This window comes from Lactuca serriola, chromosome 1 (genome assembly GCF_051521515.1).
Source record: "Lactuca serriola cultivar US96UC23 chromosome 1, Lser_US96UC23_V15, whole genome shotgun sequence".
Taxonomy (NCBI): domain Eukaryota; kingdom Viridiplantae; phylum Streptophyta; class Magnoliopsida; order Asterales; family Asteraceae; genus Lactuca; species Lactuca serriola.
In genome coordinates, this window is record NC_136408.1 from 237,124,921 (window position 1) to 237,197,009 (window position 72,089).

Below are 72,089 nucleotides of genomic sequence, written 5' to 3' on the forward strand. Positions count from 1 at the left end.
GAGAGCAAGGGAGCAGGGGCTGCTTAAGGCCATTTATGACATAAGGCTACTGATGGTCATGTAGCAATCACTTTTAGCCTTGGGTTTGGTGACATCAGGATTTGACGTATGGACTCGATCAGTTAGATCAGAAAGTTATTAGAGCCTCAGTGACATGGTTACTAGTGGCAACTAGTTCTAGAGAAGGAATTTGTTCAGAAGTCGTGTGAGGTGACTAAGTGGGAGTCCTTTGGCTCCGTAACCAGGCTGGAACCCGATATTTCAGATGATTGACAGAAAATGGAGACCAGGTAGGTCTCGGTAGATGTTGGGAAGCAGCTATATGGCAACATAAAGTTTTAGGCAGTTTAGTGTTTCGGTCGGTTCAGTGTTCAAGTAGTTTAGTGTTCAGACAGTTCAGTGTTTCGGGCAGTTCAGTGTTTAGGTAGTTTAGTGTTTCAAGTAGTCAGTGTTTCATGTAGTTCAATGTTTTCAGGCAGATCAATGTTTAAGACAGCTTTGGGTCCCCAACAGTAATGGTATTTGAGGATCTCATGTATAATAAGCGTAACAGTTTGTTGAGTAATGCTTAGTCACCCACCGTAGGGTTCATCGATAATAATTTAGTATGAGTGTTTTGTCAGAGGATCAGACCAACCCAAGGTAGCAGATATCAGACATAGTAGATGTAGACTGTTGTGAGGAATCCATTCACCAGTGGAATTTAAGGCTTTGGAAGATTGGTCATGGGTACCCTGAGAAGGCTAGCGTGTGCCCAGGATGGTGACCATCTCACTATAGTGGTTGGGTGTACAAGGAATGGTAAGAAATGATTTCGAGGACGAAATCTAATTTAAGTGGTGGAGAGTTGTAACGGCCCGTTTATTTAAATAAATTAATAAATGTAAGTGCTAGACTAATTTGCGAAGAATTTTAGATATTGAGGGTTAAAAGTGTAAATTCCAAATTAGTTTTGTAAGTATTTATGAAGACAGGGGCTGATTCGTAAAATTCGAATTTTAATTATTAAGAATCTTAGGAGCCGGGGTTAAATAGGTAAATTGTGGGCTAGTGTTGAAAGAAATATTATGGGGAAGAGGCGATAGTTGCCATTATGGCAAACTTCTAGAAAGGAACGGGTATTTAAGGGATTTGTAACCCTAACCCTAATATGGAGAGCTGCAACCGCCATCTTCATTCTTCTTCTTCTACTGGCGGCCGCCAAGATTTTTGGAGTCGGAGGAACCGCCAACACCCGTTACGCTATTCTTCCGATCAATTGAGCCACCAAGTGAATGGAGCACTATCATTATTGTTTCGCTGCCAGCGGATGCGCGAGTCAAGGCCGACGTCGGGGGCCGCTGTGCCTCTATGTTCTCCTGTATTGGTGAACCTTTCCCCTCTCTCTCTCTCTCTCTCTCTCTCTCTCTCTCCTTCTCCTTCCATTTTCCCTCATGAGCGTCGCTATCTCCGCCCGATGGCTATCGCATCCCGATGATACCCCTTTCCGGATCACCGTAAGCCACCTTATGTGTGGTGGTGTAATTTGTGTTTTGTGCGTGTGTTCGAATCTCAGTCAATGTCATGTTTGTCTGTGTTTCAGTGGTCGCCACGGAAAGGTGTGGGTGAAGGGTTGGCTTGAGAACGCAAGAGGACCACGATGGCAGCCAGCGATGGTGGCTGTCGCTGGGAGCTGCTACCAAACACCACTGCCACCCCAAGACCATCGTTGTTACCGCCGAGCGCTAGCAGGTGGTGGCTTTGTTACTTTTTCGAGCTTAGGGGTGGGTGTGTGTTATTTTAGTTATGCATGATAGGGTTTTGTTGGCCGGATAAATCAAGAAAGCCACCACCACCACCATGAGGTGGTGGTTGCCGCCAAACACCGCCGCCAGCCAACATGGTGTGGCTGCGTATGCATGTTAGTTAGTGTGTGTTAGCGTGTGTGTGTGTGTTTATGTTTGGATTAAACATTGTAATTGTAATTAGCTTTGGTTAATAATAAAAATAATGATAACCACCACCGTAAGGTGGCCGCCGCCGCCGCGAGCCGCCATTGACCACCACTACCTGAGGTGGTAGTGGGTGGTGCCCCACTAGCAAAACCTAATGGTATTAGAGATTGGTTGTGGGCATGTTGGGCCATGTTTGGGTGGAAAGCCCTAATTATAAGTATTGGGCCTTAGACTTATTGGGCCCACTTGTGGACCATTGTGACTGGATTGTGAGAAACATTTAACCATAATTATCATTTTATGGGAAACCCTAATTTCACTTGGGCTTGGTGTTGGGCCATCCAAAAATAATCAAATGGACTAGAGTAATTAGTTGGGCTCTTGGGTAAGGCCCATATGAAGGATTGGGCCCAATTTGGAAAATTTTGCCATAGATGGGCCATAGTTTGGGCTTTTCGTAGGGTTTTTTCTTCTTTAAAGCTTACATCCTCCAAACTTCCACTTTTTATCAATTATGGTCCTCAATCTTCAAGATTGTTCCTTTTGGCTGCAAAAGATAATTTGATTTCATAAGTATCATATATCTTTGCACATAACCAAAATATTAAATAAAATGTATTAAAATATTGCCTAAAATAGGTATAAAAATGGCAATATCAAATATCCCACACTTATCCTTTCCTTGTCCTCAAGCACAACTAATTTATTTTAAGTCAAACTTCCATTACCAACATCACATAAGATGTTCCATTTTGAACTCAACCATTATACCAATACCTTAATGCGTATATTTGTGTCTAAAATCCTAACAACTTACCCAATCCTAATTAGTCACAATCCTTATTAACCTTCACCCCTTAGCTTATAAGACACTCATTTCTACAACCCTCCGAATCAACCCTTGGAAATCATTCTTAACTTCAAGGTACTTTTGGTTAAGCTACCCAAACATACACAATCTAGAAATTATAATTTTTGATATCACAGTGGAGCTCTTTGGAATTCTTCACTTCTTTGAATAATTTATCTTTGGTTTCTTTGAATTCACAACCTTTATTATTTGATTTTTGGTGTCTTCACTTTTTGATTCTTTAGAGTTTTGATCTTTCGATATTCATACTTGATAGCTCAAAAATTCTTACAACTCTTTGGTAATTTCTCTCTTTTTTTTATATAACTCACTTTTTTTGCTCAATACCTACATGCTTAAGCAAGGGAGCTTAACTTCAAACTTTATTGGCTAGAGATATTAGTCTAAGTGGAATGACTACAGAAGCTCTCCTGGATAGATTTCAAGTACAGGCTGCAAAACTTATTATGCCATAAAATCTATCGGATTACCTTTCATATCTCATGGCTTTTCACTAGGACTTGGGAAGCCACAAATATACTATAACATATGTTATCTCAATTAAACATTTGAGCTCGCATTGGATCATCCCATATAACACTAGCAACTTAATTTTAAACTATTATTAGATTCAATTTTTTTATTATTATTTTAAATCTAATTCTAAATTTTTAAAATTTTAAAATTTTCTAGCAATTTACTTTTTTCGACCCCTACCCCACCCTTTATTACAGACAATGCCCTCATTGTATGCATTAAATAATATAAAACAAGATAAAGGAGAAAAAGGAATAGACTCCCATGGGGTAGTAGTAGCAAGATCAATTCTGAACGCGTGTGGAAAACATGAACATCTTGATCATGCGACTAGAACTTCGATCTCTTGAGATATGTAAATGTCCCAGCAAAATGTGAATCAGAAACTTGAATCTTCAACCAATGTGGTGTACAAGGTCTTCAAAGCATAGTATCCTAATGTGGGAAAATGTACACCACATTGCAAAATTGGAAGAGAAAATGAAAATGCGAATTTTGCTAACCACGAGGTGGTAATTGAAGTCACGTCATGTTGTCAGTGTATCGTGAAATATGAATTGTGATGGCTTCGAAGTCATTACGTGGAAAGAAGGACCACGTCATGAAAAATGGTATTCACAGAATGCAGTTTTGCATTAAGTCTTCAATGCAAGTGAAATTCCACTGAATGTGTAAATGTATTAAGACCCTTCTATGACTCTATTATTTTATTGACTCTCCCCTCATCTCTAGTTCTCACGAAATTAACCCCACACTTATTAAAAATTAAGGGCTTCGAATCTGATGACACGACTTTAAGCGAACGAACCTATCTCTATTCTCTCATTTTTTCGCTAACGATAGCTTAACAAATCTACAACATAGAAAATACATAGTGGAAAGAAGAAAAACATCAATCCCATAGTTTGGTTACGAGTTCAAAACAAACCAAATAAAAACATAAAAACCAAAACAAAACACACTAAAACAAAATAAAAACTTAATAAAGGTGAACACTAATTATCATCATCATCCTCTCGAGCTCCACTTGTCCCACCTCCATCTCCTTTCCTTGTCCACAACTCCACCTAAGTTGGAATGTATGGGTAATGAGGCGACATTGTCAGAGGTTGCTCCACATTAAGATTCGTAAATAATAGATAAATAGCTTAATTTTGGTAACTGACACCCCCACAGAGTTTGTCCAAATAATTACTGACCCGAATTTGAAATGGGTTGGTTGGTACCCCACCCTCAAATAATTGAGGTGGTTGTTGTGGTTTGGTACTTTCCCCGCAAGCTCTACCATTTCACCTTCCCCTTGGTCTTGGTTGTTACTGTTCTTAACCAACGGGTTCCACAACATCTTCCGGGGGTAGTACAAATCCCACACACGTGTTCACCACCACTCGCATAACACTTAATAATTTAATCATCAAATCATTATCCTTGAAACATGTAAAATTCCGAATAAATTTGGGACTCAAAATCTAATGTGAATTATGAACATTGGTTTGGCATGCAGAATTAAAGAACACACAATGAACACGGTGATTTCGGTGTTTAAGAGATGTATTGAATATGTATGGTGTTAGAAAAAGGGACATAGATCTACATCTACATAAATAACACACACATACACACTCAACTTTTATGCCTCTCAAGCACACCTCTACAAGTTGACTAAAACCACCTTATATAAAGGTGTTTACTTGTCTCTCTCTCACTCTCTATCTCATGAGTCAAAAGGCTAATACACCACATGCAAGTGGGTTTTACAAAAGTCAGCACATTACAAAGTCAAACATTGATAACTTTGCACCCCCAACATTCTCCCCCTCAAAGTTAGGAATGATGACCCACTTCAATTCTTCAAAAATCGAGCAACTACGCTATCCAAGCCTCATGGGTGACACATGTTGAAATGAACTTAAAATCTTCAATTCTTCCATGATTCTTCAATTTGGGCTCTAGGATGTGAGACTATACAAACCGATCATCAACAAATGATCACGAGCTTCTCAAACTCCAAATTGATGACCCAAAAGTTGAGCATAAAAAGTCACACTGAAAATCTTTAATAAAACCAACCCATTTTGAAACAAAATCACTTCCAAACTTCCAATTGCATCATTTCGTGTACTTCAAAAATTCAAGGTCACTTCGGTCTTTAAATCCGCGTAATATGAAAAATTCAAGTTCAAATTTCCATATAAATTTCTCCCCCTTTTTATAATCAAAATTTGATTATAAAACCTTCAAGGAAAGAGAACGTGCTCTATTCGGAATTTTTCATGTCAAAACCCCCCCTTAACATGTGGCATAAACTTTGTTCTTCAATCCGGAAAACCCAAAAAAATCTTCAATTTTTAGCTTTGTTCACGGACCGCCTTTGACAAAATTTCTCAAAAATGGGTAGAAATTGTGAATTTCAAAATTTTGCAATGACCCGGTGCGCTCAAAACAACCAATAATGCGAAACTCTCCGCCTTTTCTGAAACTGGGTAGAGAGCATCAATTCGCATAAACTGCAGGGTCTTGTAATGCATATTCTTCAAATTCTTAGCAAAAACAATCCATTTTTGAAATTGGGTATGAACAGCCAAGTTTTCGAAACCTCAGGGACTAAATTTTGACAATTCTTCCCTTTTGTCCTCCAAACATTCGAAAAATACCGTAATTGTCGAAGTTGGTTATGTTGTGCCTAATGTTGAAATTTCAGGGGCTGTTTTCGAACATTCTTCCTCCTTTCTTCAAAACTAACGAAAAATTGCCCAAATGTCAAAATTTTGTCCAATCTTATGAAAAACAGCCAAATTATCAAAACTTTAAGGGCCATTTACAAAACTTTTGAGCTTCATCATCAATTCAAGATCTTCGTGAAATAGATAACGAAATCATAAAGCACCATTTGAACGAAACTTTTGACCACCATTTTAACGAAAATTTGTTTTTCTTCAGTTCGTTATTTCTGATCACGAAAACCATAGCCCATTCTAACGAAAAAAATTTCAACACCATTTTAACGAAAACGAAGGCATGCGAAGCCTCTTAATCTCCTCTGAACCATTTACATTTACTCAATGAATCGTCATTTTGCTATAATAGATTTTAGATTCCAGTCTATCAATCCGAAAAATCCTTTAATTTGTAATTTCACCAACCCAAATTTTCGTTTGTTGTTACAAGCGATTAACACTTCATAAATTCTTCGCACATTGATCAACAGATTCATTTTCATTCAAAATATTTGTTATTAACACCTTAGTTTTTCAATTGATCTGTAACCCAAGCCACGCCAAACTCAATATCGACTTCCCAATCGATTTCAAAACCTTTCGAATCTAAGATTTATCAACCCACTATATCGATTTCAACATCAAGAAACGAACATCTATGAGTTCGTGAGTCTCGGTTCGTTTTTCAAACCATCTCCTTCCCAAAGTTTGTTCTTCAACTTTATACATCATCAACCAACAAGTGAACTTGCAAACTCACACAACCAACCCTCGATGCTTAACATTGAACTTAGTTTGACTTTCAGATCATCGAACTTTATATAAACAATATCGACTTCGAAATCAATTCCAAACAATCATCCCAAATCAATCGATCGAACTTTGACTCCAAAAAGTCAACTTTCAAACCAATACCAATTCACCGGCCTTTGAAATCATTAATCGAATCATCCAGTTCGCCAATCATCAAACCAAATCAATAAAATGGACTTTGATTCTTTCATCTACTTTGAATTCCAAATAAGATCAAAAAACAATCATCATCTTCATCAACTAAATTACATAACATGTTCAAATCAATGATTAATTTCCACAAAAAAAATAAGATTCAAGAACACAGAAGATCAAGAAATCGATCAGATGAACAAGCATAAGAAAATCGATTCACTTTAACAAGTAATACTTCCGATTCATAAATTGAATCGTGATAAAGAACTAAACAGTATGATGACAATGATCAAGACTCAAGATCAAGAAATCGATTATGAAGTTCAATCAACCAACCGATGAGTTATAGAGGTGTTTACATGTCTCTCTCTCACTCTCTATCTCATGAGTCAAAAGGATAATACACCACATGCAAGTGGGTTTTACAAAAGTCAACACATTACAAATTCTAACATGGATAACATTGCATCCCAACAAAATCCCATAAGACCGAGCTAGGCATGTGACCAAATGTCAACCCGTAATGGGACTACCAGGCCGAGAACTTGCCGCCTTCTTCCCCAAAAATATTGCAAGCATGTAAGGTAAGTCACATAAAACTCCGGGCATAATGATGCTCCAAAGATAAAACAAATTTTGTGTAGGCACCTTATCACCATGATGTTTACACTTATTCGAGAAAGTGTTCAAACGATGCAACAACCAGTAAATAGGACACTGAATTTGTCCTTCACAAGCATTACACGAATTATACTTGTGATTTGAAATGCTTCTCCAGAATTTTACGTCAAGCAATCCCGAGGTAAAGTCCCAAACACAACTGAAGTGAATTGTTATCGAGATTTACGAAAGCAAATATGATTTTAGTGATTGAAAAATAAGAACACGAAGAGTAAATATTAATCATAGACCAACTGTGCGTCCTGTAAAGCATCTGAGAAAAATGCCAAATAGGAAATTCCATATACACAGTAACCCTGACTTTCTGAAGTCACTAATCCTCTCCAGAGTCGGTTGATGGCCCATTTCAGTGAACATGTGGATGACTTGAGAATTAACGGGTTTGAAAAATGGAGGGTTGTTTGGCATCTGCAAGAATTCAACGAACATCTTCTTGGAAAGTTTAACCCGTTTGTTGTTCATCAAGTTGAAGGTTATCACACCAGTAGTATGATTGTATGATGCCGTTGAAGCTGCCAAAGATAACCATATCATCGGAACAGAGAATGAACTAAGCATGGCGGTGGACTGGGGTGATCGTTTCATAGCAACGATCAGCATCTTCAATCCTTCAGGATAAGAAGAGACATTCGGATCAACTTGATAATTGGTGCTTTGGATTTTCATCAGGGATTGAGAAAGAACTTCATCAGTGTTGGATTGAGTGGCCGCCATTGTTAGGGTTTGAAATAGATGAAGTTTGAACAAGTTTGAATCTTTTGAGGTTTGTGAGAGTTCTATTCGCGTAACCGGATATAGTGATCTTGATCCCCCTTTTATAGTTTGGCCAAATTGATTTGAAATTAAAGCGGGGTGCATTTAATGTTATCCGATGTGGCACCTTGAAAATCAGATCATGACTGCAAAAGATAACCATGCTTTAAAACGTAACTGTCACATCTCCTTGAAAACCGGATAGAATACCAACCATCTTGAGTACACAGCCTGTTAAGTTTCCTGTTATAGAATTTGAACCGTTAAAACCCTTTGCATGGAGGCAACGCTCTTTCACTTTTGGGATGTAAAGTGAAGTCATATGCCAGACTTGTGAAATCATCAGCCTGAGTTGGTTTTACTCAGAACCTCAAGGATTTCATGTGTGCATTGTGTCAACAGAATAAGATAAGAAAGAAATTTTTTTTTTGGAATTCTGTGATGTCAAAAATTCAATTTGACATGAAGGCAGTTAAACCCCAGGCAAAGGTTGCTTCGTTAATCATCAAGAGAGATAATCAACAGCTTGTGTAGTTTCCTATGAATTACAATCGAATACTTTTTGATAAGTATTGAAGGGCTTCTTTTAAAAGATAATTTGGGTTGGTTTCAAATTTCATTACATATCAACCTTAACATAAGGTGAGAAATTGTAAATGAAATTACTTGTATGACCAGTGTAGTCAGTGACAAGTTGGCTTTTGGAAATATTTATCATGACTAGGATTTGCGAATAAAACTCACACAGAAATCATATTCATAAAAAAACTTTGAACTGGATCTTGTTGGGTAACAAACATCGTGGGTTGCGAATGTTTGATCAAGACCACACATGCGAATTGAATATGATTTGGAGTTTCGAAATTTTGGTATTGAAACAAAAGTTTCGTTAAAATCTGGAACGATGTTCCCCGTCAATTCCTTAAGGTTTATGATTTTTGGGTTTCACTTCCATCATGGTCTCATGATGTTAGATCATAAACACAGACTTGTGATTTTTCTAGGTTTTGATTGGTTTTGATCAAAGACCTCAAGGACAAATCTCTTCAAAAATTTTGATTGAAAGAATTGTTTGGTATAAAAAGATTGGTTAAGAATCGAAGTGTACCTCTGTTATAATGGACAAAACAGAAAACTCTTAACTCATATGAGAAGAGTAAGGTAGCTCTTTTGACTTATGCAAATATAAGCCTTTTGGGAAGAAATTTTCATGTGATAATTTCATTAAGGCTTTCTTTTCTCACACATAGAGTCTCGTTGAGGCTTTTGGTCTACGTACAGCAACATGCTTCTAGGGATATCCTAACTAGTTTTTAAAAAAATTGATACCTTCCCGTAGAAACATATAAGCATGACCTCTTCGCATTAAGCCCTGTACTAAACTCACAGCATACCATGTTTAAAGATCAAAGAAAACAAAAATATTTTTGTGATTTTTGAATTTTTCAAAATTAAAAACATAACAAAATAAAATCTTTTCGGATTTTTAATTTTTCAAAAGTTAAAAACATAACAAAATAAAATATTTTTGAATTTTTGATTTTTCAAAAATTAAAAACTACAAAATAAATCGCAAACATAACCTTAGTTGTTATGATCGCAAATACGAAGAGATGTGGATGCGAAGGCATGCGAAGCCTCTGGATGAACAATAACATATGAACAAATTTGACTCATAACTGTTGAACTAAACTTCTATGCTTGTGTTTTTGGAATTGAATTCGCATCAATCATCCCCAAACCTGCTAGAATTCTAACAAATGATTTTTCATCAAGAGGTTTGGTAAAAATATCAGCAAGTTGTTCAGTTGTTTTAATAAAATGAATTTCAATATTCCCATCTTCAACATGATCTTTGGTAAAATGATATCGAAGAGCAATGTGTTTTGTCTTTGAATGTTGTATTGGATTATGACAAATGTGAATTGCACTTTGCGAATCACAATACAAGGGAATATTTTTCATGTTTATTGCATAGTCCCGATGTTGACTCTAAATTCAAATAATTTGCGATGTGCAAGCAGCAGCAGCATTGTATTCAACCTCAATAGTTGATATAGCCACACAAGTTTGTTTCTTCGATTGCCAACTCACCAACTTCCCATCCAATAGTTGACATCCACCACTCGTACTTTTCCTATCCAAAGTACATCCTCGTAAATCAGAATCTGAAAAAGCTTGAATGAAAAACCCTGTTTTCGAAGGATACCAAAGTCCTAACGAAACTGTTCCCTTAAGATAGCGAAAAATATTTTTCACTGCAGTCAAATGAGGTTCTCTGGGATTAGCTTGATATCTAGCACAATTGCAAACCGAAAAAATAATATCAGGTCTACTTGCAGTTAAGTATAATAAAGAACCTATCATGCTTCGCTAAAGTGTTAAATCAACAGCAGGAGCATCTAACGAAGGAGTTAGTCTTGTTCCTACTGCCATTGGTACTCTTAGTTTCGTGATATTGGTCATTCCAAACTTTTCAAGCAAGTTCTTCGTATATTTTTCTTGATTGATTAAGAATCCATCCCTGTTCTGTCTTATATTCAATCCAAGAAAATTATGAATTTTTCCCATCATGCTCATTTCTAACTGACTTTTCATTAGATTTTCAAATTCAATTGACAATGTTGGGTCAGTTGAACCAAAAATAATATCATCAACATAAATTTGAACAAGCATTGGATGATTCCCAACTTTCTTGCGAAATAATGTGGGGTCTACTAATCCTTGTTTAAATTTAGATTGTTTCAAGAAATTTGTAATTGTTGTGTACCAGGCTCTTGGTGCTTGTTTTAATCCATATACAACCTTATCTAGGATGTAAACATGATCAGGATGTTCATCGTTTATAAACCCTGGTGGTTGTTCAACATACACTGTTTCTTCAAGTTCTCCATTTAAGAATGCACACTTAACATCCATTTGATAAACTTCAAAGTCTTTGTGAGATGCATACGCTAAAAATATGTGAACTACTTCAAGTCTTGCAACAGGTGCAAACGTTTCTTCATAGTCTATTGCTTCTTGTTGCGAATAACCTTTAACCACTAGTCTAGCTTTATTGCGAATAATATTGCCATCTTTGTCAGTTTTATTTTTAAAAATCCATTTTAATCCGACAATTGAAACATCAGAAGGTTTAGAAATTAATCTCCAAACCTTGTTTCGTTCAAATTCAGCCAGTTCAGATTGCATAGAAACAACCCATTCTGAGTGTTCCATAGCATCCTTCACTGTCTTTGGCTTTATTTTCGAAATAAAGACATTAAACATACATAGTTCTTGGTTCGCATTCAGTACCTCATTTTTCGCACGAATTTGAGCTCTTGTCAACACACTATCTTGTGGATTTCCAATTACCTGTTCTTTTGGATGATTTCTTGTCCATTTCTCAAGTGGTGGAAAATTAGTATCAAATTCCAATGGTGCATCTTCATACATATCTTCATTTTCAGATCCTTCAACAGAAAAAATTTCATTTAGTTCATGAAACTCATCATTTTCATCAAGATTAATTGTCTATGTTTCATCATGCTCCCCCTCAACATGATGTTCATCTTGATGCTCCCCCTCAAAATGATGTTCCTGTTGATTTTGCGAATGCTCCCCCTAACCTTGATGATTCATATTTTCATTCTCCCCCTCGAAAGTTGGCTGGCAATCTTCATTATTGATCGTATGCTCCCCCTCCATACGAGCATTAGGCACACTTACGCAAGATATTGACCTTGTAGTAATTGTCGAATCATTAATATGTTTTGAGGATTCTGATGTTTGATTATCAGGAGCATTATTTTCCGCTTCAATTGCCCTGTCAGGTATTCCGAAAATTAAGTCATAATCAAAATCATTTATTTCAGAATTATCAATTTGAGTATTTGAATCAACAAGTATGGATTTATTTTCAAATTTACTATCCGTTTGTTTAAGATAGTAATCATCAAATGTTAAATTGAAAGTTTCTTCAAGTTTTCTGGTTCTTTTGTTGAGCACTCTGTATGCAACTGAATTATGCGAATAGCCTAAGAATATACCTTCATCAGCTTTAGCTTGGAACTTGGACAAATTATCTTTGAGATTCATGATAAAACACCTGCAACCAATATAACATGGAAGAATTTGACATTAGGTTTCCTATTATTGATTATTTCATATGGAGTAACATTGAATCTTCGATGAATGAATGATCGATTCTGAGTAAAACATGCTTGTGAGAAAAGAATCAAGAGTTTGATTTTTAAACTCAGAACCATTATCACTTTTAATTTTGCGAACATTCTTTCTCAGACTAAGCTCAATCTTTCTGATAAAATCAATCATCGTCTGAGCAACTTCAGATTTTAACCTGAGAAAAAAATACCCATGTGAATCGAGAAAAATCATCTACAATAACTAAAATTTACCGCTTTTATTGATTGTAGCAATAGTCGACGGTCCACATAAGTCAATGTGAAGAAGTTCCAATGTTTCTACAATTTTTGAATCAATCACAATCGGATGACCTTTTCTATGTTGTTTTCCTTGTTCGCATGTTGCACACAGAGAATCATTGTCAAATTTTAGTACAGGTAACCCTCGAACTAAATCTTCAGTGACAAGTTTGTTAATATTGCGAAAGTTCAAGTGTGACAATCTTCTATGCCAAAGCCAGCTGACATCATTAGATGCTTTTGATAGTAAACACACCACAGGTTTTCCCACAGTTGGTTTTCCCACAATTGGTTTGACATCATTGTCCATTTGTGACTTTCCCATAGCCTTTCACTTGACACTTGTGATTATTCCCAAATTTGACTACTCCTGCATTTTCCAAGCTTCTATAATCTCGCAAGTTTTCCTTTCTTCCAGTCATATGACGAGAGCAACTGCTATCAATATACCATTTCATATCATATTGCTCGTCACACATCACTTGCATTTATTGGAAAATTTTAGGAACCCAAGACTTGTTGGGTCCATCATTAGTAGAATGAAACAAATTCTTTGAATTTAAAAACCATGTTTTCACTTTGTTTGTGACAGAATCCATTATATCAACATCATCAGATCTAGATATTGAAATATAGTCGTTTAATAGTTTTGGATTTCCATTGATTGTAATCTTATCCTTCACAACATTGACATTTTTGATAACTGGTTTCCATTTTTGAACCGGAACTTGCGAATTATGAGATGTGGAACTACCAGTGGAAGAATTATTTGCGAACTTGTCAAATGCTTTCTTGATTTGTTGCTCTGAAAACATCCCACTTTGATATTTTCTTCCATTCCCTTCAAACCAACGATTGATCGTAATTACATCAGATTTTCCTTTTGTATATGAAACTTTGGTCGGTTTTGAGACTGAAGGATTTGGAAAATTTGGCTGTTTTGGTGAAAATTTCACTTTTGCTTGAGTTGAATTTTTCAAACTTGATGAAGTATTCGTGAATTTGCCAACATTTTGAAACTTTTGATTATTTACAAATTTTTGCGAATTCTCAAATTTTCGATTGTTGTCATATTTGCGAACATATGGAATTTTGTCAACAGAATTTATTGGTTTATGAAAACTTGAATTTGTTTGTTCATTTTTGCTTTGAAATTTTGATGATGATGTTTTTGAAATTTGTTCTTTTTCAACTCTTGGTTTATCATTAGACACAACTTGCCAGAAAATTGATTTTCTTGCTTTTCTTTTTGAAACATTATTTTCTGTTGAATAATTTTCAACCATCAATTTGAATTCATGAGAATTTAATTTCACTTCAGCCTTTGGTTTTTCAACTTTTTCAAAAACGTTGTTTGGTTTTTCACCTTTAACCACCCATTTTTGTAATGATTTTTGTTTTTGAAACACATAAGGATTTTCAGTTAAATTGTTTTCTTCTGTGTTTTGATTTGCGAAAAAACCTTCAGTAGTTGACCTTAGATTATCTTTTTCAATCATTTTGTTCAATTCATGATGAATTTTCTCAGTATTTCCTGTTGTGACAAAAACTTGATTTGGAAAAATGGTTTTATCAGTGCATACAAAATTTGGATATACCACAGTGTTGGTTTCCAAATAATGTGCGCCTTTGTCATTTAAAATTTTGTCAAATTCTTTTGTATTCTCAAACACTTGATCAACCACAACTCGTGGAGGTATTTCATGTGAATTTTTCACTTCTTCTTTGTTTTCATCAGTATCATCAGATTTCCAGCTTTCAACTTCCACATTATCAAACTTACAATGTTGCGAAGTTGAAGGTTTATCAATTTCATCCTCTACTATCGAATCAACTATAATTTCTTTACCTTTGATCTTAGATGTGATATTAATGATTAACAATTGAGAACAATCAACCTCTTCTTCCTCTTCTATCTCACTGATTTCACTCACATTATTTGAATTGTCATCAATATCAGTATAATTGAATTGAGAGGCAAGAGTTGAAGTTTCTGTTTTCTTTACGATTTTCATTTGTTCACTCTTTGTTAAACTTTCATTGACAATGTTAACCAACTCATCATCATTCAGAAATTCATCAATTTTGACAATACCATATGGATATGTATCATCAGGTATTTTGTCAAATTGAGCAATTGTACTTTCGCAATCATAAGAGACAACATCAACTTTTTCACGTTCATACTCAAGAAAAGGTAAAAGTTTCCTATGTTGTTCTTTGCTAATGTCAGAAGAATGATGTAAAGCAGTTAATTTTGCATATAATCGTTTAGCAGAATTACAATATATGTTCCTTTGTGCTAGCAACAACCTAACATCATTTGTAAGATTATTCCTATCACAATCTACATTTTTGATCTGCATTTCAAGTTTTTCTACTCTGCTCCTTTTTATTTCTAGTTCTCTTCTTGTCTCACCTAGTTGCATATTTAATTTTTGAGCTTCAGTACTAGCAGACACAATAACAGAATCAAAATAAGACACAGTATCATCAAATGAAATGATTTCAGCATCCTAAGCGGATAAAGGAATATTAAAAGATTCAAGTATTGCACGTACCTTGGTGGTCATGGGTGATTTGTCCCTGGATTTGGATACGAAGCATCTCCCTAAAATGTCCTCTTCGCAATCTTCAAAACTTGCGAACATGGCTCCATGTGTGGGATGCCTCATTTCTTCATCATCAGATCCTGATGACCAGATCTGATACGTTCCACTCTCTTCATCAGCAGATTCACCCTTCACAACTAGAGACACTCCTTTTGTCTTAGCGCGCAACTCTTCAATCTTTTCAGAATAGTATGCTTCATCTTTAACTTTTTCTTTCTTCTCTTCTTTCTTTCGCAACATGAAATCGGCTGAGAAGTGATTCGCACCATTGTAGTAGTGATAGTAAATTCCTGAGTCACCTTTCAGCTTTTTCACTTCTTTCGCATCTTTTTGTTTCTCATCAGCTTTCTCCATTTTCTTCCTCTCCTCTCCTCCAGTTTTTGTGACTCCACTCTTCGCATCACTAGCCTTTCCTTTTGGATTAAAAGGCTTTTTGAAAAATTTCTTAACGTTGTTATTTAAGTAGAATGCCAAAGCCTCATCATCAGAGTTCATAAAAAATCCTTCATCATCTGAACCATCTTTTTCATTAACATTAACTTCTGATACCTTCGAAACAAGAGCCAAAGGACCTCCAATACTCTGTTTTGATTTTTCATACATTTCTGAAACTTCACTTTCATGTGTTTTCAGCTGATTGTAGAGATCATTCAAATGAGTTGTATCAAAACTCTGTTGATTCTTAATCATCATGCTCACACTTCGCCATTCCTTGCGAAGGCCCATAATGAAAGTTAAATTGAACTCCATGAGAGACCTAGTGACTACATACCTATTGCAGCGAAACATAAGCTCATTCAGACGATAATAGTAATTTTCAAGAGTTTCAGCATCCTTTTGTCTGAATTACTTCAATTCAACTAGACATTGCTTCACAGAATTGATCTTCGTCTTTTCGCTACCTTGATACTTCTCTTTTAGAGTGTTCCAGATCTCCTTTGCTGTTTTACAACTACGAATGTAATTATAAACCACAGGAGGAAGAGCACCTCTTAGTTCCCTCATGCACCTCTTTTCATTATTCTTCAACCGTTTTTGTTGATCAGCAACTTCAGCAGATACAGTAGATGGTCCAATTGGTTGAACAATAGCAGGAGCTTGCACTGTTCCATCGATACAATTCCAAAGTTCTTCATCAATTCCATTTAAGTAATCTTCCATTCTATCAGCCCACTGATCATAGTATTCTGGAATTAACATCGGAATTTTGGTTGAGGAACCAAGCAAGTGAGAGAAGGAAGTCATTGTATTCATGTTGAAGTTCGCCATTGATGAACACATAAATTTTCAGAAAGTTTGAAAAACTTGATGAATTTGAGAATTGATCAATTGAATTGATCACAAATCACTAATCGATTACTCGGCTAAACAATTCAAAGACAGAATCAATTCAAATCTGAAGATCAAATTTGATTTTCAAAACCAAAATGCGTGGAACATTTTGAGTAAAGTTGCAACTCAAAAAGCAAATGATTCTAACACGAAAATCAGATCGATGCAGTTTGAATCCGAATCTGATACCAATTGAACTGAATTTTTATCGAGATTTACGAAAGCAAATATGATTTTAGTGATTGAAAAATAAGAACACGAAGAGTAAATATTAATCAGATCTTATATTGATGAAGACTGATTATAGAATAAGCAGAAAGGATATTTGCGTTTCAGAAAGTTATCCTCTACTTCTATTCTCAGTCCCTATTTATAGGGAACCTGAGTGTACAAAAAATATACTAAGTCTAAACATTACACTTCGCACAAAATTGACTTAGTAAAATAACATAAAGTTGCAAAACTAAACAAACACACTATTCGACTTTTACAATTTTGCTTCTACAACAACCTTGTAGGAATAAAATAAAATGGGATGATTGAGTTTCTTCTTCAGTATATAACCCCATTCTCCATCCAAACTCATAGAGGCAACTATAACACCTGATTCCCGGTACACATTAATTTAAGCATTTCTGTATTTTTCTCTGGGACTCAACGAGTTGGATGCCCAACTCGTCGAGTAGGGTAGTGATCCGCGAGCATTTTAAGTGACCTACTCGACGAGTCGGGAGATTAACTCGGCGAGTAGGTGCTGATTGAGGAAAACCCTAAATTTGAGGGTTTGCACCCTATCTAAACGACTCAACTCAACCTCCCTCGTAGGGCCGCTCCAAACGTATATGGGGCCCGGGGCGAAAAAGAAAAAAGGGCCCCTACAAATATCATAAAGATTCAAAAAAAATATCATGTATTCTTCACTATAAATGTGTACAATTAGCAATAACAAGCAATCCAAATTGTTTATCTTATGAGCTAGTTTGAGTTTGAACCAACTTTAGACCCAAAAAATCATTTAGGTATTAATTTTTTTAATGTATATAAACTACATATCCCAAACAATTTGGGCCCCCTGGAGACATGGGCCCTGGGCGGTCGCCCGAGTTGCCCACCTTCTGGACCGGCCGTGCTCCCTCGTCCCTATGTCTCCCAAGAAGCTGTATATAGAAACCCTACCGGTTTTTGTGTGATCTAAGGCCATTTTGGTGCTTTTGGGTGGTTTGTGAAGCTTGAAAGGAAGGAAGAAGCTTGAGATTTCGAGTTGGGGCTTGTAGATCTAGAGATCTTGTTCCATCTTCAGCTCAATCAAGGTAAATGCCCCCTGTTTTGGTCTTCCATTTGGTTGTTCATCTTTAGTGCTTAGATTTTGGGTGTATTTAGGGCTTCCTAAGCCATTCTCGGATTTGTGAAGTGATTCATGGGGTTCTACTTTCAAATCTTAGTCATTGGAGACGTCTCATGGCATAAAGGTGCCAACTCTATGGCCATGAGAGCCCCATGCGCATTATAGAGCACCTTTTCTGGATTTTTGAGCAAAAAACCACATACATGTGCACCAAGTTTGGAACTTTACATATAAAATGGAAATTAGGAGGCCAGATCTATGGTTTTGATGTGTTAAAACCCTTTAAATCGGTTGTATAGTAATGGTTAAGGATGGACTCGTCGAGTTGTTCTTAGGACTCGGTGAGTCGAGGTGTATTGACCACCAAATCCATTCTGTGAATGGACCAGTTGTTAGCGAGAGAAGTCCCATAGATATTTAGACGCGAAAAAGGACTTGAGAATCATGGTACTCCACGAGTGTATGAACAGACTCGGCGAGTCCAAGGAAATCTCCCAATCTTTGAAGACTGACTCAACGAGTTGCTCATATAACTCGGTGAGTCGTAGACTGGACATGTTCTTATGAAGGAGATGAACTCGCCGAGTCAACAAAGAAATCGACGAGTCGGATGAAGATGGTCCTGATAGATTGAAGAAAGAAGAACCCGTCGAGTTCTTGCTAGACTCGACAAGCGGAGTCAGGGTTGTATCGGATTAGTGGAGTATGGACTCGGCGAGTTGGCGGGCCAACTTGGCGAGTCAGGTCAACTGGATGTTGAATTTGACCAAGGTTGACTTTGACTGGTTATTGTATTGACCATGGTTAGGGTTGCATGTTCTATTTGATGACTTGAGGATTATCGTGTAGGGATTGAGGAGTCGAGGAGAGTCGATCTTCACGTCGACGACAGATCAGACACTACACGACTTCGAGGTGAGTTACCTTCCAATAGCGGTGGGTCTACAGCCACAATGCCGGCCCACCAGTAGGAGTTGTATGTTAGATGATTGTCTTTGTGATATTCATCTAGGTTTTCTACTACCTGATATGTTATATGCTGGCATGATATGTTATATGTGATAGTGGTAGTAGGGGAGAATAGTCCCCAAGTGTGGTTGTTAGGACCGAATGGTAGGTCGGACACCCCAGATATGTCTGACAGTATGTTATGATATGTTTATATGCTAACATGATATGTTATATGTGATAGTGGTAGTAGGAGGGGAATAGTCCCCAAGTTCGGTTGTTAGGACCGAAGGGTAGCTCGGACACCCCATATATGTCTGATAGTATGTTTATGTTATGATATATGTGATAGTAGCAGTAGGGGTGGAATAGTGCCAGAGGTTCGGTTGTTTGGATCGATGGGTAGTTCAGCACCCCAGAACGGCTTGACACGGGTAGGTCAGCACCCCATAATGGCTTCACATGGGTAGGTCGACACCCCAGAATGGCCGTATCGGGTAGGTCCGCACCACCGAATTTCCCGACAGTATGTAGGCTATGTAATTGTATGGTATGTGGTATGATAGGGAACTCACTAAGCTTTGTGCTTACAGTTTCAGTTTTTGTATAATGTACCTAATTGTCCAAGGGGAAGGAGCTGGCAGAGTAGCAGCGCATCACACACGCACACATGATTTCCGCTTAAAGTTTTTCTGGGATTGTACTCTAATATTTTATTACTTCAGCTGATATGGCTTTGAGACATGATACTACGGTTTTATGTATTAACATGATTTTGGTAATCTTTTGATAAACTATTTTGTAAATCACATAATTAAAAATGAAATTTTTGGCCTTAAAATTTGGGATGTTACAAGTTGGTATAAGAGCCCTGGTTTGAGGGATTCGGACACACCCTCGGGGTGTCTGGACTAAAACCATGGGGCTAAAATATTTTTCAAGGAAAACAGTTTCTAAAGTTTTAAGTTAAGGAATTTTGAAAAAGACAAGTTGTGTGATGCGTGCGACCGGCCAAGCTCAAGTAAGTTTTCCCCAAGATACCTATACTTGTTATGTTATGTGTATGGTTCATGATTCTGAGAACTGCATGCTAGAGTAGGGATAAGGACCTTGAGGATTCCTTGAATGCCTGTTGTATGAGCTGTATGCTAGGACTGTTTAGTCAGCGGTAGGATAGCTTGGTTAAGTTATGCCTGATGTGGTTACTCGATGCACACATGATGCTTGCTTTGTGCTTAAGGGGTCCTGGCTAACTTTAACTAACTAGTGAGCGGATATTTAAAAGTATTTGGAAGCTAGTTAAGGAAGGGAAGCAGGGACTCCTTGTGTAGCTGATGGCGGAGAGTAGGTCGGAGAGTGCCCTAGGAAAGCCTAGGACGAGATTAGTAGGAAAGGGTATCGTAAAAGGACTTGGTGAAGTTGAAGAAATCCTTGATGAATGTATAGATAGATATGGAAGGTAGTATGGGCCCGTAGTACTGGAAGCAGAGGATCCGTACTCGAGTCAAGGAGGGCCGAGATGGAACTAGAGAACTTGGAGAGTATGTGAGACCTCTCGAGAGCATGAATGATCCTGATGTGTATGTGTTTATTTTCAATATGGAAATCACACGACATGTGGCAGGAGGTTCAGGATCAGGATCAGGATCAGGCTGGGGAGCAGGATCCAAGTAGGTTGATGACGGGCTACGCGATTTCATTACGTCTGAGATCATGAGAGGTATCCTTGAGTAGACCCACGTTATTTTCGGGTCGATGAAGGATGGGATTGTTGAGCTAATGGAGGATCGCCTCCGAGCATTCAGGAGTGATCCGGCGTCTTTCCAGACGGGTACGCGCACACTGTCCTTCAATGACCTCCGAGGGAGTGGTGCGCCGAATTTTCACGGGGTGAAGGAGCCCATTGCTGCCAGGAGATGGATCGCAGACATTGAGTCTGCGCAGTTGAAGAGCTTCTGCCCGGAAGGGTCGAAGGTCCTCTTTGCTGCGGGATGTCTGAGGGATAGAGTCATAGATTGGTAGGAGTTGGTTGGTGACTCGTTGGGGACCCCAGCCATCGAGGCTATGAATTGGTCAGATTTCGTGACCAGATTCAGGGCTAAGTTTGCACCAGCTGTGGAGCTTTAGCAGCTGGCCAGAGAGTTTTTGGATATGAGACAGACTACAGAGACTATGGCGGAGATCACCGCCAAGTTCTGAGAGAGAGCATTGTTGGTACCCAAGTATGCGGGGGATGAGGAGATGTGGAAGACCCACTACCATGATATGTTGAGGGCTGATATCCGGGAGCATGTCAGCTATTCAGCTTGTCCGACCCTGAAGTCCATGATTTCCAGGGCGCAGGAGAGGGAGCTCAATTTGGAGCATGTCTGGAAAAGTAAATCAGAGTCTGAGCAGGTTTCAAGGGTTTCGGGAAAGAAACCCAAGGGATCTGACGTTAGGTCGAAGGGCCAGCCGGGCCAGAGCCGCTGCAGGAAATGCGACAGGCCGCATGAGGGAGCTTGTAGAGCGGGATCTTCTGGCTGCTACAAGTGCGACAAGACGGGGCACTATGGTAGGGATTGTACTGCCCCCACCCACGCAGTGCAGATGTCTCATCTGATTTGCTTCCATTGCAATCAGAGGGGCCACAAGAAGACCAACTTCCCTTAATTGACAGTAGCGATAGCAACAGCGCCAGTGATGGCGCCGACCCCAACGTCGGCACGGGTGACGGATGGCCGAAAGGGCAAGGTAGAGGCTCCAGTGGTGCGGAGCCGAGCATTTTAGTTGACAGGTGAGGAGGCACGTGCTGCACCCGATGTGGTGATGGGTAGGATTTCTTTCTAATGCTTTTATGTTATGTCGATGTGATTTTGATATGTTATGTATGTGCTTTGTTTAATGTCATTCCATGTGAACGGTATCCCAGTTCAGGTATTGTTTGATTCGCATGCTACCCGATCGTTTGTCTCTCTTGCGCTTAGCAATAAGTTTCTTGAGTCTTCGGGCATGCTGGATTACTCTTTGGAGGTCGAGATTGCGGACGACCGGCCAATGCGAGCATTAGAGGTCTATCGGTATTGTGTTTTAAGGCTGTTTGAGGAGCGTTGCCTGGTAGACTTGGTTCCCATACCTTTGTAGGGGAAGAACGTTAATATAGGTATGGATTAGCTAAGCCCCAATGGGGCAGTGATCGATTGCGCACAACAGTTGGTGTGGATCAGGACCCCAAGTGGGGGAGATCAGGTGATTCAGGGTGAGAGGCCACAACGAGGACCAGCTTTACGTTCCGCAATGAGAGCTAGGCGTTATCTTCAGCAGGGTTGCACAGGATTTGTCGCCTATCTTATGAATACCCGAGAAGCGGGTAAGGCGACGGTGGACGATGTGCCCGTGGTACGAGAGTTTGCAGATGTATTACCTAAGGAGTTGCCTGGGATACCTCTGGAGAGGCAGGTAGAGTTAAGGATCGACCTAGTTCCTGGTGCGGCTCCGATAGCATGAGCTGTAGACAGGGGATTCATTAGACCGAGCAGTTCACCCTGGGGAGCCCCGATTCTATTTGTGAAGAAGAAGGACGGGTCATATTGGATGTGTATAGACTATAGGGAGTTGAATAAGGTAATGATGAAGAACCATTACCCACTCCTGAGGATTGATGACCTCTTTGACCAGCTATAGGGAGCATCTTGGTTCTCCAAGATTGATCTGCGTTCAGGATATCATCAGATGAGGGTCAGAGAGGAGGATGTGTAGAAGATTGTGTTCCGGACGCGCTATGGCCACTATGACTTCGTGGTGATGCCTTTTGGGCTCACCAATGCTCCTGCCGCGTAAATGGATTTCATGAACCGCGTGTGCAGACCGATGTTGGATCGGTTTGTGATAGTTTTCATCGATGACATCTTGGTTTATTCCAAGATGCGAGAGCAGCATGAGGAGCACTTGTGGGTGGTTTTGGGTACATGGAGGAGGGAGAACTTGTACGCTAAGTTCTCCAAGTGTGAGTTCTGGTTGTGCGAGGTGCAGTTTCTTGGGTACCTTGTCAACCAAAACAGGATTTCGGTTGACCCAACCTAGGTGGAGGCCATGATGAGGTGGGAGGTTCCAAGGTCTCCATCCGAGATTCGGAGCTTCCTGGGACTGGCATGCTACTATCGGAGGTTCATTCAGGACTTCTCCAAGATAGCCTTGCCCCTGACCCGGTTGACGAGGAAAGTCGTGGTCTTTCGTTGGGGGGGGGGGGGGGGGGGCTGAGCAGCAGGCCGCATTTAAGACGTTGAGACAGTGATTGTGCGAGGCGCCAATCTTAGCCTTGCCAGAGGGCATGGAGGACTTTGTGGTATACTGCAATGCATCCATCTCAAGTTTGGGCACGGTATTGATGCATAGAGGGTCTGTTATAGCTTACGCTTCGAGGCAGATGAAGCCTCACGAGGAGAATTACCCGACGCATGATATGGAGCTGGAGGTTGTTGTTTTCGCCCTCAAGATTTGGTGCCACTACCTCTATGGGGTTCGTTGTACCATTTACACGGACCACAAGAGCCTGAGGTATCTCATGGACCAGCCAAATCTGAATATGAGACAGCGTCGGTGGCTTGATGTGGTAAAGGATTATGATTACGAGATCATCTACCACCCGGGGAAGGCCAATTTCGTGGCCGATGCGCTTAGCCACAAGACAACGCCGATCAGGCACATCTGTCTGAGGATGAAAATTGTGACTCCATCGCTGGAGCAGATTCGGGAGGCCCAGCAGGAGGCCATGAAGGAGGAACATCGGAAGAGTGAGAGAATTATCCTTCACGTTTCCTCCTTCGACTATGATAGCCGGGGATTGTTGACTCTTCACCGTAGGGTGTCTGTCCCGTATCATGGGGGTGTGCGCCATGTACTGACGGCAGTGGCGCACAAATCAAGGTTCTCCATCCATCCCGGGGCGACGAAGATGTATAGGGATCTTCGTTTCGATTATTGGTGGCCCTGTATGAAGAGGGACATAGCTTGGTTTGTGGTGAGGTGGCTGACCTATAGGAAGGTCAAGGCTGAGCACCAGAGACCTCACGGCAAGGTCCAATTACTGGATATCCCATTATGGAAGCGGGAGGATATTACTATGGACCTCATTACGAAGCTTCCCAGGACCGCACGAGGGGTGGATTCGATTTGGGTTATCGTTGATCGATTGACCAAGAGCGCCCATTTTATTCCGTTTTAGGAGAGTAATTCGGCCGAAAAGTTGGCCGACATCTACATCCGGGAGGTAGTGACGCGGCACAGGGTGCCAGTTTCGGTGATTTCAGACAGGGACGTGTGGTTCACTTCCAGGTTTTGGAAGAAGTTTCATGACGAGCTGGGTACTCGACTGCATTTTAGCACCGCCTTCCACCTATAGACAGATGGTCTGAGAGAGCGGATCATCTAGACTCTGGAGGATATGCTGCGGGCGTGTATTTTAGACTTCGGAGGTAGTTGGGATACTGACCTCCCGTTGGCGGAGTTCTTCTATAACCAAAGTTATCATGCGAGTATCGACTGTCCTCCTTTAGAGATGTTGTATGGGAGGAAGTGCAGGACCCCGATATGTTGGGGAGAAGTGGGGCAGAGAGTCATCGGGAGTACCAGAGTGGTACTCAAGACTACGGAGAGTCGGCAGGTTTAGAGCAGGCTTCAGAGTGCTCAGAGTCAGCAGAAAAGTTATGCCAACATGCATCTGTCAGACCTGGAATTCCAGGTGGAGGATATGGTGCTCTTGAAGGTGTCGCCATGGAAGGACGTCATTCGATTCAGGAAGCGAGGCAAGTTGGGCCCATGGTATATTGGACCCTTTAGGGTTATAGCCCGGGTGGGCATGGTAGCATATAGGCTGGATCTGCCAGCCGAACTCAGTCAGATTCATAGCACCTTTCACGTCTCCCAGTTACGGAAATGTTTTGTGGACGATTTAGCAGTGGTGCCTTTAGAGGATATTCAGGTTGATGAAAGCCTAAACTACATCGAGCGGCTAGTGGTGATCCTCGACAGGAAGTCAAAGGATCTGAGGAACATGAAAGTGGAGCTGGTAAAGGTGATGTGGCAGCACCGCAAGGGCTCGGAATGGACCTGGGACCCGAAAGACGACATGAGGGAGCATTACCCCAAGCTTTTTCAGGATCGAGCAGCAGACTTCAAGGAAGAAGTCTAAAATAAGTGGGGGAGATTTGTAACACCTGATTCCTAGTACGCATTTAATTTAAGCATTTTTGTATTTTTCTCTGGGACTCAACGAGTTAAAGGCCCAACTCGTCGAGTAGGGTCATGATCCGCTGGAATTTTAAGTAACCTACATGACGAGTCGGGAGACTGACTCGGCGAGTAGGTGTTGTTTGAGGAAAACCCTAAATTTGAGGGTTTACACCATATTTAAACGACTTAAATCAGCCTCCCTCATTCCTATCTCTCCCAAGAAGCTGTATATCGAAACCCTAGCCGTTTTTGTGTGATCTAAGTCCATCTTGGTGCTTTTGGGTGGTCTGTGAAGCTTGAAAGGAAGGAAGAAGCTTGAGAATTTGAGTTAAGGCTTGTAGATCCAGAGATCTTGTTCCATCTTCAACTCAATCAAGGTAAATGCCCCCTGTTGTGGTCTTCCATTTGGTTGTTCATCTTTAAGGCTTAGATTTTGGGTGCATTTAGGGCTTCCTAAGCCATTTTCGGATTTTTGAAGTGATTCATGGGGTTCTACTTTTAGATCTGAGTCATTGGAGGGGTCTCATGGCATAAAGGTGCCAACTTTGTGGCCATGAGAGCCCCATGTACATTATAGAGCACCTTTTATGGATTTTTGTGCCAAAAACCCGATACATGTGCACCAAGTTTGGAACTTACGTATAAAAGGGACAATAGGAGGCCAGATCTATGGTTTTGATGTGTTAAGACCCATTTAAATCGGTTGTATAGTAATAGTTAAGGATGGACTCGTCGAGTTGTTCTTGGGACTCGGCGAGTCAAGGTGTAATGACCACCAAATCCATTCTGCGAATGGACCAGTTGTTAGGGAAGGAAGTCTCGTAGATGTTTAGACGTGAAAAAGGGCCTGAGAATCATGGGACTTGACGAGTGTATGAACAGACTCGGTGAGTCCAAGGCAATCTCCTAACCTTTGAAGACTGACTCGACGAGTTGGTCATACAACTCGGCGAGTCGTAGACTGGACATGTTCTTATGAGGGAGATGAACTCGCCGAGTTCAATGAAGAACTCGAAGATTCAGATGAAGATGGTCTCGATAGTTTGAAGAAAGAAGAACTTGTCGAGTTCTTTCTAGACTCGACGAGCGGAGTTGGGGTTGTATCAGATTAGTTGAGTATGGACTCGTCGAGTTGGCGGGCCAACTCGGCGAGTCAGGTCAAATGGATGTTGACTTTGACTGGTTATGGTATTGACCATGGTTAGGTTTGCATGTTCTATTTGATGACTTGAGGATTGTCATGTAGGGATTGAGGAGTCGAGGAGAGCCGACCTTCACGCCAAGGACAGATCAGACACTACACGACATCAAGGTGAGTTACCTTCCAGTAACCGTGGGTCTACGGCTACAATGTCGGCCCACCAGTAGGAGTTGTATGTGATGGGTTTTGAGCATTCTAAAACTTCCTAAGTGTACATGCAACCCTAATAAACCTTGGATCTATGTTTGTCTAAGATACATGCAAATAATTAATTTTCCAAGGCTTATATCCTAACTAGCATGGTATGGGGAACTTGAATCAAATAAAGCTAGTAGAAACACTTACCTTGTAGTTGTAGTTGATTGCTTGGAGTTCTTGAGCCTAGCACCAATAATGTGGATGCCTCAAATGAAAGTCACAAATCACCACAAACTTGGAACTTTAAGAGAATAGTCACCACTTCTTGAAATCGGCCCTCAACTCCACAAGTGTCAACTAGTGTGATTTCAAGAACCAAAGCCTCCTTGATATAGTGTGGTGGATTAGGGTTACATCCATGTAAACCCTAATACCCATGTCTCTTCATTTCCATGAGATCCATGGGTTAAAGCTCCATGGAGTATCCATGGACTTCTCCATCCAAGCCTAGCCCATTCCAAATAAGCATAAGCCCACACTATATAAATATAGAAGCCCATATTTAATTAGTAATATCTTTGATCACTAAATTAATCCTAGATTAATTATAGATCACTACTAATTAAATAATATGATCTTATATTAATATATTAGAACTTATAATATATTAATAAATCATAACTTGTACTATTCTTAAATATTATCCATAAAGTGTTCGGGTGAAGTGCAACCCAAATGGACCATGCCGGGTCGGGTCAAGTATATACCAAATATAGTTATGGACTTAGACACTATATCCAACAGTCTCCCACTTGGATAAGTCTAGTAACTATATTTGGAAGTATAACTTCAGGAACCGATCAGCACTCGTAGCTCTTTAAACTCTGTTTAACTAGAACGCGCCATTTAGATAAGTGATCATATAATCCTCTGTTCTAGATATCAGCCGGACAAACACATGGAACATTGTCTTACTTATTGTCCAACATTTGTTTCCCGATTTCCGATTTGTTTGACATAGAACTTAACTGAACACATCAATTTAGTTCTGACCGGGCCCGGTACATAGGTCAACACAAAATCATCGGGGGGCCCAGATATCAGCTTCTAATCCAAGAAGGAACAGATAAACTTCGACTCATATGTTTGTTCTACCACTCATTGAATTACACACAAAGGCACGTTTTATAACATCGAGTTACCAATGCGTTTACGTACAATCAATGCATAACCAACTCGTAAGTAACAAATCATATATCTAGGTTTGAAGACTTATATGATATTACCGTCTCACGATCACTCGAGATAAAATTCCATGAAGTGATTCCAGTGAGCGTGGGTTGTATCCAATGCTCAGAACTTATGAGCACTCATGATTGTTGTAGCCTTGTCCAACACCTTAGACCTCTACAACCCATCATGACAGTCTTGATTCATACCTACTTCCGACATATGACCGACTGTGGAGGTTTGAATAATATGTTATACCAAACAAAAAATTATTCTGGAAGTCAAAACATGCAAAAGAAATATAGTAAAAGATCGACAAGAGATAGTAACACTTTACTCATAAATAAAACACCTTTTATTCATCATCAAATGTCAATTACACTTTACAAATTTCCGGGTTATCTAACTACTAAAACTTATATCATCCTTCAGCCCTATGCTCCGAGCATGCTGGAGATGCTTAACCCTACTCAGTCCCTTCGTGAGGGGATCTGCTGGGTTCTCATCCGATGATACCCTCTTCGCCATGAGGAGTCCTTCTTCGATTCGATGTCTGATAAAATGGTATTTTCTGTCGATGTGTCTGGATCTCCCGTGATCCCTTTGTTCCTTGGCTAAGGCAACCGCACTATTGTTGTCACAGAAAATCTCCATTGGCTCTTTTATAGCTGGTACAACTCCAAGGTCTCCGATGAAGTTCTTTAGCCATATCGCCTCTTTTGCTGCTTCGTTTGCCGCTATATACTCTGATTCACAAGTAGAATCAGCCACTGTCTCCTGCTTGGAACTCTTCCAAGAGATTGCTCCTCCGTTTAGGGTAAAGACCCAGCCTGACTGAGAGCGGAAATTATCCCTATCAGTCTGGAAGCTAGCATCACTATACCCTACAACTCTCAGGTCATCACTCCCACCGAAGGTAAGGACCCAGTCCTTAGTCCTTCGTAGGTACTTGAGGATATTCTTTACCGCAGTCTAGTGTTCCTTGCCAGGGTTCGCCTGATACCTGCTAACCATGCTCAAAGCAAAAGCTACATCAGGCCGAGTACACGTCATGGCATACATGATCGATCCTACAGCTGAAGCATAAGGAAATCGACTCATTTCTGCTATCTCAGCCTCAGTAATAGGGCTTTGTGTCTTACTCAATCTGGCATTACACTGAATGGGTAACTCTCCTTTCTTGGAGTTATGCATGTTGAATCTTTTCAACGCTTTGTCCAAGTAGGTACTTTGACTAAGTCCAATTAGTCTTTTACTCATGTTTCTCAAAATCTTTATCCCTAGGATATAGGTAGCTTCACCAAGGTCGTTCATAGCGAAACACTTCCCAAGCCAGGACTTAACTTCCTACAGGGTTGGGATGTCATTTCCTATGAGTAGTATGTTATCCACATACAGTACCAAAAAGCTGACTATGCTCCCACTAGCCTTGATATAGACACAAGATTCATCTTCACTACTTGAAAAGCCAAATTCCTTGACTTTCTCATCAAAGCAAAGATTCCACCTACGAGGTGCCTGTTTCAATCCATAAATGGATTTCTCGAGTTTACACACTCTATTAGGGTACTCTGTACTGACAAAACCCTCTGGCTGAACCATGTAAACATCCTCAGCCAACTTTCCATTAAGGAAAGCGGTTTTGACATCCATTTGCCATATTTCATAATCATGAAATGCAGCTATGGCCAACAGAACCCGAATAGACTTAATCTTGGCTACTGGAGAAAAGGTCTCATCATAGTCCACTCCAGGAATTTGAGAGAAGCCCTTTGCAACCAGTCTAGCCTTATAAGTGTGTACATTACCATCCATGTCAGTCTTCTTCTTGAAGATCCATTTGCACCCTACAGTCTTACGACCAGGTACATTCTCAACCAAGTTCCAAACTTGATTGTCATACATGGATTGTATCTCGCTATCCATGGCCTCTTTCCATTTAGCAGCCTCAGGGCCTGCCATGGCTTCCGTGTAGATGTTAGGTTCATCCAGACCTACTAGTGTCTCATCACTAATAAGTGTCTCACCTTCCGCAGTAATATGAAATCCATAATAATGCTCAGGTGCATTCCTAACTCTCGTGGAACGCCTAAGAGGTACAGGCACATCAGTTGGCTCAACAGGAGTTTCCTCCTCAAGTTGAGGGCTAGGGTTTGAGGGCTAGGGTTGGTCGGCACCCCAGAATGGCCGTGCCGGGTAGGTCGGGCACCCTAGAATTTCCCGACAGTATGTAGGCTATATGATTGTATGGTATGTGGTATGATGGGGGAACTCACTAAGCTTTGTGCTTAAAGTTTCAGTTTTGAATTCAGGTACCTCTTCGTCCAAGGGGAAGGAGCTGGCAAGGTAGCAGTGCATCACACACGCAGACGTGATTCCCGCTTAGAGTTTTCTGGGATTGTACTCTGATATTTTATTACTTCAGCTGATATGGTTTTGAGACATGATACTATGGTTTTATGTATTAGCTTGATTTTGGTAATGTTTTGATAAACTATTTTATAAATCGCATAATTAAAAACTAAATTTTGGGCCTTGAAATTTAGGATGTTACAGCTACATTCGTGATAAACACCTCCCAATCGGAATGCAAGAGCCCAGTTGTACATTGGGTCACTCGTCCTTTCTTAAAATTTACCGTGGAAAATAATTCAATGGACTATTCCCGATAAATGGATTCTTAAATAAAAAACAAATTTTGCCACCCGTTGCATGGAAATGTAAAACCCTCTCCAACAATTAATTTCATCAAATGTCTCTCCACTTGCGCAACCATACCAAACCCACCCAGCCATGCCCAATCGACCAATGTAGCAAATGCAAATTCTCGATTATACAACCATCCTAGCCGGTTTGTATAATTTTTTAGCATTGCTTACGAAATATTTTGCGGAAATCGATAAAATGGATGGATACTTGATACATCGATATTTTCATGCTCTCGCGGAATCGCACGCAGAGGCCCCATAGTACCTGAAAAGTAATGAACAACAAGAAAAACCAACAAACCACCAAGCAATTAAGCCATTAAGCAAAAATAGAACATTATGCGCCCAGTTTTCACGTCGTGGTCTTCAAGACCACGTCGTGAAATCAGTCCATAACGTGAATTGCTATCATTCATTCTTGGGTCAAAACGAATTGAAATTAATGTTTGGGGTTTGTGAATTCTGCTATTCTAAGGCTGCTTAACACACATGCAACCAAAATTTACTGACAAATCAACTCAAATTTGACATTGAAACTCAAAGACCAAACCCTAAGTCAAAATGCCTAAATCTAGAAGAAATTAGTACAACTAAAGTAAAGAGATCTTACCAAAATAGGAGATTAAGGACGATTCAAGAAAAAATTGGAGAAATCCAACAAAAAATCGAAGTGTAGGGCTGCTATGCGTGCTTGCGTGAGTGGAGTTTGAAAGTGAAGGTTAAAAATGACGCCATCTATGTTTAACTGGTCAACCTGTGAGCTTTTAATTCAGGTTGTGAAGATGTAACTTCACGTCGTGATTTTTCAAACCCCTGTATAATTATCATGAATAAATTTGTGATCACGCCGTGGTTTATGAACCACGTCGTCACATCGACGATTTTTTTCTTGATTTAAAAATTCATTTTTCTTATAAAAATTACACCACTCTATCAATTTCAAACCCCACACTTGATTTTTTCGGTTTAGTAAAAATCAAGATGACTATGATGATTATTTATCCAAAAACTCCACTAGAAATGTAAAAATTAAAAATATTTAAAAACAAAAAAAAAATGAAAACCAAGCTCGGGTTGCCTCCCAAGAAACGCTTCTTTTTAATAGGAGTCAAGAGCCGGACTCCGTGCCACCCTACTTGAATGGTTCGGAGTTTCAATCACTAATTTCACCTTTTGTTCCCTCCATCTTCTATTGTATGCTTGCACTCTCCTTAATTAGTCCTTCTTTGATGTTTCTTATTTTAATTTAGAATCACCTTCTTTGAGCTTTCGTTTAACTCATTTATTCACAACAAGTATAGAACCATCTTTGTCTTTTCTTTGTAGCTCCTTGGCTACAACAGTCTTCGTGTCAAAAGCTGGTTGTCTCAAGACTTGGGTAACTTCTTCTGCCTCATCACTTGACACCAAACTTTCTTCGCTCTCCCTAGTAACCAAAGAATGTGGATTTTTGTAAGCAAAAACTTCAAAACCCATTGGAATAGATGCTCTATGCTTCGTATGCTTGACTTCTTTAATAGCTTGAATCTCTTCTTCCATTAATTTCTCTAATACCTCAAGCTTGTTCTCGTCATCAATATTAAACACTTCATTTTGAGCATATTCTTTTTTGAATCTATCTTCACTCCAAAAGTCATTTCTTCATCTCCCACTCGCAATATAAGTTGTGACTTGTGTATATCTACCAAGGCTCGAGCAGTATTGAGCAAATGACGTGCAAGGATAATTGGGACTTTTTTATCTTCATTCGTATCAAGTACTATAAAATCAATTGGAAAAATAAATTTTCCAATTTTCACTAAAATATTCTCAAGTATGCCTCATGGATGAGTCACTAAATGATTAGCCATGTGAATCTTCATTCTAGTTGCCTTCAAATCTTGAAGATTGAGTTTCTGATAGAACGAGTAAGGCATCAAATTTATGCTTGCTCTAGAATCGGCTAAAGCATAAGTCTTCATGTTATTCCCAAATTCACATGGAAGTATAAGGCATCCAGGATCTCCTATCTTCTTCGATATTTCCCCCATTATCACCTTAGAACTCTACTTACTAAGGACCATGTTGGAAGTCTTCTCCAGTTGTTTGCGAGTGTCGAGTAAGTATTGAAGAAACTTTTCATATTCGGGCACTTGTGCCAAGGATTCAATAAAAGGAGTATTAGGAGGAACACCCTTAACTTGCTTCATAAATTTCAGATGTTCTTGCTCCAGTGGGTGAACTCTTGCTCTAGAAGGAAACACTAGCGGATGGCGAAAAACTTGAGTGCAAGAATGATTTTTCTTATCAGTCTGTGTCCATGTCGTGGAGATTGAATCTCCATGTCGTGAAGTTGAGGATTCACCAGAAATTTTGTCTTCAATTTTCGACTTCTTTTGCTGTGGTTTGGGTTGAATTGGATATTCTCCTAGGGCTTCTAGGAACTCAGAAATAGTATCTTCTTCAGTTTCGATGGCCATGACATGCGGTTGAGGTTGTGTTCGCTCTTTTTAGTAAAAGCCTCGACCAGTTTGCCTAAATTTCTCTTCTTTTTGCTTTTTGTATTCATCGTATGGCAACCATTCTTTTTTTGGCTTCCTCCATTCTTCATTGTAGCGGTCTCCACTTGAGTAGCATACTTGAGCTTTCTTATTCCTGTTCTCATCCAAATGGCATTCTTTTGTCAAATGTGGACCATTGTATCTTTCATAACCCACACAAATAGCATGTATTGATTGGTCCATATTTTTCATTCATCGGTCCATATTATTCAACATAACTAACACATCTACCATATCCTCAGATGTGCCACTCCTAAATCTTTTTGCCCCATCATTTCAAGGATTGTGGTACTTACGCGAAGGCTTACAAAACTCTTCAAATAGCTCCTTAATTTCAGCATGATTTTTCCTTGTCAAAGGTCCTTGAGAATCAACGAGTTGTCTTGTCATCACATTTACCCCATCATAGAAGATTGATACTTCTTATTGCACATTTAGATCGTTTGGGGGCAATTTCGAAGTAATCCATTGTAACACTCCCATGCTTCATAAAGTGACTCACCCGGTTGTTATTCAAAGTTAGCTATCGCCTTTTGAGTTTAGAAACTTTTGATGGTGGGCAAAATTGCTCTAAGATTTTTTCATGAATTTGTGCCCATGTAGTAATGGGACCAGGTTGAAGTTCCTTCAACCAATCTTTAGCAGCTCCTTTAAAAGTGAATGGAAGCTTTCTCAATAACACCGTCTCTTGTGGAACATTTGGAATGTTGAAGTAATCCACGATGTCATTGAGTTCATCAAGTTTTTACAAGAATCCTCATGATATTTCTTGGAAAATGGAACATCCTTAAGCACGGAAAGAATATGTCCTTTAAGCTCGAATGTTGCGGTGGCGGAAATCACGGGTTGCACTAAACCTAGACCGGTTTCCTTTCGAATTCTCTGATTGTATGTTTCCATCAAAATGTCGGCAATGTCTCTTCTTTTTCTGATTCGGTTTCAGACTCGTATTTTGATTCTTGTGTATTAGTAGTCTTCTCAAAGCTTTCAACCTTGCTTTCGTCCTTTGGGGGATTGCTTTATTCTGCTGTGTTCTTTCCTATCTTCTTACCAAAAACCTATTGAATATCTTTGAATGGTGATTTCTTTGGTGGGTTGGTTTCTCCTACATTCTTGTTCGTCTTTTTACGAAGGATTGACTATGGATCTTCAAGCGGTGGTATAAAAGGTGTATTGGATCCACGGGTCGTGGGCTTAAGGCTCACGTTGTGATTTTAGAAATTCAAAAAAACTAATGCTAAAAATTAACTTTTTGCAGGTTTAAACCCAAAAATAGGATCGATTAACCTAAAATAATTAAATCTAAAACTAAATAGCGGTTCCCTGACAACAACGCCAAAAACTTGATGCACGTAATATTGCTACACTTATTAGTTTTACCAACTATTTAAATAACTATTACGACCTAAGGCGGTGTAACTTTTCACAAATAATATAGCATTAACAGTCAGGTTTTGAACACAGGGAACAAATTTAATTAACTAATTTAACTAATAAAAAATAACCTAAAACAAACAAGAGTTTAATTGGTTTTAATCTGATTTTGCTAGTTCAGACAAACTTAATCACTTAAGTAACGATTTCAATCAATTACTAAAACACTTCAAATTAGTTCGAATCTACTTCTCCTCTATGGTTTGCTATTAATTATGGATTATTAATGTTGGTTATCTAATATTATTTTATTAGCAATTCAAGTCCAAATTTACTAATGTTTTAATTAATCCATGTAAAACTAGGTATTGTCATACACTAGCAAACATAGAATCAGTTATAATACGTAGATAAGGTATGTAAGATTGATCTAAATAAACACAATTATGGTCATAATTTATGTTCACCAACACAGCTAAATTAGTTAGTTTTATCACTTATTAAAGATTTGGTTGATCCTAGCTCTATCAATTTAATGGTAGTTAAACTACTAACTAACAAGTTCATGTAATTTAATGTTCAGTAAGCTACACAAAACCTGAATTCAAGCAATCATAGTATCAAATATTAACATGCTAGGTAGAAATAATCAAACACAAGCTCATAACCAACACTTAAAATCCATAATTCATTAAACTATACCCTAGAGTTTAAGCTTCATCTAGCTAAATGGAAGCTACTACATTCAGCTACTCATGGCTGAAAACATGAACAAAAATTAAGAAATAAAAGAAATAATCATAGTGTACCAAACGAGGATGATGAATTTATTCTTCAATCTTTTGATCTTTAGTTAGATATCCTTACTAGAATGTTTAATCTCGGTTTTTCTGAACAATTCTTCTCCAGAAATCTCTTTGAAAATCTCCCAAGCCTCCTCAAACCATGAAAGTGAATGAGTATTTATAGTTTTTATTTCACATTTCATGACATGAACAAGGATTTCACGTCGTGTACTTTAGATAAATCCTTATCGGGTAAGGACTCTGACATCTCGTACACTTATCTTTTAGAACACTCATTTCACATCGTGAATTGTACCGCCATGTCGTAATTTGGGCTTTTCGCAAGGATTTTTCTTTTAGAACACTCATTCCACTTCTTATCATTTATGGTCCTCAATCTTCAAGATTTTTCCTTTTGGCTGCAAAATATAATTTGATCTTATAAGTATCATATATCTTTGCAAATAACCAAAATATTAAATAAAATGTATTAAAATATTTCCTAAAAATGTGTATAAAAATGGCAATATAAGTGAAAAAAAATTTCTCCTAGGGGTAAGCCACTTCATAAATTTGTGACTTTCAAAGAAAAAGAAAAAGAAGTTGAAGGCAGAATACAAATCAAGATAATTCAATACATTAAATGATACATACAAAAACCATAAAAATCATTAATATGAAACAAAAAAAGGAAGGATCGTGTATTAATACTAGCAAGTTTCTAATAGCTTCAAGATATCTTTAAAGTGATCTGAAGGCTTACAAAATTACCATGTACAACTATAATTACTCTCCTACTTAAAACGGTGCAGACACATGCCATAAAGATGAGATATTGATAAAAATTACCATAACATAACTTTCAATATTGTTAATTGGTAAACTAACCAACTAGTTAGAAAAGGGTCAATCCATATCTGAATGTGGTTCTGGAAGATTTGGGTGGTCTCCCTACTAAGAGAACTTTTGGAATGTGGTACCCACCACTTTCAAGGAATAGCATTTCAAACTCTTAGAAATAGGAAAAAATCAGACCTTAGTGTGAAGATATTCTGGTTTCACAGGTGTATTCATGCTTCCCGAGTGTGTTCTTTCTTTCATTACTTATTTCTTTCATTATTATGGTGTTATGTACAAAAACCCCGTACTCTAGGATGTGTAAACCTTGTCCGAAATATTGTGCACTAGTCTGGCCAGTCACACTTTTTCGAATCAGAAAATGTAGAATGTTATTGTGGATTATTAATTAGCCTGTGGAGTCTTAAACAAGACAAAACTGTAAAATTAGTCCTTGTGGTTTGTAAAAAACTTTGGATGGGGTCCAAAACATTTTCGACTTGCATGGAAGGTCCAAAATCAAACTTTTTCTATGATTTTCGTCCTTGAAAATTTGAAAAGACTATTTTGCCCTTATTATTTCTTTTTTACATGTTCTATATTTGTATTAATTATTTTATAATTAAAGAAAAAAACAAAAGAAAATTTGGGCCTACAAACCCCACCCCACCCTATATTTCTTTCTTGTGTTCTTTCCCTCTTCATCAAAAAGACATCGACTTTCAGATCGTCTGCATGTGTCTCACCCCATATAGAAGAACTAATGGTAGCCACCCCATCTCGTTGGTGAGTATTTTACCTCTCATCGCCTCCATTCCCCCTCCTTCCTGAACTAGTGGATTTACGTCTTGGAGCTTAAAACCTACCTTAACCTTAATGAAGTCGACAATGTTGAATCTAGTAACAAATCTGAAAGCTTGAAACGTTCTAACTTGTGGAGACATACACATATCTTTCCCTTAGCTGCCATAATATTTTAGGGTTTCAATCTAGATTTTGATTTTGTGTCTTCTGCAAATTTCTAGGTTGGTTTAGAATTTTTATTTTGATTTTCTGCAATTCTTGTTCATCATTGTGTTGATCATTTTCTACGATTCGTGTTTAACACTAATTTTGTGTTTTTTTCCTACTCATGGAAGAAACCCACTAAGTCAAATTTTTTTGGACATCACATGTTTTCTACAATGGATTTAGCGAGATTTTGTCATTTGGATATTGTTGCTCGGTTTGTGGTCATCAAGAGCTTGAAGAGTTTGTGTTGGGATGCAATTTGACTTGAGGTCCATCTGGGAACTAACTCTACTTGTGATTGTAACACCTTCACCTTATTCTTCCTGTTTTGATTACAAAAATATTCTATGTGGCTATTCAGAAAAAGCCAATCTTGTATCAGGAAATCGACCCTTAATGACTTTGGTGTCTCCACTAAAAATTTTCACATTACAATACACTTAATTAGGATGGATTTTGGTGTTCTAATTTTAAGTGTTTTAGGAATAATTGCAAATAAATTTGATTTTTTTTTGTTGGATTTTGCTTCTACAATAATTTTATACATTTCGATGAATTGTAAACTCATTGAAGAAGAATGTTGTGGCAGATTCTAGGTGTTTTGTTAATATTTTAGTGAGTTGTGATTTAACGGTAATGTGTGATGAAGAAGAAGATGGGAAAGAGAGTCAAAAGAAAGAGGGAGAGAGAAATTGGGGTACGGTGGAGAGGAGGTGGGTGAGATTTAGTTTTTATTTTTTATCTTTTATTTTTAATTATTTAAATACCAAAATACATAAAGAAAATAGAAAAAAGAAATTTAAAGGGTAAAGTCAACTTTTCAAGTGTATTATGGACCAAAAACACAGAAAAACCTTGATTTTGGATCTTCCATGCAAGTTGAAAACTTTTGGGACCCTTCCCAAACTTTTCTGAAAACCACAGAGACCAATCTTGCAGTTTTGTCCTTAAAGAACTGGGAATAGGGTGTTAGTGTTGCTTGTTCCTTATACTAAATCCATGTTTTGACATGTTTGGAATGGGTACCTTGTGTCTAGAATGCGACAAACAATAAAAAATATAACAACTTATCTATAACATGATGAACAGTTTGATATGTTGTAGTCTAGAATGCTATCATAGAATACACATTTTCAAATAAAATAATTTTTATATATTTTAATTCAGCATGATGATGTGTATGAAGCTTCTTTCACCATGTGATACAAAACAAAGCATGGTCTGATTAATCTTTGAAGATACAACCTTGCTCTAAATACTAGCTAGACTCCTTTCCTACAATTTTGTTTTTTGCTTTGGGAGGTGGATCGATATCTCTGACAATGTGGAAGGAACCATTACTTATGCATTACATTATGACCAAATTTGAGAAAAATCAACATTACTTAGGAACCATAAATCTAATTTCCTCTTATCTTTATTAGCGTGAGCTATGTGGTTAACTTAAAAAACATTGTTACTTATTAATATTTTTCCAAATAGATGGCTGGTTTATCTTTATCAGATATTCACCAAAAATGGATTGTTTCAAAACTAGTGTGTTAAATAACTATTTTTAATTTTTAATTATGTTTTGAAAAATAACTCAATGTTTAGTTGGGTTTAATGGTTTTATAATTGCAGGAGCTCAAACTGTAAAATAATTTGAACTCATCCATGTAGCTCAAAGTGGGATATTTATATTGTCATCTTAGGAAAGGGAATTATACGTGAAACCGTTAGGTACTTTACTCTATCAACCAATGGGGGCAATGTACTTTATATGTTCCCCTTAATTACAATGTACTTTCATTTCCTTACAGATAATAGCAATACAGTTGCATTTTTACTACTTTTATGGGCTTTGTACATTATTTGTTACATGTCAATATTGTCGATAAACGTTTTTAAGTACATGGCTATTATGAATAAATATTTTAGGTGTGTTTCTATTTTTTGATAACACCATATTTTCATTTATTCATGTTACAACATTGTCATTTTAAGAATTTACTAATTATAAAAATGCAACACAAATATAACATTAGTTTTACTTGTAATTGGATACATTTTTTAGAATATAAGCAAATACCAAAACTACAATGCTATAATCGGATAATGTTAGATAGATTCTTCAACATACAATGTCATAATACGAAAATAAAAGCAAGTGAAGTACCTGGTATAATAGTAAGAATTGAGAATACAAAAAAAAACACATTAAATCATTTCATCTTTAGCCTTGCTGTAAAATACCTTCAAGCCAAATATTTGGTTTTTGACATAAATTCATAACAAAAAGCACAATAATTCATGTCATCTTTAGCCACGGTGTAAAGTACTTTCAAGCTAGATATTTATTTTTATGACTGCAATTCTTTGTGTTTTGTTAGTGACATTTGATAACATTGAACTTCATCTGCGATATCTAAGTTCATTTTAACTATTTTTTGAACCCGCGTTATCCCAGTACATTGTTTATAAAAAAAGTATATTATTCTTATATCCATTATACAAATAAAATTGGATAGACTGTCATATTACAAATCTATAATGCAAACAGATGACAGTAGGATGCTATAAAAGAAAGTAAAATCAATCTATTATTTTTTATATAGGCCAACCCGTCCACTACGATATATAAAATATGAATCATGTAATTCATCATCAGTCGTATATACAACTAGATTATATAAACGGTGAACAATAATTTTTTCATCGGTCAACCCATTCACCGAACTAGGATTACACCAGTTCATTGTGATGAAAACAAATCTAATAACCATAATGATATTAAGGTGATATTCGATAGTAACATTAATATATATATATATATATATATATATATATATATATATATATATATATATATATATATATTAATATATTAATAACTAATTTTTTTTCTTATGGCTTTGTATTATTAAAACATTAGTTATAAAAAGATATGATATTACTTAATTTCTAACAATATTTTGTCCTAACAATATTTTGCATTTATAAGTAAACATGCTACAATTAAACTTACTTATTAAATTTTCTAATATCTTATTTAATATTACATAAACTGTTTTGACTTTCAAGCTCGATCTCATAGGAGTTCTTTCCATCAGAAGATGCCAAGAAAGACTTTAACCTTTTTAGGAACCAATTTATTCAAAAAAGTTGGTTCATCTCTCAATTTCAACTGTAACATCCCGATGTGAAGGTACTTCTAATTTTGGACACTATAATTTTATTATGTAGAATTTTTAGTCCCTAAGTTAAGAAAGAGTGGAAATGGATCCCAAAGTGGCATTTTGAAAAACGTTGGGATGAGATGAGTACGTTGTACATACGTGTGTGTATGCTAAGCATATAAAGGTGCGTCTTAGTACGTTGGGCGTACACTTCGTATGCAGGGCGTACATGATATGCATGCAAACCCTAATTTTAGGGTTTTGGCTCACATTTAAGCAACCTTGCGGACTCATACCCTCTTCTTATCAAACCTCCTTTTGTGATTTCGACCCTTAAGCAACCCTAGAGTAAGAGAGAGAATACTTTGAGATTTTAAGAGAGTTCTGGAGTTGTTTGGAGAAAGAAGAAGGTGGTGAGAAGATCTTGAGTTGAATGCACATTGGATCTAGGATTTATACTTGGTTTGCAACATATTGAAGGTATAAAGTTTGCATTTTTACCACTCCATCTTGTAGATACAGGTTTTTGCTCTTTAAGTCACCTTTGTGGTCCCAAAAAGATGACTCATGAACATAGCATGTTCTTGACCCATTAAGCCGTCCTTTCAGACCCTTGGAAGGGTCTTGAGTCATAAAAATAGATTCCAAGTGGTTGGTTTTGCTCCATGCATCAATTAGAATGTCTTAAGGGATTACGAAGTTGATTTAAGCACTTAATGGAAACGCAAGGTCATTAAGTTGGAAACGTTATGACTCTTAAGGGTATTTTAGCAATTTATCTGAAAAATGGATGTGTGTGCTTAAGCCATTAAGCACTTATTGAGCTTTTGGACGATCTGGAAGTATGTCGCGCGTACTTGGAGTACGCCCAGCGTACGAGTTCAACCACTACGATGGTGGTCAGCATGTGGGTATGCCCAACATACCTTCGAAGTAGGCCCCATGCACTCACTCTGAGTTGACGCAACTAGGTTGACTCAGTTGGTTTGACCAATTTGACTTTGACTTTGACCAAGTTTGACCTTGAGGTTATTTTGGGATTTTGATTGAGATTGGTCATTTGGTTGTAGGTGTCGATTAAAGTTGAGACTGAGAGTCGAGGCCTCATCAGCTTTTGTCCAGTTTGTGAGGTGAGTTTTCCTCACTATACTTGCAGGTCAAAGGCACCAAGGACGGCCCATCGGATTGAATATCCTATTATGTGATCATATCTTATCGTGTTGTAGTGATATATTAGACTGGTATCCTGGTATATAGGATGATGTTATGCTTACTGATCTGTAAGATCTGTCTGATTGTTTGTTGACTGGTTATACGTATGTGTATATGTTATGTATAGGTCAACATCTTGTGTGTGGTTGGGTTGAGGCGGACCAGTGTAGACTAAAGGTCAAGAGACCTAGGGCGTGCCGGATAGACTATCGACATGACAGGCGTTCTAGTCAGGTCGAAGGCCCAGAACAGTCCAGATAGGCTCAAGGCCCGGTGAGGCGTTCCACTTATGTTGTAGGTTCTATGAGCGTTCCAGATAGTGTGTAGGTCGGTGTTGCAATCCAGTCAAGTTGAAAGCGTTGTATGCATGTTGTTTGTTATTATGTTTATGTTTATGTTTATGTGGTGGTAATTTGCAGGAACTTGCTAAGCATTGGCTTACAGTTTTGGGTTATCTTTCACGTACTTCAAAAGACCGCAGGAAGGTGAAGGCATGACTGTACACATCCTCTTATTTATGACATATGATTTTTGGGGACTCTGATATTGCAAAAATGATTTGAAAACTATGATTTGTAAACAATTTATATTGGGTTGATTTTAAAAAATTTAAATTTCTTCTTATTTTATGTGTGTTACAAGTTGGTATCAGAACCTTTGTTTAAGTGAATTGCAGGAACACTCATGTGAATCCTGTATTAAACTAAGGAAAAAGGTTTTAAAATGATTTCCAAATTGTTTTAAAAATAATCAAAGAGGATGAGATGTGTACAACATGCTAGTGATAGGCTAGGGATCTTTAGGAATTTCATGATAGAATTACCTAGTTGTATGATGCCTGGTAGCATAGGGTTCTTTCTTTTATGAAATTGACATCATTAATGTAGTTTCTTAGTGTATTCATCAAAATTGTACATAACTAAGATTTTATAGTTTGAGAATGTTTGGTTTGGCCTTATTTCCTGTTCTTGTTTAATGAAGGTTTTAGGGTAGAATCAAGTATTCGACTGTCTATAGGATCTAGTGCTATGTATGATTAGCATACACAAGCGTTGTAAGGTTGGTGGAAATTTCATGGATGAGTTGTGTGGGTTCATCCGACCAGTTTCGTAAGTTTTAGCATTGTTGTGATGATCCCCCTAGTATGATATGTGCTTCATCTGATATATCCCTAATTTAAGCTAGGATCTTGATCGGGATTAGGAGTTGGTGGCTAGGATAGGCCAAATTTGACTAAGGAGCGGGTTAGGGAGATCATGCAGGAGGAGGTTGTTTCCCTCTTTCGGACGCAGTTACCGGATATGTTTGGTTCTATCAATACCGCGATGGCGGAGTACTTTGACTAGCATTACACTGCCCTATCTAAGGATGCTGTTGTTGTAGCCACAATAGTCGTTGCTACTGTCGGGATTAGTGTTGGGACAACTTTTTAGTATCGGGACTTCGACAATACAAAGCCCCCTACATTTTAAGAAATTCAGGATCCGATCATAGCCATGAGGTGGCTGTTTAAAATCGAGAGATGTTTCTTCATTTGCTCTTTCCCAGCTGACTAAAATGTCAAGTATGCTTGGAACCTTCTATAGTCGGGAGGGAAAGAGTGGTGGAGAGTTATTACTAGCTAGAATTCGTCTGAGTAGAAGGTTGTTGTGACTTGGGAGCAGTTCTTGGAGATGTTCCATTCTAGATATGTTCCAGTAGTGGAGCATGAGAAGTTGGCCTAGGAATATTTGGATTTAGGACAGGGGACTCAGTCTGTGATGGAAATCACCAAGATGTTTATGGAGAGGGCCATGTTTTATCCTGAGTTTGCTACTTCTCAGCAAGCTCAGATAACCTATTACTTGAGGATGCTCAATATGTATATCAGGGAGTTTGTATCCATTCAGCGTTGTGGTTCATTATTGGAGTTGCACGAGGCCGCCAGGTGGCGGGTGATTGAGATGGAGCTCCAGAAGAGGGAGCAGAGACTGGCCCCGAAACAGTCGCAAACATCACCGAAGTTGTTCAAGGCAGTTGATACTACATCTAGAAGTCAGATGGGCATCACTCTTGGGAAGTACGACAAGGTTCATGAGGGGCCTTGTCGATCAAGCGGTGTATACCACGAATGTGGCAATGAGGGGCACTATGCGAGGGATTGTCGCCGGTCGGACCCAGTTTTCAGGTCCACGGTTTGCTACCACTGTGATAAGGTTGCCCATATGAAGGTCAAGGCAGCAGGGGAGGGCAAAGCCCCCAAGAGCTTGGGTTCATGCTTTCCAGCTCACTACCAAGGAGGCGATACCATCTCCAGATGTCGTGACTGGTAAGTCTCTATTTATTTATATGTTGATTATGTTTTACATTATGCTCATTTGTATGCGCCTAACAGGTACGTTGTTAGTGAACTCTTTTCCTGCTCCTGTGTTATTTGACTCCGGCGCGATTTGGTCCTTTGTATCTCGATCTTTTAGTAGGGAGCTAGAGTATCCATTACGGGTTTCTATCACCAATGAATAGGGTTTTTGCATCCGTAGTATATATGAATTGTGTATTGGAGATCTTCGGGGTGCCTTATCTGCTTAATCTGATCCCAATCCCCATAGGGGATGTATACGTGATAGTGGGCATGGACTGGTTGAGTAGGTTTTGTGCAATGATTGATTGTGAGGACCAATGAATGGTAGTTCGAACCCCAAGTGGGGGAGAACTGGTTATCTTTAGAGAGGCCACCAGGGTTGGTTCAGGATTTTGTTCGGTAGCTAGGGCTTAACAGTATATTCAGCACTGGTGTATTCGATATTTGGCCTATATGGTTGATACTCGAGTTGGGGAGAAAACTTCAACTTCAGAGGCACCAGTTTTCAGGGAGTTTGTTGATGACTTCTCAAAGGAGTAAACTGGTGTTCCTCCTGAGAAGCAGGTTGAGTTTTAGATTGATCTTGTGCCAGGTGTGTAACGACGTAAATTTTCATCACAATTTTTCATTTTTCAAATAACATAATTATCATTTAAACATTCTCAAATCTCATGTTCAACAATTGTCATCAAATAAAACATATCCCAAGATCACATATGAAATCCTCGGTCTGTGTGTACGGATCATGTCGGCGCCTTTCCGCGATCATCTTAGTACCTGAAACACATAACACATAACACTGTGAGCATAAATGCTTAGTGAGTTCCCGAAAATACATAATACAACACATATTAGCCACTCAAGGCTACAACTCCGTATGACCCTCTAGTCAAAGTGTCTCAGTGGGACCCTCCAGTCCCATAACTTTGTGGACCTTTCAGTCCTAACTCTGTAGACTCTGAATCACATATAGCACATACTCACATAGATATCACATCATATAACAGCATACAACATACTCTGTCACATAACTCTAATTACCACTCTTGGTAAAGTATAGTGAGAAGACTCATCTCGGGTAACTAGGTAAATCTCGAACTCGGTAATACTGGTCTAGATTCTGTTGGATTAATGTCTAAGTCCATAACTATAATTGGTAAGACTTGACCCCACCCGGCATGGTCCATTTGGGTTGCATACCATCATGCACTTGGATAGACTATAATGAGAGAAATAAGACACTTATGGTTATTAATATATTATAAGTTCTAGTATATTAATAATAAGAATAATATGATTATTTAATTAGTATTGATCAAGAATTAATCTAGGATTAATTAAGTGATCAAAAGAAGACTAATTAAATATATGGGTTGATTGTGTAAATCATCCATACTTGTATAGTGGGCTAATGCTCCATGGATAATCAAGTTGGGCTAAAACCCATAGGATGGTCCATGGATGCTCCATGGTGTATTTGTACCCATGGATCATGGAAATGAAAGGCCATGTCAATTAGGGTTTACATGGTGTAACCCTAACTATATAAGCATCTTATTCTTGACCAAAATCGGCCACTAGTGTGTGAAGTAAAAGCGCTAGCCGATTTCATGAGTTGTAGAATTTTCTCAAGTTATTCTAAGTTTTTTGGTGATTGTGATTCCATTTGAGGCTTCCACACTATTGGGGCTAGGCACTCAAGCTTCATGAAGACTTTCTACATCAAAGAGGTATGTATTCTACCTTGTTACACTCATTATTTTGTATGCTAGATTAGGATTATACCTTGGATGTTCTTATTTGCATGTATAATAGAGAAAACATAGATCCAAGGTATTTAGGGTTGCATGTACACTTAGGAGTGTTAGAATGCTCAAAACCCAACAGTGGTATCAGAGCCTAGGCTTGTTTTCTATTATACTTTATGCAAATTGCTGAAAAATGCTGAAAAACTCGATTTTCTGGCTTTCTGGGCACTGGACTCGCCGAGTCCACTGATGAACTCGCCGAGTCCATGAGTAAAATCATCCTACTCGCCGAGTAGGTTCATGCACTCGACGAGTAGGAGCCCCAAACAGCATATTTTCGAGGTTTTTGGCTAGAAATGGACTAGGAACATTACCCTAAGTTGTTTTTGAACTTATAAACTTGTTTTTGATGTGGTAATGCTCATGCTAATCCAATTTCAAAGATAATTGTCAATAGATTCATGTTTTGAATTAGTTTAGTGATTAGGCTAATTACATGAAAAAGTTTGATTTGAATTATCTTCTTCTTATGAGTTGCTTAGATTAATAGAAAAGTTGAATGAAATAGTTGTTTTCAATCCAAATTAATCTAAGAGTTGATTCTAAAATGTGTTTTTGTAACTTGTCCTCAAGTTATATGAAAAGTCACATTTAAGTTTCATAAAACTCATAAAAGTTGGCAATGGTTACAAAAGATGAAGAGTCTTGTCCTTAAGTTATGGAGGTTCAAGAGTCACTTCATTAATAAATAAATAAATAAAGTGTAACCTTAATTATTTTCATAAGTTATAAAATAAAGAAAAGTTAATTCTTTTATTAGTTTAAAGTCTTCCATAACTTGTCCTCAAGTTATGGAACTTGAAGAGTTTTTGGATTAAAACTACTTTAAACACATAAGTTATGGAATTAATTAGTTTTGAATAGTTTCAAAACTTGCCCTCAAGTTTTGGAATTTCAAAAGTTTTCACTTATGAATACTTTAATTCCAAGTTAGCCCTTAGAATTTTAAAGAGTTAAAATTCAACACTTATACTTTATAATATTATAAGTTAATAATATATATATATATATATATATATATATATATATATATATATATATATATATATATATATATATATATATATATATATGTATAAGAGTAAAGTCAGTCTTACCGCTAGTACGCCTCATTCACGAAGCCGGTCTATAAGGTGGGTATAAGGTTGTTGCCTATAAAATGGCGACTTAATGGGTGTCCACTCTCACCCACCGCTTGCTTGACCGGTGGAGGGTCGTTAGCCGAACGGGTTTGACAGGACTATAATTCTCCCTTCATTAAAAGTATTAATGATAAATACTAAGTAACTAAACTCTTAATAATACCCAATCTTAGTTACTTAGGAAAATGTGAATAAGGTGCTAATCCATGAAATTACACTTTGCACTTTGTTTCAGTCGGTTAGTGGAGCGTGTGTGGTTAACCGGCACACTAACGCGTATTTAACAAGGTAGGCAAAGGGTAACTTAATGTTTATCATAGTATCGATGGAGCGTGTGTGGTTAACCGGCACATCGATTAAGGGGTAAACACTTAAGGGTACCAAGTAATTTGCATGGTTACTTCACACCTTGTTTTGTGATCCTCGGCATCCCAGTCACAAAACCTGAAGGGCACACTCGAGATTGAAACATGCCATTGAACAGTTCAATGAATCTCAAAGATCTAGGAGTTTCAAAACCAATTAAAACCTAATAATACATTTCGTTTATCTTGGTGGAAATTGGTGAATCGTCATTCACCTACCTTCAAATATTTTATAGCTTGGATTACGGCATCCCTCTTATGAGTTATAAAATAGTTTGTAGGGTCCTAGCCTTAATATTTCATATTGAGTGTCATATTAAGCACTTAAGATCAACTATCTTGAATATCTCCCAAAAGATGTCTGGTTTAGACAGTTATGATCTTCCCAAATCTCTTGAAACAAGTTTTCCTAAATGAAGATGATGTCCCTTGGAAATCATACTTCATTCACCTCCTCCAATTATTCTCCCCAACCCACAAGTTCTTGAAAAGTTTAAGGTCACTCAAGCCCTATTGGCAAGGCAATGTCTAGGTGTGATCACATCTTGGAGATGTAGTCACATATTGACAAGCCAGGAGAGTTGGGTGTCAAAGTCTTGAGAAAGTTGGTGGTTCAATCACTTTCTAAGTCACATAGTCAGTTCCTTTGGGACACCTATGAAACAGACTATGACAAGACCCTTAATGATCTTATCTATTTGTTAAGATCAACTTCCTTGAAACTTGATGGACATTGACAATAGTGACACAGGAAATCCAGAAAAATATTCTCTTCCCAATGGAACGGGATCGACCATAGTCAACTAGGTTGACCAAATGATAAAGAGAAAAGCTAAGTCTGTGATAGTCCCGTGTACCATTATCAAAGGGTCCATATGTTTATATTGCCAAAGGAAGGGACATCGGTTACGAATCTACCAAATTTATCTAAGGATGTTGAAGTCAATAAGTTTGACTCTACTTTAGGTAAAGTCCACTATCTAACTCTGCTAAGTTTCTATTCTGAGATTCTTGATACATGATGTGACTGGGTCACATGGTGATGTTTTAAGAATCAAAGAAAAGTGAAGAAACTTAAAGAAAGAATATGCTGAATCTGATCGCGTAGATGGATTTCTATCGCATAGTTTGAAGATCGGATTCTTGAGCTACTTCTTAGGAGTTATGAGATATTGCTTAGGAATAGATAACAACAAGTTTTCATATGGATTGTAAGGATAAGTTTTTCCGCAAAGTTTTAAAATAAAAGAAATTTTTTGATTTTATTTATTTTAAAATATCCTTACAATGGTATTTGAGGAAAAATTGTTGCTTATATGATTCCATTAATAACAAGAGTGGAAATATGAAATTGATTCTTTCATTTGTGGTAATGTCTAACTTTACCAAATAAGGAAAGATTCTCATCACCCAAGTTTCAATTGGACCGGAACTTGGAATCATGCAAGTTGTATAGCATGATGAATGAGAACTTTCAAGTATTGGAAAATTAAGCCTAATTACTTATTCACATGGATGTGTGAGTCAAGTAATGGACTAAGGGATCGAGTACATAGTCTTGTGCACTGATTAAGTCCACCACAAAAGATTGATAAGACTATTCGTCATAGTTTACTAAAGCTCAATAAATATGATTATACTTACAAACTTAAGTGTAACTCTGAGACATTGGAAAAGGTTCCAATGTATGGCAGAGCGAATAAGAAGAATCAAATTAGGCAGAAGGATAAAAGTTTCTCAAATCTGAAAAGATGGGAGAGTACTTTAGTATCAGTTTTGTGATCATCTTAATGATTTAGAGACCTAATCACAATTCATCCTCTAAAGTGCATTCTGATAGCTAAGAAGAGGAGCTATGGATTGGTGAAGTGGCTAAATCAAGAAGATGAGTCATACTTCGTTCCAATACAAGTCTTAGAGTCATAATCTAAGATTGTAATTTGAGTGACATGTCTTAAAGAAGGTTTAAAACACTTGTCAAATGTAAGAGTAAAAGTTTTGTACTCTTGTACATTTGAAATTGGTAAGTTGTGATGTTTTGGATAAAACAAAGACCAACTAAGGCCAATTATGTGAAATGTTTGTCTTGATTAGAATCCGCACTATCTCTTGGATGTCTGACAAGGGAGTCTTATATGTCAAGAGGATAGTGGGAGTCTTAAAGGTCTTGAAAGTCTCAAGAACTAATCAAGAATAGAACCTGAAGTTCTTCACTAGCACACGACTTGAGGTTTATAACCTATCGTGTTGACATCTTCTATGCCCATTCCAGTTAAAGTTCGCTTTGCATATGAGTTCTTAGAGTTCTCAATTAGTTGCAAAACAACTTGGAAGCAATGGCAGGCCCTTGAGCTGCCAGGTGGCAAGAAATTAAGATTGAGTTCAATCCATATGAGTGTGGATTTTTCATTATCCTTGTCTTGTGTCTATGGTTTTGACAATTCACATGGATAAGAACACATACACATTTAAATCTAAGTGTCATAAGGTTTCTCTCGGATTCATGAAAATGACGGTGAGGAAACACTTTCACTAAGTAGATTTTAGCTAGATAGCAATTGTGATATTTGCATTCTCAAAGTCGTTAGTGGAGCGTGTGTGGTTTACCAGCACACCAACCTGGACTTGTGAGAAGTGGCATAAAGGTCTAACCATTATGATTACGGCATCCCTCTTCATAATTGTTTAGACACACAAGTGTGCTATCTAAGGGAAGGTGTATGATTTTGATAAAGTCTTATCAAAACAATCTAGTATCAGAAATCTGAACTTTGGTAAGAAAGTCAATGAAGTATTGATTTCTAGAAGTCCAGCTGATTTCTGAGTACATGTCAAAGCTAGAGGGATCATAAGTGTTATGCTAATAATCATCATGTTAGTGGGAGCATGATAAGTATTGCAAGCTAGCAATGTTAATTATAGAAAACAAAAGGTTTCAATTGGGAAAAAGGTTGTTTTGCTATAATTAAGGGAGAGGAAATTATACTTCATCTCAAATCTATAAGCTTAGATCGTGAGGTTTTAATCATTTAGTCAAGGATATATATATATATATATATATATATATATATATATATATATATGAATTTCATGTTGGAATGGCTCAACATAAGGAAATTCTGTATATGGGTCCATTATTTGCGTTCTAAAATTCGATTATGATTACGGCATCCCTTTTTTCATAATCTGAATTATGAGAACTTGGAAAATTGAAATGGTAATAGTATAGCAAAAGACTGGTTTAGTCTTTATGTGAGACATCATGAATCGTTTCCCATATGCTTCGGATATAGGATCGATTATATGTGCTATATTCATCCTTTCTAAAATTTTCCAAAATGCCTGGGGCATTAAGAAGGGAAAAGGTTTAGAACTGGATATGACTAAAAGGATTAAACAGTTGTCGAGGACAATCTAAGGTTTACCAAATATTGGTTGCTCAAGGACAGTTGGAAGTATAGTGATAATTCTGGAAGGACCATATTGACATAATCTATAAGGAGGCAACTCTTGTTCAGAAGTGATAGTCAAAATGGAATCTGGAAATGTTTCAAAGTTAGAATTTTTCAATCTGTGTAAGATTAAGGAAACTTAATGCAAGAAGGATGTTTCCAAGGAGCTGACCTCTTTTGGAATACTCTGTAATGATTGTTGTCAAGTCTTTCTGACTTTGGGCATAATCATTACAAAAGGTTCAATGCATATAAGTTTAGAATCTAACAGATTTCAGTAAATGGCATGAATTTGGAATTCTTCCATTTGTAGTAAGGATTTGGGAGTGTGAAAAGAGAATCATTGAAGTTATGTTCAATGGATCTAGTTCACAAAGTAAAGATCATAGACAAACATAGTATGCATACTTGGTGTATGGCATGACTAGTGTTTAGAAAACATAGTGTGTATGCTTGGACCATGGGACAACTATTGTTTTAAATTCAAGAATAAAGTTGATAGCCGAAACAGTATACAATGAATAATGTGTAATCCTATGGTGATAAATAAAAGGTGTTTTGTTTATGTTCAAAGGGTTGATACCATGTTGGATTCAATTATTATTGTGTTTCACTTTGCATGTTTTGACTTCCCGAATAAACTAGGTTATTCTTCCGGAATGACTAAGTTATTCAAACCATCCACATTCGGTCATATGTTGGAAGTAGATATCAATTAAGACTGTCATGGGTTGGCTTGTAGAGGTCTAAGGTGTTGGAAAAAGGGCTACAACACTCATGAGTGCTCATAAGTTCTGAGTATTGGATTCAACCCGCGGTCATTGGAATCACTTCATGGATTTTATCACAAGTGATCATGAGACGATAATATCTTATATTCTTCAAACCTAGAGATATGAGTTGTTACTATGAGTTGGTTGTACATTGATTGCACGAAAACGCATTTGGTAACTCGATGCTATAAAACGTGCCTTTGTGTATGATTCAACAAGTAGTAGAACAAGCCATATGAGTCGAAGTTTATCCATTCCTTTTACCTTCGGGATAAAAGCGATATCTGTGGGCCCCTCGATGATTTGATGATGACAAATGGAAGTGCTCGGCCGGGCCAGGACTGATTTGATTTGTTCAATTAGTCAGTCGTCATAAATCGGAAATCGGGAAACAACAAATGGACAGAGAGAATGATTATAATCCATGTCTCAGTCCATATGATATCTAGAATGGAGGAATATATGATCCCTTATCTAATGGACAAGTCATTGACAAAGGTCAGAGTTCATCTACAAGGTCAGAGTTCGACAGAAGCTTTTGAGAGCTATGATTGCCAGTTGGTTCCTGAAGTCATACGCAATAATAGTTTTAGACTTATCCAAGTGGGAGACTGTTGGATTAATGTCTAAGTCCATAACTATAATTGGTAAGACTTGACCCGACCCGACATGGTCCATTTGGGTTGCATACCATCATGCACTTGGATAGACTATAATGAGAGAAATAAGACACTTATGGTTATTAATATATTATAAGTTCTAGTATATTAATAATAAGAATAATATGATTATTTAATTAGTATTGATCAAGAATTAATCTAGGATTAACTAAGTGATCAAAAGAAGACTAATTAAATATATGGGTTGATAGTGTAAATCATCCATACTTGTATAGTGGGCTAATGCTCCATGGATAATCAAGTTGGGCTAAAACCCATAGGATGGTCCATGGAATCTCCATGGTGTATTTGTACCCATGGATCATGGAAATGAAAGGCCATGTCAATTAGGGTTTACATGGTGTAACCCTAACTATATAAGCATCTTATTCTTGACCAAAATCGGCCACTAGTGTGTGAAGTAAAAGGGCTAGCCGATTTCATGAGTTGTAGAATTCTCTCAAGTTATTCTAAGTGTTTTGGTGATTGTGATTCCATTTGAGGCTTCCACACTATTGGGGCTAGGCACTCAAGCTTCATGAAGACTTTCTACATCAAAGAGGTATGTATTCTAGCGTGTTACACTCATTGTTTTGTATGCTAGATTAGGATTATACCTTGGATGTTCTTATTTACATGTATAATAGAGAAAACATAGATCCAAGGTATTTAGGGTTGCATGTACTCGGCGAGTTCCTTCCATGGCAACACTCAAACGACCTTCTGAAGTCAGATCTGCTTCTACAACTAGTAGATCTAACCTTCGAGCACTCAAAAGTCATGTGAAGGTTCAAACTTTAGGCCCATGCATCACACTATCATATCTATATGCCAAAATAACCCTTATATGATAACCTAGACCCTAAAACCCATAAAGGATTGCATAAAGCTGAAGAATACGGACTCTCTGGGCCTCTCAAGGTCTAGAACTGATAATATTGTCACAAGGGGACGTCACACACTAAATCTCTTTCCAAAAGTGAAGAGAAGAAACCCTAGATTCATGAAATCTATCACTCAAATGAAGATAGACATGAATCCTTACCTCCCACAGAAGCTCTGAACAAAATGATGGAAGATTTGAGTCCCACAAGTCAGCCTAGCTCGAATCCCTCCTTCCTTTTGCTAAAACACACCAAAGAATGATGAATTAGCCCTCCTCTTGCTCTACAAGCTTTCTCTTTGCTCTCTAGGGTTTCTTAGGGGTGTAGTGGCCGCAAATGAAGGCCATAAAGGCCTTTAAATAGGACACATGCAGGGGAAGTCCGCCTGGGTGCGGATGTAGTCATGCTCTCTTCTGGTAAGAGTGAATTGAGCAAAGTCAGCTTTCATAAAATTCCGCATCTTGTAATTTTTCACTGCGGATGGTATATCGTTAGACCATATGTTTTCCGCTGAAGAGCCATGCTTCGCATAGAACCGAGTGAGTCTTTCAAATTCCATCGGCAGACGCTTGTGATTAGGAAGACTGCGGTCGAAGGATTCAAAAACAGCAAAAAACTTGGCATTGGGAGAGATTGGAATATCCCAATAACCATCGGATGGTGGTTCAGCATAAGTGAGATGGGGAGTGTAGTCTTCATCTAGCAGTCTGCAGTGCAGATTGACCCGTGAGTTGATCAGCGATTCATCAATAATAGTGTCAAATCTGCACTCTCTCCAGATAAGTTCAGCTAACTTGGCTGCTTTCCAGTCTTGTTTTCTTTGAGCTGTGGCAGGAGAGTCTGTGGAGCTTTCTGATGACATATGTTCCTTAAGGTTTTTGAAATGAGGAGGAGTCTCAGGCCTTTTGGATTTGTCTTTAGGAGGTGAAGAGGGGGGAGTTGGAGTATGTTGAGATGGTTGTGGTGAACGCTGCAGTGTGGGAATTTTCTTTGTGGTGATTGGAGGGCTCTAACGAATGGATGTATCTGAGCGATGGCCTTCTTCATCACGTCCCCCTCTTGAGGAACGCAACCCCGGTGCTTCCTCAAGCCATTGTTTGAGGCCATCCACTTTGGCACAGACTTCTGGAAAGTGAGTTTTCATATTTCCGGCCAGTTGGGAGTTGTCTGAAATGGAAGAGTTGAAGAACAGTTTGTAAATATCCTTTGTAAGTTGAAGGATCTCAGGGCCATGGAAATTGGTGGTAAGAGATTTATGCATCCGGTTGATCGTAGCATGAAGAACAGAGATAGTGGACTCATAGGCAATGTGAGTCTCATCTATCACCCTTTGAGATAAAGCAGCTTGGTCCGCAATTGTTGTTTGTAAGCCTTGTTTGATTGCGGTCACCTTAGCAATGAGGCGTTCCGCTAAGGCCATAAATTCTTGATGATCTGCCCTGCGGTTGTTGTCAAGCGATCGAATCCCCGTTTCGACTTTGAGAGAGATGCGCTCAGCAGCCATACGCTCTCTTGTCTCAAGTCGTTCAATGCATTCAATGAGGGACTGCGGTCCTGGAATATCTTCAGGTGGAGGTTGAGTAGGCTTGACCGCAGCTAAAATCCGATCGAATTTAGCTTGGAGATTGAGGAACTCTTTTCTTGTGATAGCAGCTTTCTTCTTTTTCTTTTTCTTTTCCTTGGGCTTAGAAGTTGAGTGCCATGAACCGCTGGACTCTTCTTCTTCTTCGAACATCATTTGGTCGTCATCGGAAGGAGTTGGTTTGTTGACCTCTTGGATGTCTTCATCATCAAAACCAAAGGTTGGGGCCGAGCTGAGTTCAATAGCTGGCTCTTCGTCTTGAGATGGGTTGACTGCGGTAGGTGGAACAGGAGTTGAAGTAGGAGGAACAGTAGATGTACCTGCGGCTGCGGTTGAGGCTTGAGATTTCAATACAGTTTCCGCCATTTGATCCATCCAGGTTTCAACCTTTTGGATTGTGGCAGCAGTATGGGAATTGCTGATGGCATTTGCCCAGTACCTGGCCATAGATAGGATTTCTTGTTCCTTCTGATGTTGTTGTTTGACCTGTTGCTCCTTCCGTGCTTGGAATGCTCTTTTCAAAGCAGCATATTTCTTGATTTCAGCATCAGTAGTTGGCTGATACCGACTCCAAGAGTCACTAGAATCTTCGCCGTCAATTCCTTGTGTTCGTACCAAGGTGTCCCTTGGGTTCACGGATCCTTGAACATTAGTGCTCACCATGCCTAAATCACCTGATAAAGATGTAAGCAGAGTAGGATTTCCTGGGCTTCCTTGGTCTCCTTGACCCGTGGTCAAGTCTGGCCTCAGCCCAGTTCTGGCATCGGTGAAAAAGATGCCATGCGGATGGAGTGGTGTTTGAAGTGTTTGGGATACTTGCAAAAGGATGGATTCTAACTCCTCAGAAGAAAAGATATGCAGTCGGGAAGCCCTGGAGACCTTAGGGCGTTTTCCAGATTTATCTACTTGAGATAAAATTGGGGGCTGTCTCCACGTTCGAATGAGGAAGAGGATGAAACAATCTCACATGATGAGGTTGAGTGGTATTCAAGGGTGGTATTGAATGGATGTGCGGCCATCCCAAGGACTACCGGAGCCTGTTGAGAGGCTGCAGTATCAGTCTGGTCACACATTTGGCCAGTGGTTTCGGTTGTCTTTCTTTTCTTGGGGATAGATATAGGTTGGCTATCTTCATTAGAATCACTACTCGATACAGTGGTGGTTTTGGTTTTTCGTTTCTTAGAAGGTGTGGTTTGTTTTGGGGCTTTCTTCTTGGGTGTGGTAGCTTTCTTTTTAGAAGCCACATATTTTCTCCGTTGAGAAATGTTAGGAAGTGTAGTGGTAGAGGGGGCTGCGGTACCCTCAGGGAGAATGGTTATGGAAGGAAGAGGTGGGGTAGAAGGGTATGGGATAACACCCTCCGTGGCCTCTATATGATCTGAGACATCAGAAGTCTCGAGACCAAGCAAGGTAAGAATGTGAATAGGGAGCCTGCGGATAGGTCCAAATAGAGTTTGATCAGAGGAAGGAGTGTACCTTTTGAGATCCTTGGTGACAAAAAAGTTGATGTCACTGCCCAAGTCCAGACCAGCATCCGCATGTAGATCAGAAATACATAGAGACCAAAATCGAGCAAAGGTGAGCTCGGTTGGTTTCTCTCTGGGGTGCTCTTTGGGAATGTATTGGAGGAAGTCATCCCAAAGAATCTGGCCATAATTGACATCGTGGCCTGTGAAGATGCTCCATACCAATTCTAGCAGCTTTAAACCCATGTTGTCGATGCCTCCGGTCCTTCCAGACAGACAGCGGATGACAAAGTGGCATACGAACTGCCAAACCGCAGGCAGTTGGTTCTTCTCGAACTCACCAATCCCTCGGATCGGTTTCTGATAACCCATTAGGTAGAGTGCGGTGGTGATGTCAGATAAGGATGGTGTGAAGAACTTGATGGAGGGATGAATCAGAAGGTTTATGGCAGTCAAGAACTTCTCTTTGGTCAAGATGACCAAGGAATCATTGATAAGGTTGAGATGCACTTCTTGAGGATTTTCCAGTGGTCTGTATGCAGAAAAAGCACACTTGAAGAGTGTAGAAACGGGAAAAACATCAGTGAATGCGTCGAATGGGCCAAATAGGATGTGATTCTTGAGGTGCTTCATCATAAGTTTTGTTGGAGCATTATACGATTGATGATCTTCAAACACTGCACGGAAGTTGCTTGAAGCGATTGATGGTGTTGTGGAACCAGTCTGCGTCATGGAACCTGAAACCTTGGATTGATTCTTGGATGCACCAGATTTCGCCATTGAGAGATTGAAATTGGACTTCTTGAGAGCTTTTTGGGAGTTTTAAGAGAATAGAGAATAATCGATTAACAGAGAACGTAAATGATTCTAGTGAGGAAGATGGGTTTATAAAGGGGGTAAAAGGATTATAACCCTAGGTAAAAGATAGAAAGGGGGTAAGAATTTGAATGGGGTTTTTGGGGGGAATCAATGATTCTGGGATTAAATCTCAGCCACACGAATATCAAACGGTTTTTGGAGAGATTTTGAGAAATCTTAAAAGGAGTTTGCATTTAATGGTGGATTAGACGCATGGTAAGACGTCAGGTAAACGTGGGTTGATGAGAGAGAATGTTGTAATTGACGGGACATGGTCGGGAGAGGAAAAGACAAGTTGAGGATGGATTGATTTGGGAATCGCTCTTTTTGTTATCATCCCTAAAACACGTCTGATCCTGGGTTTATTCAGAAAGAGAATGTGACAGTTGCTAAAGGGAATGTTTGTCTTTTATTTAATGAAGGATCATTAAATAGCACACAAGGATTCGAGAGTTAATGATCTGCTGAAATTTATTTAAGACGATTGCGAAGGAATTCATCATTGCGGTTGAGAAACTCCATCGCGGATGAGCAAAGAAAGATTTCAGAAAGAATCTGTGAGAAAACACTTGTACAAGGAGTTATAAATAAAAGATCATTAAAACCTATGAGAGATACATATGACATATGGTTGCGGTACCTAGATTGCGGTACCAAAACCATCTATCATATGTAATTCTCAGTTAGAACTGCAATGGAGACCAATCATGGTCTGCGGTAGCTAACACTTCATAAAGAATTGTGGGTCTGGATTCATCATTCCCAACATTTGTAAGAATGCATTGAGTTTTGTAGAGTCAAGAGCTTTTGTGAAAACATCAGCAATCTCTTCATGCGTAGGAACAAATATGAGTTCAATATTACCTTTCAGAATATGATCTTTGATGAAATGATACCGTAACTCAATATGTTTTGTCTTGGAGTGTTGAATAGGATTATGAGAGATCACTATAGCACTTTCAGAGTCACAGTAAATTGGAATCCGCAACATTCTGTACCCGTAGTCTAGCAATTGTGTCTTCATCCAAAGAACTTGGGAACAACAGCTGGCTGCGGCCACATATTCTGCTTCTGCAGTAGATAGAGATACACACGTTTGTTTTGTTGAGGACCAGCTCACAAGCCTTCCTCCTAGGAATTGGCATCCACCAGATGTACTTTTTCTATCGAGCTTACAACCTGCATGATCCGCATCGGTGAAGGCTTGAAGACTAAAGTCGTTTCCTGCGGGATACCATAAGCCCATAGATTTGCTTCCTTTAAGATACCGAAGAATTTGTTTGGCTGCGGTCATGTGAGACACTTTTGGATCAGCCTGGTATCTTGCACATACACCAATTGCGAAGACAATGTCAGGTCTGCTTGCGGTGAGGTACATCAGCGAACCAATGATACCTCTATAAGTCTTGTGATCCATAGATTCACTAGAGGGATCAGCAGAGATCTTATAACCGAAGGCCATAGGGACCTTAGCAGAAGAGCAGTTGTCCATTGAATATTTCTTCAGAAGTTCAGTGGTGTATTTTTCTTGATAAATAAAAATTCCTTGCTGAATTTGTTTGACTTGAAGACCTAGAAAGAAATTAATCTCTCTATTCATGCTCATTTTGAATTTGTTGGTCATGAGCTTAGCAAATTCATCTACCATGCCTTGATCAGTCGATCCGAAGATGATATCATCCACATAAATTTGTAACAACATAAGATTGTCACCATTTGCTTTTCTGAATAATGTGGGATCAATCACTCCTCTTTTGTACCCGGATGAGACAAGAAATTTAGAGAGTGTCTCATACCAAGCTCTTGGGGCTTGTTTCAGACCGTAGACTGCTTTTTCAAGCTTATAGCAGTGGTTTGGTAATTCAACATTTTCAAAGCCTGGAGGTTGCTGAAGATAAACCTTTTCTTTTAGTTCACCATTGAGGAAGGCACTCTTAACGTCCATTTGGTGTACCTTGACATTTTTGTGCGCTGTGTATGCTAGAAAGATCCGAATGCCTTCCATGCATGCTACTGGAGCGTATGTTTCATCGTAGTCAATGCCTTCTAGTTGACTGTAGCCCTTGGCAACAAGTCTTGCCTTGTTTCAGATGACTGAGCCTGATTCTTCTAGCTTTTTCTTGAAAACCCATCTTGTACCAACAACAGTATTACCTTGTGGAAGAGGAACAAGTTGCCATACTTTGTTTCTTTCAAATTCTTCTAATTCTTATTGAATTGTGGTTATCCAGTCTGGTTCAAGCAATGCTTCTTTGATTGTTTTAGGTTCAACCGAAGACATAAATGTTGCATAATGGCAGTGGTCAGATAAGTCCTTAGAAGACCGAGTCTGGATACCTGCGGATGGGTTGCCAATAATTTGACCTGGTGGGTGATCTTTTGTCCATACATGAAGACGTGGCATCAGATGATCAGCAGCTGCAGTAGAAGGAATATCTTGGATGTCAGAGGAATCTGCGGTTGGGGAAGGAAGTTCCCCCTGGACTTGAGAACATCCTGCTGAATCATCTTGATCTATTGAAGCAAAAATTACTTGAGAAGTTGGCAGAGATTGAGGTTCCCCCTGGATTGCGTATGGGAGTTCCTCTGGAACCTGAGAAGGTTCCCCCTGGAATGCGGATGGGAGAGTGACAATTCTAGGATCAGATCTAGTGTTAATATTCTCTATGAAATCGTCATTTGAGTCCTCCAAAGGTTCGTTTGATGGAGAAGCTTCACTTCGGGCAGGAATGTAAGCAGCATCAGGTACTGGAACCTTAATGGTTGCAAAATGATCCGGAGTAGAGCTTTCCCCCTCAACCGGAGAGGTGGAAGTATTAAGCGACACTACTTCAGATAGAGATGGACCAGATACGTCGACATGTTGTTGTTGAGCTACAGGTGATACTAGGACTTCAGATAGTTTCACCGTTTTAATTGGATCAAACAGATCATCATAATTGATTTCAACTAGATTCAGAGGTCCGGAAGTGGCTGGAATGTCACTTTCCATGATTGTAGTGGTTTCGGTGGATGGATGTGCACTGTGGATGTGAGAGTCATCAAATTTCACATCGAAGCTTTCGATGATCAACCTTGTTCTTCTGATGAGCACTCAATATGCAACCTTGTTAGTAGAATAACCAAGGAAGATACCTTCTTCATACTTTGGTGCAAACTTGTTGAGTTGGTCTCTGTTGTTGATCATGCAGCATCTATATCCAAAGATATGAAAGAAACGAACATTGGGTTTGCGATTGTTGAGACCTTCATATGGTGTTTTATTGAGACGCTTGCATACAATACTTCAGTTTTGAACAAAGCATGATGTTGCTACTACTTTGGCCCAGAAGTAGAGAGGAAGTTGGGCGAAGTTAAGCATGTATCTGACTGCTTCAACGAGAGTGTGGTTCCTTCTTTCTACTACACCATTTTGTTGCGGTATATAGGGTGCTGAAAAGTTGTGAGAGATGCCTTTGGAAACTAGGAAACTGTTCAGAAGATGATTAGTGAATTCAGTTCCATTGTCACTGCGGATGCATCTGACTGGAAGTTTGATTTGAAGTTTGATTTCTTTGATGAAGTTAATGAAGATCTGCAGTGTATCTGATTTGAGTCTGAGAAAAAAGACCCATGTGAAGGGTGTGTAGTCATCAACAATAACCAGTATATATTTTTTATGGTGAAGACTGGCTACGGTTGAGGGACCGCATAGATCAATGTGTAATAGTTCCAGTGGTTCTGAGATAGAAGAATCCATTATCAGAGGATGGCTTGCTTTTGATTGTTTACCGCATTCACATTCTAGACAAAGAGTATCGTTGCTGAATTTGAGAATGGGAAGACCACGGACTAGTTCTCCTGTGACGAGGTTGTTAATGTAGCGAAAGTTGAGATGAGCTAGCTTGCGGTGCCATAGCCAGCAGACTTCGGATATAGCTTTGGACAGAAAACACAACTGCGGTTTACCAATGATGAGAGAAACATCAAGAGGATACATCGTGCCTCCGGAGCGAGATTTGATTAAGCAAGTGCTACGATCACTCATCATTATGTAACAGAACTGATCGTTAAATTCAACACGATGTCCTGCTTTATATAGTTGGCCAACACTGATGAGATTGTGTTTAAGACCTTCTACATAAGCAACCTTCTAAATGGAAAAGTTTCCCATAGTGAGAACACCGTAACCTCGGATGACACCGTTTGCATTGTTGCCAAACGTGACATTTCCACCATTGCATATAGGCCTGAAATCCCGAAGGTACTCTAACCTTCCGGTCATGTGCAAGGAGCAGGCACTGTCAATTAACCATTCTTCTTCTTGTTCCTCCTTGCACAAAGCCTGAGAATTACACAGTTAGTTTAGGCATCCAAACAAATTTGGAGCTAGGGACGATTGATGTATTCTTAAACGATGCATGGTCTGAGGTTGCATGGACAGGTCTTTTGTCAACTTTTAGACCTAATCCTGGGTGTTTGTTCAGACTTGGATTATTACGAGGTTTCTGAAAAGTATGAGATTTCTGACTTTTATTTGACTTGTCATGAGATAAAAACTTTTGACAGTTGCACTGACATTTACAAAAAGAGGGTTTGTCATTGAATCTGACATTGTGCTTGGTCAGCGGTTTATGGAGTGAATTGGACTTGAAATTGGTCCGAGGTGGGTAACTTCTGAAAGATTTGATATTTGATTTCTAAAAAGTTTGTTTTGAACGAGGTTTCATACGTGGAAATCTTTGAGACTTTTCAGGTGGATTTGGCAAAATTCTTTTCCACTTGCTTTGATGTGATTTTAAAATTGTTGGAGTGGGTAAAATTCCTTGCCATTTAGGATCATTTTGGGAATAGACCTGAAAAACATAGTTTCTTACAAATTTGAAACCTTTTTGGGTTGTGTCAGAAGTAGCAGGGATGGCTTTTGAAATTGAACTTTCCTTTTTGTTTGTTTTCATGAAAGAAGAATTTTTTGAAATGTAAGTTGTGAAAACAATTTTTTCTGGACTCCTGGATTTTGGAATTCTCACATGTTTCCTATTCTTTGAAAAAATTTGTCTGCTTTTGTTTCTGATGTGAATTGTTACCGAGATTTAGAAAGCAATCATGATTGAATGAATGAAAAGTATGAACATTGAGAGTAAATATTAATCAGATCTTATATTGATAAAGAACTGATTACAAAATAAGCAGAATGAATACTCGTAACAAGTATGTTCTACTTCTAACCCCAGTCCCTATTTATAGGCAACCTGAGTGAACAAAAAATATACTAAGTCTATTACAATATACTTCGCACAAAATGTGACTTAGTAAAATAACTAACATGTGAAACTTAAAGAAACAAACACTTCGACTTTTACAACACTTAGACTCTACAATCTCCCCCTTTGTAAACACTAAAAACTATTCAGTTTGTGAGATGTTGAATAGTTGAGTGCATTGTTCTTCGAATTTTAGAATACCAAGTAATTATCTTCTTAAGCTCCTTTTTGTCTCCTTCAATGTTCTTCTTGCAGTTATTCATACGAACAATAAAATTCATATATTGCGAAGAAGTATATCTTTCAATCTCTGAGACTTTGAACAAAAAACTTCTTGGGCTTTCCTTTTGTATCCTTCCATGCGAATACCATTCCAAATGGTTTCAAGCATATCTTGTTGGGTTTTGAGAATTCTAACACTCCTAAGTGTACATGCAACCCTAAATACCTTGGATCTATGTTTTCTCTATTATACATGCAAATAAGAACTTCCAAGGTATTATCCTAATCTAGCATACAAAACAATGAGTGTAACAAGATAGAATACATACCTCTTTGATGTAGAAAGTCTTCATGAAGCTTGAGTTCCTAGTGCCCCAAGTGTGACACCTCAAATTGTTCACACAACACCAAATACACTTGGAATAACTTGAGAGAAATCGACACTTCATGAAATCGGCTAGACCTTCTATTACTCACTCTCTAGTGACCGATTTTGTCAAGAATAAGATCTTTATATAGTGTTACAATTAGGGTAAACCCTAATTGTCATGACTTTCCATTTCCTTGGATCCATGGGTTCAAATACACCATGGAGCATCCATGGACCATCCTATGGGTTTTAGCCCAACTTGATTATCCATGGAGCATTAGCCCATTATACAAGTATGGATGATTTACACAATCAACCCATATACTTAATTAGTCTTCTTTTGATCACTTAATTAATCCTAGATTAATTCTTGATCAATACTAATTAAATAATCTTATTATTCTTATTATTAATATACTAGAACTTATAATATATTAATAACCATAAGTGTCTTATTTCTCTCATTATAGTCTATCCAAGTGCATGATGTCATGCAACCCAAATGGACTATGCCGGGTCGGGTCAAGTCTTACCAATTATAATTATGGACTTAGACATTAATCCAACAGTCTCCCACTTGGATAAGTCTAAAACTATTATTGCGTATGACTTCAAGAACCAACTGGCAATCGTAGCTCTCAAAAGCTTTTGTCGAACTCTGACCTTGTAGATGAACTCTGACCTTTGTCAGTAACTTGTCCATTAGATAAGGGATCATATATTCCTCCATTCTAGATATCATATGGACTGAGACATTGATTATAATCATTCTCTCTGTCCATTTGTTGTTTCCCGATTTCCGATTTATGACGACTGACTAATTGAACGAATCAAATCAGTCATGGCCCGGCCGAGCACTTCCATTTTTCATCATCAAATCATCGAGGGGCCCACAGATATTGCTTTTATCCCGAAGGTAAAAGGAATGGATAAACTTAGACTCATATGGCTTGTTCTACTACTTGTTGAATCATACACAAAGACACGTTTTATAGCACCGAGTTACCAAATGCATTTTCGTGCAATCAATGTACTATCAACTCATAGTAACAACTCATATCTCTAGGTTTGAAGAATATAAGATATTATCATCTCATGATCACTCGTGATAAAATCCATGAAGTGATTCCAATGAGCGCGGGTTGAATCCAATACTCAGAACTTATAAGCACTCATGAGTGTTGTAGCCCTTTGTCCAACACCTTAGACCTCTACAAGCCAACCCATCACAGTCTTAATTCATATCTACTTCCAACATATGACCGACTGTGGATGGTTTGAATAACTTAGTGATTTCGGAAGAATAACCCAGTTTATTCGGGAAGTCAAAACATGCAAAATGAAACACAATAATAATTGAATCCAATATGGTATTAAAAATTATGAACATAAATAAAACACCTTTTATTTATCACCATATGATTACACATTATTCATTGTATACTGTTTCAGCTATCACCTTTATTCTTGAATTTAAAACAATAGTTGTCCCATGCTCCAAGCATGTACACTATGTTTTCTAAACAATAGTCATGCCATACACCAAGTATGCATACTATGTTTGTTATGATCTTTACTTTTTGAACTAGATCCATTGAACATAACTTCAATGATTCTTTTTTCACACTCCCAAATCCTTACTGCAAATACAAGAATTCCAAATTCATGTCATTTACTAAAATCTGTTGGATTCTAAACTTATATCCATTGATCCTCTTGTAGTGATTATGCACAAAGTCAGAAAGACTTGACAACAATCATTACAGAGTATTCCAAAGGAGATCAGCTCCTTGGAAACATCCTTCTTGCATTAAGTTTCCTAATCTTAAACAGATTGAAAATTCTAACTTTGAAACATTTCCAGATTCCATTTTGACTATCACTTCTAAACAAGAGTTGCTTCCTTCCAGATTATGTCAATATGGTCCTTCCAAAATTATCACTATACTTCCAACTGTCCTTGAGCACCCAATCTTTGGTAAACCTTAGATTGTCCTCAACAATTGTTTAATCCTTTTAGTCATATCCAGTTCTAAACCTTTTCCCTTCTTAATGCCCCAGGCATTTGGAAAATTTTAGAAAGGATGAATATAGCACATGTAATCGATCCTATATCCGAAGCATATGGGACACGATTCATGATGTCTCACATAAAGACTAAACCAGTCTTTTGCTATAATATGTCCACCTCTATTTGTCAAGTTCTCATAATTCAGATTATGAAAAGGGATGCCGTAATCATAATCGAATTTTAGAACGCAAATAATGGACCCATATATAGAATTTCCTTATGTTGAGCCATTCCAACATGAAATTCATATATATATCCTTGACTAAATGATTAAAACCTCACGATCTAAGCTTATAGATTTGAGATGAAGTATAATTTCCTCTCCCTTAATTATAGAAAAACAACTCTTTCCCAATTGAAACTTTTTGTTTTCTATAATTAACATTGCTAACTTGCAATACTTATCATAATTATCATGCTCCCACTAACATGATGATTATTAGCATAACACTTATGCTCCCACTAGCTTTGACATGTACTCAGAAATCAGCTGGACTTCTAGAAATCAATACTTCATTGTCTTTCTTACCAAAGTTTAGATTTCTGATACTAGATTGTTTTGATAAGACTTTATCAAAATCATACACCTTCCCTTAGATAGCACACTTGTGTGTCTAAACAATTATGAAGAGGGATGCCGTAATCATAATGGTTAGACCTTTTTGCCACTTCTCACAAGTCCAGGTTAGTGTGCCGGTAAACCACACACGCTCCACTAACGACTTTGAGAATGCAAATATCACAATTGCTATCTAGCTAAAATCTACTTAGTGAAAGTGTTTCCTCACCATCATTTTCATGAATCAGAGAGAAACCTTATGACACTTAGATTTAAATGTGTATGTGTTCTTATCCATGTGAATTGTCAAAACCATAGACACAAGACAAGGATAATGAAAAATCCACACTCATATGGATTGAACTCAATCTTAATTTCTTGCCACCTGGCAGCTCAAGGGCCTGCCATTGCTTCCAAGTTGTTGTGCAACTAATTGAGAACTCTAAGAACTCATATGCAAAGCGAACTTTAACTGGAATGGGCACAGAATATTGTTGGATTAGTGTCTAAGTCCATAACTATTTTGGTATGTACTTGACCCGATGGTGCATGGTCCTTTTGGGTTGCCTTCACCAAACCAACTTGATTGGAGAAATAAATAAAGAGAGAGAGGTTATTATGATTTATTAATATGTTATAAGAATAATATATTAAAGGAGAAATCATATTTGTTTAATTAATATTGGTCAATAATTAATTAAGAATTAATTTTGTGATCAAGTGTAATTAATTAAACTAGAGGGGCTGAATTGTAATTATGTGATAGTTACAAAATAAGGTAAGGATTATCTTATATATATGGTGAACGAATTTGAGGTGTAAATCCCTTAGAATTCGACTAGGATAACGGTTTCTAAGACTTATCTTATGGTTGCTTGGTGGGCAAGCAACTAGATAAGGATAAGGACTAAAACCCTAATCTTTACACCTATATAAACCCCCTAAGGCTTATGAATTCAGCCAACCTTCCCAAGAAGTCCTTAGGACAAATTCTAACACCTCTTCTCTCTCTTTATACCTTCTCCACTTGCTTATGGTGTTTGTAAGCCATTAGAGGAGTGACACTTGTGACTCTCAGCTTTCCAAGGTCAATTCAAGGAGGAATTGGATTGTTATTGCTATATAACAATCAAGGTATGTTCTTAAACCTAATTACATGTGAATTCCGATTTCCATATGCTAGAATTAGGGTTCAAAGTCTTGGATTCAAAGTATGTACAATAGAGAAACCTAGATCCAAGCTTTAGGGTTTGTATGAGCACATAGGATGTCTTATGATCAAAACCCATCAGTGGTATCAGAGCCTAGCTTGGTTTCAATTTTATTGATGCTTGTTGTAACTAAAAAATTCGATTTTTTGCATTCTGGAGGCTGGACTTGCCGAGTCCATGGCTGAACTCGCCGAGTCCAAGGTGACTCGACGAGTCCAAGCTTGACTCGACGAGTCAACTCGTCAGATGGAGGGTACTTCAAGATTTCTTGCTGTTTTTGCTTATGGATAGTTACCTTGTCATTTAGATCAATATTAATCCAATTATATGATATATTTGACTGTATTTTTGATCTAATTGAAGATATTTATCAATTAATAAGATAATTGTTTCCTTATAAGATAATTGATTAATTATTTTGACTAAATTGATAAATTGTTTTGCAAGAAATCATTAAACAAATCAAATATGGATAATTATGTAATTAAATGTTAGTTTAGATTATTTGTTATTTGATCCTTGTTGTTATGAAAAGTTTCATATTTGGCCCTTTAGGTTTTATAGTTTAAATTTGAACCCCAAAAGTTTTGTTGTTTTGAAATTTAAATAGTTAAACCCTAATGTTTTGAAAAAGGTTTCAATAAATTGCCCTCAAGTTTTGGAATTTAAATTTTGATTAAATGGTTTAATTTTGATGTATATTTAAATTCAAAACCCTAATGTGTTGAAATGTTTCAAAACTTGCCCTCAAGTTTTAGAATTTAAAAAATTGATTAAAAGGTTAATTTGGAATGTTAAATTCTAAAACTCTAGTATTGTTTTGAAAAAAAGTTCAAATCACACCCTTATGGTTTTGTTAATTAATTAAGGTGTATAATTAAAAGAAGTGGAATAAATCCATAAAAGTTTAGGTTTACAATTTAATTGAATTAAAGGTATAATTGTTAAATTAGACCACCTAGTATTTTGAAAGTATAAAATACACCCTATACTATATATAACATTAAAAGTCTAACATTATATATATGTATGAGTAAAAGTCAGTCTTACCGTTAGTATGCCTCATTCACGAAGCTAGTCTATAAGGGGTGTTTAAGGAAATTGCCTATAAAATGGCGATTGAATGGGTATCCACTCTTACCCACCGCACTCTTGACTAGTGGAGGGTCGTTAGCCGAACGGGGGGATAGGACAAAACCTTCCATTATAAGTGTAATGAAATATAAAAGTAACTAAATGTTTTCATAAAATTCCCAATCTTAGTTACTTAGGCAAAAGTGAATTGATGCAATTCCATGAAATTACACTTTGTGCCCTTGCGAAGACGTTAGTGGAGCGTGTGTGGTTTACCGTCACACTAAATGGTTCTAAGCAAAGGTAGCAAAGGGTGACTCAATGTTTGTCATAGTTCGGTGGAGTGTGTGTGGTTTATCGGCACATCGAATAGGTGACTGTAACATGTGAGGGCACCATGTAAGTTTGCGTGGTTATTCACACCCGCTCTGTGATCCTCGGCATCCCAGTCACAAACTAGAGGGGCATATCGAGATTTAAACATGCCATTGAAATGTTCAATGAATCTCAAAGGATCTAGGAGTTTTCATAGATTTAAAACTTAAATTTATTTTTCGTTTTTCGTGGTGGAAATTAGTGAATCGTCATTCACTTACCTTCAAATATTCTTCAATTAGGGTTACGACATCCCTCTCCCGAGTTGTAGAATATTGTGTTGGGTCCTAGCCTTAGTATCTCATTTGGGTGATTTACTAAGGACTCAATCTATCAACTAACTTGAATTTGTTTTTCTCCCGTTTTGTAGATGTCAAAGTTCGACAACTATGGTCTTCCCAAATCCCGTGGAACAAGCATTCCACATGAAGATGGTATTCCACGATTCAATCGAGGAACGAGAAATCATGCTTCACTTCCTCCTCCTCCTCCTATTATTCTCCCTAACCCACAAGATCGAAGAATTGAAAGGTTCAATATCACTAAAGCCCTATTGGAAATGAAACATGAAGATGGTAATCCCGTGTGTGCCCACGTTCTAGGAATGAAATCACACATTGATAGGTTGATAATGTTGGGTGTGTCATTCCCAGATCAGTTGGCTGTGAATTGGGTTTTGCAGTCACTTCCTGAATCATATAATGAGTTCAAAAGAAAGTATTATATGATGGATCATGACGACAACCTCATTGACCTAACTTACATGCCCATTGCTGCTGAATCAGAGATGATTTGGCGAAGCAATGGAGCGTATTTTTTGGGAAAGTCAACCAACCATGCTTCCGAGGACGTTCTAGGAGAACCGACCTGCGTTTGCTGCCAAAAGAAAGGGCGTTGGATACAAGTCTGCCCAAAGAGCCTGAAGAGTCCAAAAGATGGGAGAGTCAAAGAGTATGGCTGCGCTTCAGGTAAAATCCACTATCTAACTCCATTAAGTTCCTATTCATTAATTCTTAATACATAATGTAATAAGTTTGCATTTGAATGTTTTACAGGATCGGTGAAAAGAAAGGAAGCTTGGTGAAAGAGCAAGATGAATCTAATCACAAGGAATGGATCTTGATCGCATGGACTTGAAGATTAGATTTTGATCTTAGATGGTTATGATAGAGTTGTTAGAAATTTTTCTTTTGAAATACATAGTTTTCAATGGATTTTGCATTGTAAGGACATATGTTTTCCGCTGCTTTTATAATTAAAATAAATTTTCGTTTGACTTATTTATTTGTTTATTTCCTTGCAATGAAATCGTTATGAAAATTGGTGTTTGCATATTTCTACAACAAATGGATATGATTCTTATTTATGGTGTTTATGGAAAAGTCGAGAATTTACCAAATAGGGAGAGTGTTCTCATCGCCCAAGTTTCAATTGGACAGAAATTTGGAATCATGCAACTTGGTTGCACGATGAATGAGAAATTTCATATATGGAAATTAGACTAATTCGTTGACAAGGTGTCAAGTGAAGGACTAAGAGATCGAGCACACAATGTTGCGTGTTGATCAAGTCCACCATAAGAGTAAAAATGATATTCGTCATGATTTACTAAAGGTTTAGTAAATATGATTATACTTACATGATTAGGTGTAATTCTGAATTGATTAAAGGGTTTAAACCAATAGCAGAACGAATAAGAAGAATCAAGTAGGCAGAAAGATAAAAGTTACTCCATTCTAAGATGAAGGGAGAGTACCTTTTATGCTTTATGATAGGTCTTAATGATTAAGAACCATATCTCAATTGATCCTCTAAGTGAGTCTTAGTACAATTGTATGTCTAAGAAGAGGAATCAAGAATTGAAGAAATGGTTAAATCAATAAGTCAATCATACTTCGTTCCAATAACAAATCTTAAAGTTAAGATTGTGACATTGACTGAAAGGTATTAAGAAGGTTTGTAACTTTCATTAAATGTGGAAAGTTGTGATGTCTTGGATAAGACAAAGACCAACTAGGACCAATTTATGAAGTGTTTTGATAAAAAAAACTACACTAACTCTTGAATATTTGTTTGTCAAAAAATGTTTATTGACAAGAGAATCTTATATGTCAAGGAGTCAGTGGGAGTCTTAATGGTCTTGAAAGGTTTTAAGAACAAATCAAATAAACCTTATCGATCATCACTAGCACACGAGTTGAGGTTTACAACCTATCGTGTTGACATTATTTTGATTCTGTGCCAATCCAATCGAGTTAATTATGCATGTGAGTTCTATGAGTTCTCATTTTGAACGCATAAAAGGCAAAGCACCTTAATCAATGAAAGGTACATTGATAGGAAAGGGTGAGCTGCTTAACTACTTGGAAGACATGGTGGGCAGTTGTGCTACCATAAAGGCAAGAAATCGAGATCAAGAAAGTTCGATCCATAAGAGTTTGAATTTGTCGTAAACTTTGGTTTTGACAAATTCACATGGATAGGAACACATACACCGCTCAAATCTAAGTGTCATAAGATTTCCTCCTTCATGAAAATGATTGTGAGGAAATGCTTTCACTAAGAAAGATTTAAGAAGATAGTGGTTGTAAAATTGCATTCTCGAATTCGATTATGGTTACGGTATCCCTTTCCATAATTTGAATTGTGAGGTTTGGCAATCAGTCTTAATTGTTTAGACACACATATGAACTATCGAAGGCAAATGTGTATAAGTTCAAGAAACCTTGATAAAAGATTATCAAAGCACTAAGTATTAAAAACATGAACTTAAGAAATTCAATAAGTATTGTTTTCTGAAAGTTAAGATGTTTATGAATACATGTCGAAGCTAGTGGGAGCATAAGTGTTATGTTTTATAATAATCATCATGATAGTGGGAGCATAAATGTTATGATTGTATGATTATTAAGGAAAGTATTGCAAGGTTAGCAATATTAATTATAGAAAACATGAGTCATACTTTGCAAAGTCGCAATAGTTGAAAAGTTGTTTTGCTATAATTAAGGGAGAGAATATTATGCTTCATTTCAAATCTAAAGGTTTAGGTTGAGAAATGTTAATAATATTTAGTCAAAGGTACAAAGTGTGTTCTTAAAATTTCGATTATGATTACAGCATCCCTCTTCACAATTCGAATTTTGAGAACATAGCAAATAAAACATTATGCGTCGTGTCCCATACGCTTCGGGTATAGGATCGATTGCAAATTCTTTAATGTTTGACCATTCTAAAATTTTCCAAATGTCGAGCGCATTTAGAGGGAAAAGGGACTAGAATTGGTTTTGACTAAAATAATTAAACAACTATCAAAGGACAATCCAAGTTCGACGAGGATTGGTCGCTTGTGAGTAGTTGGAAGTATAGTATTGGAAAATATGGAAATGTTTCCATATTGGATGGACCATATCGACATCATTACGAATAGATAAGATTCTATTAAGAATGAGTTGTCATATGGAACATATGGAAGTGTGTCCATATTGGGAATTGAATATTGAGAAATCTATGATTAGATTAGAAACTTCTATGCAAAAGGATGTTCAAAGAATGTACTTTGAGTGAGAGACATCACGTCTATGGAATTGTATTGTAACAATCTCCGATAGAAATTTTGTAATGTCATTGGCAATAGTCTTTGTGACTTTGGTGTAGTGACATTACGAAAGGATAGTTGCATAAAATGTTAGAATCAAGCATATTCTATAAGTGGCAAGAATTTGACATTCTTAAACTTATGAAAAATGGATTTGGAGTTGTGAAATGAGAATGATTGGAAATGTGTTCAATGTGATCTATTTCACAAAGTAAGAACCATAGGTAAACATTGTGTGCATGCTAGGAGCATGGGACAAGTGTTGTAATTCAAGTAAGAAGTTGATTAACCGAAACGACAAATAATGAGTAATCAATATGGTGATAAATAAAAGGCGTTTTATTTATACTCAAAGGTTTGAGGCCATATGGGATTAGTATTATTCTTGTGTTTCACATTTGCATGTTTTGACTTCCAGAATAATTGAGTTTATTAAGAATAATCGAATTATTCAAACGGGCCACAGTCATTCATATGTTGGAAGTAGATATGAATGAAGACTGTCGTGAATTGGTGTGTGGATTGTCTAAAGAGCATTAGACATACGCAAA

At 37.9% G+C, this 72,089-nt stretch overlaps 1 non-coding gene across 1 annotated transcript; it reads left to right on the forward strand.

The window, feature by feature from the left end:
- Positions 1-33,547: 33,547 nt before the first annotated feature.
- On the forward strand, positions 33,548-33,652 carry LOC145080795 (small nucleolar RNA R71). Its single transcript, XR_013695379.1, has one exon. It is a non-coding gene; the product is annotated as a small nucleolar RNA R71 (small nucleolar RNA).
- The last annotated feature ends 38,437 nt before the right edge of the window (positions 33,653-72,089 follow it).